We start from the raw sequence: 72089 nt of genomic DNA, 5'->3' as shown, positions 1-72089 counted from the left end.
CAGCTGGTTTATACCAGCTGACAGTGCAGCAAATATTCAGAGGTTTCTATATTGCTGTTTTCCTGGTTCTAAGTTGAGGTTTTGGTTTTTTAAAAAATGCTTCAATGATATAATGTGTTTTAAACTGTACACCACTTTGATACTTTTGAAATATTGAGTGGCATAAATGTGCTTTAAAATAAAATAAAATAATAAAAATAAATCATCCATTAGCAGATCACAGATTAAAGGGGTCAGAAGAAACCCCTGCCCTAAGACCTTGTAGAGCTGCTATTTGTCAGAGAAAACTTACTAGGTAAGGTGGACCTACTGCCTGCTTCAGTTAAGCAATCTCCTATGTTCACTGATAAAACAGATGCTGGTGAGGTCGTACAAATCAAAGAGCTAGTAATAAGACAGAGCTCACACTAGCCACCTGCAACAAATCAAAGTCTTTCTTCCAGCTGTCTCAAGATTATCTTTGGCTGCCTTAAACGAAACTTGGAATGATACGTGTTCACAAAAACAAACTCTTCTGTCATCAGCATCCTTTGCAATGGTGACAGAACCTGTCCTATTCTCTAATTATGCAAAGGCTAGACAAATTCTATGCAAATTAAAAAGTAAATCCACCGGGTTCAATAGTCCTGCAGCAAACTACAATTAAGTTAATGGGACTCATTTATGCGTAGTCATTATTCAATTATGCTGTGGATTTTTTACAGCTCTATTTATAAATACAGTTGCACAATTTTGAATAGAGTGGTGGTATATTTTTGTTTAGATCTGAGTTGTTGTTGTTTTTAAGATTCAGCCATACTTAAGGGGCAGGAGGGAGCATTTGTCATTTATACATGAAAGTTTATTCAGGAAGACATCCTTGGCATAAACTATCAATAGAAAAATGAAATTCCTTTCTCCCCAGTGCATGCCACACATTAATGCCACAACACTTAAGGGCTGATTCCTACATTGTGTGAAATGGACCTCCAGATAAAATGCTATCTGCAGGAGGCGTTCATCTGCAGAGTGCACAGTTAAGTTGGGTACATAAGGCAATGACAGAGCAAGAAGGCGGAAGATGAAAACTTGGATACCAGAAACTGGGGAATAATGTTGCCAGGTCCAGGCCCTGAAAAGGCTCCTGTAAAATGAAAGTCAGACTGAATTCTCATGTGTGACTTCCCTGGTAATTTCAGCACTTTGAAAAGAAAATTGTCTTCTTTATAGACGTTATAGAAGTCCCTTCAAGGTCTTGGCCTAGCAACCAAGCAATGGAGGCACAGAGACATTGAGTAGGCTTCACATCTCATCACTGAAAACTAGTATACTCCACCTCTGCAATTGGGGACACTGAACATAATTTTTTCTCATCATTCATATAGAGTAGAAATATTTTGCAAAACAGTAACTGATTCTCAGGAACATAGGGAGCTGCATCTTGCCATATCAGACTATTTGTCAGTCCAGATCAGCATTATCTTCTGTGACTAGAAACAGCTCTTTGGTGACATGGGCAAAGGTATTTTACATCATTTTCTACTTGACGCTTTTTACCTGGAATCAAACCTGGGATGATATGAATGCTCTATCTCTGAATCCTCCCTGATTCATTGTGCAGACGATATGCAGCTCTGTAATTTAAGTGTCAGGGCTATTTAGCTACACTTGATAGGCATATTAAGCGACAATCCTATTTAGGCTGTCAAATTAATGAAAACTAAGGCACACAATATCTTCTGTGATTCTGCTGGCTGCTGTTTCCAGATCTAGATCTGCAGAAACTGGAAATGTCAGTGGCTCAGCTGTACAAGATTTAGATGGAAAACATACACTTGAGTACTGACTGAAAAGGTCAGAACCTTGAAACAATGTTTCCCCAAAGCCTAATTTTGATGCCATTGAATAATTGCAAGAGGAAAACCCTTGCTACTTAGAAATATATGCTACTATATGAACACAGGTCTAACCATATCTGATCATAGCACTACCAGTTGTGCTACTTACACCTAGCTTTTTACATTTGATTAATGTCACTACAAATAAATCTCTCCCAAAGAAGTGCCTTGCAAAATGAAATAGGAATATGTCTTCTATTCAGAAAGAGCTCAGTGACACAGCATCTCTGCATTCTCTCTATTGTCCTGTTTATGTTCAAGTATTTTCATTGCTCAATGCCTCTGGGAAGCAAATAGCAAGTTAGTCTTCTTAATTCATTTTTGAGATGCTGCTGAATAGAGTGAAAAGAAGTCAGTCATTGTTAAGGAAACCACAGCTAAAGGAAGGAGAAAGAGAAATGGGCAGCTTTATGCGCCCCCTCGCCCAGCTTGTCCGGAGTTTTGGGCTGGGCTGCCATCAGTATGCTGATGACACCCAACTCTATCTGTTGATGGATGGCCATCCTGACTCGGCCCCAGACACACTGGCGAGATGTCTGGAAGCTGTGGCTGGATGGTTACGTGGGAGCCGGTTGAAGTTAAATCCTTCGAAGACAGAGGTCCTCTGGCTGGGGCGGGACAATATGGGATTGAGGGGGCAACTCCCATCTCTTGCGGGGGTGCAATTAGTGCCAGCACCATCCGTTAAGAGTTTGGGTGTAATCTTCGATACCTCCCTCTCTATGGAGGCGCAGATTACAGCTATAACAAAGGCGGCATTTTTTCATCTCCGCCAAGCTAAGCAGTTGGCCCCTTATCTCTCTCGCCCTGACCTAGCCACTGTGATCCATGCGACGGTCACCTCCAGACTGGACTATTGTAACTCGCTCTACGTGGGGCTGCCCTTGAGACTGACCCAGAAACTCCAGCGGGTGCAGAATGCTGAGGCGAGACTCCTTATGGGGTCTTCGCTGCGAGATCACATTCATCCAGTACTATACCAGCTGCACTGGCTCCCGGTGGAGTACAGGATTAGGTTTAAGGTGCTGGTTTTAACCTTTAAAGCCCTATACGGCCTAGGACCCTCGTACCTACGGGACCGCCTCTCTTGGTATGCCCCACAGAGAAACCTACGGTCTGCAAATAATAATACCCTCAAGGTCCCAGGCCTCAGAGAGGTTAGGCTGGCCTCAACTAGAGCCAGGGCCTTCTTGGCTGCGGCTCCAATCTGGTGGAACGCTCTGTCACAAGAGACTAGGGCCCTGCGGGACCTGACATCTTTCCGCAGGGCCTGCAAGACAGAGTTGTTCCACCAGCCTGACTCCCTCCTCTGGCAACCTGTACAGAATCTTGTTTAATCGGTTGCCATTAATTTGATTTTAATTAATTTTTATAATGAAATATTTTGAATGTGTAACTATTTGATTGTTTGATTATTTGATTATTGTTAGCCGCCCTGAGCCCGGCTTCGGCTGGGGAGGGCGGGATATAAATAAAATTTATTATTATTATTATTTATTATAGACTGGCAGCTAGGAAGAATGGGACAATTAAGTGGGGCTTATGCTGGGCTGGCATGTGAGCAGATATGTGCAAATGACAAACCTGGAAGCGGCTACTTACGACAGAGCCTGTTCACATTGCGTAGTCTTCATACAACAAAATGAATCCACTATACCAGCCTTGCCCAATCTGGATCCTTCCAGAAGCTGCTGAATCAAACAACCTGGGCCCAAAGTACCTTAAGGATGATCTGATCCCATGCTCCATCTTGATCATTGAGATCCTCTGATGGGGAATTAGGGTAGTTCAACACACTCCTGATTTTTTGTTGGCCTTTGCAAGGGACCAAGTCTTTAGTACTAGGCAGGGAAACCTGGTTTGGATTCCCAGTGGATAAGTTAAGTCCTAGAAAGAGCTGAGTGGTTGTTCTTGGCTAGATCACTGACAGCCATTCTAGGTGGGAAAGGTCTACCTCTGAGACCTTGTGTCATGAACTGGCAGGATGATGGGGAGAAGGAAGAAGGTTGGAGCCAGGACTGGGACACACTGAGGAAGCAGAGGATGGAGAACGAAATACTCACAGGGCGACGGAGGTTGGGGAGGGATTGGCGGTCAGTGCACAGAAACCAGAGCAGCAGGACACATCACCAGAGAGGGCCCTGTCCCCACGAATGCAGCAGACTCTGAGGTATTGGGAGCAGCAGACGGGGCACTCCAGGAGGCTGAGGCAGGCAAAGGCCCACAGCTCAGTTCCCTAGCTGGCCAGGTGGGGTTTGCTAGCTCTGGAAGAACGTGTGTTCTTCTTCAGCTGGAGTAGGCTTGAAGCAGGTGAGGGTCACATGTCTCACCAAGCCCAGATGCTGCAATCAGCATGGAAGGTATAAAAGCTAAAGCAGAACTGAGAGTCTGTGTCTGATCAGTGATCCATGTTCCTGGCCCTTAGGGTACTGTGCTTTGGGTGTGACTCTGAACTGTATCCTGACTGCTTCAGACTTGGTCTGCAACTCTACATGGATTGACCCTGGACTGTGTTTCTGGACCCTTGGACTTCGGATTTTAGACTTGGCATACTGACTTGCTGCAAGGTAGGCCAGGATTTCAGGACACTTGGTTTCAAACGAGTGCTGCTTAAAAGCTGCTCTGAAAAGAGTGTGTGTTTTAAATTAAGTTTTGTTAAAACCTCAAAGAGTGCAATTAAATAAATGTACAGTACAGGGCTTCCATTCTGGGCTCCTGCACACATTGGTGGAGTGTGCATAAGCCCGCCTCATTACGCCTGTCCCTGGTTTGCCCTTTTCCTGGTCCAAAAGGATCTGCATCAGCGGTCATGCACCAATTGGATGCATGCAAAATGGTTGCCCCCTGTAGTGCCTCCTCATACTTTGAGCCTCTGGGTAGGGACTGGGTCTTCACAGAAATATACCTTTGTGACTGTTAAACATAAAAGGTAGTACAAACAATTAATTATTGACCTCTGCTGTGTGAATATGATGGGGGGGGTGTTAATTATTGCACCCATTATATTAGCAGTGTCACCCAGCACCCATCTTCAGTGAGGCTGTCTGTAACAACTGTACAGTGGTACCTCAGGTTACATACGCTTCAGGTTACAGACTCCGCTAACCCAGAAATAGTGCTTCAGGTTAAGAACTTTGCTTCAGGATGAGAACAGAAATTGTGCTCTTACGGAGCAGCAGCAGCAGGAGGCCCCATTAGCTAAAGTGGTCTTCAGGTTAAGAACAGTTTCAGGTTAAGAACGGACCTCTGGAACGAATTAAGTACTTAACCCGAGGTACCACTGTATTGTGAAAGTAACTGTCCAGGTTTGATTTACATTAACCAAAGGGAAGCAATGCTAGTTTTCATTCTCTGGTTGTATTTTGCTCCCGTTGTAAATGCATACAACCCTGGAATATTCTTTGGTTGGAAATCATTGTTGCTCAGTAATACGTCAGCACATTTCAATTTACCAAGACCATGATCAAGTGCAGCCAAACTCATTCATCCCCCCCAACTGTGAAGCAATTTATTTAAGGCCTCCTTGAAGGCTCTTTCAGTGGACCTCACACAAAGGCTTTCCAGCACATTTATTCTTGAGAGGTTGAATCAGTCACAAGGAAGTTTCACAATCCAATTTCTCCTTCCTTAAAGTAACCCATCAAAAAGGGCAAAAGTTCACACAACCCGCTACTGTGACCTAGCACTTGAGGCAGGATGTGCAAACAGCCAATGCAATGGTGACAGACTTGCTGCCTATGTTGCCCAGTGTAGAAAAAAAGCTTATTCACAGCATTACCTTATTAACTGTCATTTCAGAAGCAATCGGTGAGACTACGTAGAGGGGAGAAGAGCTTCAGAGCACAGTTTTATTTAGTATTGCCTCTCTGTTGGCAATGTTTAAAATTTAAAAAGTTGGATAAACATTTATACTTCTTCTTTAATGCAATATGCTGAAAGGACAAGTTGTCAACAGCTTTGACTATAACTATAAAACATAATTTGTTCATGGTTTTTATATTATTAAGGACAGACGTGCGTGCTCAAGTCTGGACTTTCACAATAAGAGGAAAGTGAGATAATGAATTTAAAAGAATGCATTAGGACTCTGTTAGATGCCAGAAAGAATATGCTAATACACCCATTTCATCCTTTCCTTTAAATAAACAAAGGGATTCCTTCGTGATGTCATAAAATATTCCCTGTGGGATTTGCACAATGTTTGTAGATACTGTGCTACTGAAATAGAAGCTCCTAAACAAGCATTTGATTTATGTCATTCCTTTGGAAATTTAATAATATTTTTTTCCCCTTGGAATGGAATTTTGGCATATTTTACATTATGTTTAGTATTATTAAACACATCCCACAGGAAAGCATTATTGGCCGTGAAAGCTTGCAATTCATCGCATATACTTTCTGCATGCAAGAGTGCCCTCTAGATACGGCACAATATTGCCATATGCAAAAACATGTCTAGAGCATGGGACTAAACTAAAAGGTATCAATTTCAAGAGTTACTGAAAACCGATATACATTATGGGTTGCATCCATTGACAGTGGGTGGCCATTTAATCTGGTGAGTTGGAGGCAGGCCCTATCACACAATCTGTCTGTCTCTCTGTGTGTGTGTCTTTCTTTCCTGACACACACTTTTTCTATCCTCCCTAGTGCTAGCACACACTCATGTGCACGTGTGCACACACACAAACACACATGGGAGGAGAAGTGACAGTGAGTTGGCAGTAAACCACACTGTTCAAGTTGGAATTAACTCTTTACTAGCAAGAACACAATCAAGCAATAGGGGAATGTGCCTGCACAAAGCCAATATTTTCATGCCTCTTCTGGTTCTGGGAGACAAGGGGAGGGGAGCCTGGCACAGTAGGAGGGGGAGATACCCAGCCTGGCTCATCTCTGCCTCTTGGCCTTCCTCATCTCACTCTCCTGCTTCAGCTTCTGCCTCTGATTCTAGACTACAGTGGTACCTTGGGTTAAGAACTTAATTCGTTCTGGAGGTGCGTTCTTAACCTGAAACTGCTCTTAACCTGAGACACCACTTTAGCTAATGGGGCTTCCAGCTGCCTGAGGTACTATTTCTGGGTTAGCAGAGTCTGTAACCTGAAGCGTCTGTAACCCGAGGTACCGCTGTACTCTCTGCCACAGCCTCTGCCTGCTTACTAAACCCTGCTACCTCTTCAGCTTCCAACACCTCCTTCTCCTAGTCATTGTTGGAGATTCATTCCCCATGTCTGCAGTTATGGGATTGTTGTCCATCACATGACGGTGTATGTTTTCATTCCACAGTGTGTGAAGTGACGGAGACAGGATGTTTGTGTTACTGTGTTCCATGAAGTGGGACTATTGTCCTTTGTTCTTTTCTCTCTTTGGTGTCTGATTAGAAAGAGGGAGGAGCTAAGTCAGAAACCGCTGAGTGTATTATATGTAAATAAACGTAGATTAGCCAAAATGCTGTGATATTGGTTCTGTTACACAAACTGTGGAGACTCTGCGTATCCCTAAGTGTGCCAATGTCTGTTGTCATCAGTAGCTGTGATGTTCAGGCAGAAGAAAGCTTTTGAAGCTCCCAAACGATCGACCAGGAGGGAGAGAACATGCCAGTTGGGCATGTGTCTCTACCAGGGTCCTACACGACAGGAGGACGCTCCTAACAGTCATCCTCCTCTTCTCCCTCTGACAGCTCATCATCAGCCTACAATCAATCCCCTGGCTCTGAGCCTTCTTCCCTCGGTAGTTCCCTAGCTGGTTCCACCCACCATCCCTCTGCATCCAACCGGTCCATGACCTGAAGCTAGAGTCTGTGAGGAGGAAAATAATAAAGCTAGGGAAGGAGAGCATTTATATAGTTCCTGGTCACCAAATTGCACAGAAGCAAATCAGAGGAGCTGCTTGGGGAAGAAGAGGACAGCCTCCCCTTCTTCCCTGAGCAAATCACACCCCTTCTTCTGTGGCTACAAATACAACATCTATTGTTTAGACCAGTTTTCAGAAGAAAAGCTTTCCTCAAGGCTTGTTCTCTGCCAGAGTGAATTGACTTGGTCTTTTTTTTACCTCATCAGTGCCATCTTTTATTTCAGTCAGATTCAGTCTTCCATTTCTCTTCCTTCCACTACTGTCTGCATTTATATCTTTTTCTACTGAAATTGTGCTCAGGTTAATAAAAGTGAAGCTTGATTTACAGGAAAGTGTAGATGGATAGATGTTTAGTTGACGTGTTAAGGCCAGACTAAATACCAAATATTTGAGTTCTTCTAGCTTTGTGAAAGACTGGGTGTATATGAGTGTGGCAGAGGGGAAAGTAGCATTGTGACATTAAAGGAACATAGGTGCAGTATAAAGTTGTGTAAGACAGCTCGCTTACACAAAGTGGTAGATAATAAAATGAATGAGGGTTAAAGGGTTGGCTGTGTGCTTTTAGCAGAGTTCTCTGAGAGATACAATGTACATGTGGTTTTCATTTGCCAAGAAAGAGTTAGGCTAGCACAGTTGCTAGAAGTGTCTATGTGCTTTTAATGCATTTTCTGTTATGTCAGTTGTCATTAGAGACCATTTTTTTCCTTGTAAGGTACAGTAGGATCAAAAAAGGGCAGACATCTTTTACTGGGCATTGCATTCAAACTCATTGGTCCTTAGCTGCTTTTTAATGACATGTCAGAGGGTAACTTTTGATTGGTTAAAGAAAATAACATAGCAGCAACTAAAGGAAATAACTGGTATTTCAACATAATTAGAGAAGGACTGTTTCCTTTGCTATTTATAATTGACCCTATCCATGAGGACTCAAGACAAGTAATTGAAAGAGCAGAACTCTGGCTGTATTAAATGCCAGGCATGTGTTCATGGAATGCATACAAGGTGCCGCTGATTATGAAAAATTAAATACTCAATAAACCAGGCATGGAGTGGAAATAAAGCTTCTTTTATTATAACGCTCGGACAGCTGTTACAAACCAAATGCATTTTCCTGACATGTAAGTGTAACCTTGGTACAATCTAGTTGGGACATTCCTTTTAGCTATGCACTAGCAAAAATAAGAAGTATTTCCTAGAAGCCATTTTGCAAAAACAGTGTGTACAGCTAACTAACGGAAGCTATACAAATATCCAACAGCAGCTGGCATGGTGGGTCAGAGATACTCAGAGCTCCCTCCTGACACCAGTATTGCTACAGCAATGGATGGAGCAGCTCTGCCCACTCCAGTCTCATCCAGGTAAGGTGAAGCAGCACCAGTCTTGGGATGGTGGGTCTGCCCCATCACACTGGCTGCTACTGCAATATTAACAGATGTTGGCAATGGCCCATCTCAGAAACCAAGGGTCACTTGGAGACTGCACTCCTACACATAGAAGTCTCATTGTGCATGATGTGGTTTAACCCCAGGAAAACAAGGGCACACAGGATTGCAACCTATCCCCCCCCCCAGTAGTACAGTATTCTGAGGAACTCTGGGATTCCTCAGTTAAAAGCTGAATAGTGGAAGACAATCTGCCTTAAGGGCTTTCCACAGGCATCTGGTTAGCCACTGTGAACAGGATGCTGGACTAAATGGGCCTTTTGAATGGATCCAGCAGGGCTCTTTTTAGGTTCTGATAGTGAAATGAGCTGTGTTTTCTTGAAGGACAACTTTCCTTCCGTCACTCATCTCTCCTTGCAGTGCACAGCTGCAGAGGATTGTTGGATATGTTCTGGAACATTCAGTTTCCACAAGCCAATAGGCCAAGCCAGTGAATCAATAACACATCCTAAACCATCCTTGAGACTTTTCTGCGGTTATGCAGCAGATGTGTAAGAATTTGTCAGCAGATCAAAAAATCTGGAAAAGTGGTTTTCTGTAGACCGAAAATGTGAAAACCACTTCTGTACAGTATTATGTTCCCTTCTATTACTATATAATCCCCTTGTAGGAAATATATAAATGTTTTAAGTCTTTCTTTCTTTTTTACACTGGGCACAGCCAAGCCACAGTGAAGCCCTCGGAAGTCCTGATTTCAAAGGGAAAGTTAACCCTCTCGTGCATAAATGAATCTGATTTTGAAGCACTTTGCTTTAGCTGAATTATGTCCATGGTTTATTGTATTTTACAGTCTTGTTTTGGTGCTATTGGTAGGGAACTCTGTAAATACCGTAAGTCACTATTACTGCTACTCATTCAGAGATATACAAAAGTTCATACCCATTACAAGTATCTTTTTATAATACTCTGAAATAAATCAGCTGCTTAATCTAAAAAAGAACAAAGGCATAAATAAGAAAAGAAAAAGAAGAGAATGTGAAAGAAAAAAAATTAAAGAATGATAAAGATAAAGACTTCAGATTCATTGTCCTGCAGCTAAATATAGTATCCACTCATTAAGAGCCAACCATTCTATCCTCTGTAAACCAGTATTTTTTCAATCTTCAAATCACTGTGCTACAAGTTCATTTTCTCTTTCACACAGAAAGTCAGTAAGAAGTTACCAGTCCTGAATAAATGTCAACAATTATTTGCCGTCTCAGCCTAGTTTAATAATTTTATCAGCCAGGGCTGTATTTTTTCATCTTTGTACATATAATAATCCTGCCGCTGTAATCACATGTTGGAGTAATCTTCTATAATTCTTTTCTAGTTCTGTATCCATTAACCCTAAAAGAAAGAGTTCCAGCTTCAATTGAATATTAACCTTTAAAATCTGCTGTATCAATGTACGCATTTGTAGCCAATATATTTTAGCCTTTTTACATGTCCACCTTGGAAGTACCATTCCTTGTTGGCAAACACATTTCTTGCCACTGGTCAGTGTCTGAAATTATTCTTGCACAAAATCTTGATTGGGCAGCACAGGCTCTGGATGCACAACATTGATTTAGCTTGACTGCTTTCTTAGTATTGACCTGTAGGTTCCCTGGTGAATTCCAAGTACCATTAGAAACAACTTTTCAGAGCATCAAATGAAAAGGGAGTTTTGTTTACAAAAAGCAGCTGTTGCCACGCAGGTTTAGGTTAGGACCATGCTGCAGGAACGAAATCCAATCATTTGCTCCCATACTAGTTCCAGAAGCAGGCCCATAAGCCTTCTCTTCCATATGTTCCCCAATCTTTCATAGCCATGCAATCAGGGGACATGGGAGAGATATGCCTCCCCTCCCTCCTCTCTGGACCATGTATTTAATCAGGTTTTAGGACTTTGTGGTGAGGGGTAGGATGGAGAAGGAGACATTTATAGGCTGTCTGGGAGCATCCTTCTGCCCACACTGTTTCTTGCTGCCAGACCATCTCCCCTCTTTTGACAGACCTAGATCACTCTGGACGGCTCCAACCTGGCCCAGAGTAATCTGGGACTGCTGAGAGTTCTTGTCCTATGTTATTTAACTCAAAGATGCTGAGGATTGGTACATAAATAGGGATGTTCCTGCTTGAAAGGGGGAAAGTAGCAGCATAGAGCAAAGCACCAGCAAGAAGAATGAAATCAACAATAATATAACTAATAAATAAATCAGAATTGATGTCATGTTTGTGAAACCAGTGGAATGTTTGTCATACATAATACAGTTGGTGTGGGCTCCAGCAACTAATTTTTTTCTCACATTTGTGCATAAGTTATGGTAAAGCATTCTTTTTTTGGGATTTTGTAGGATTGCAATGACCAAGCTACCCTGGGACGAGAGCTCACTAGCTTGGTTATCTTTATAGGCTTTGGGTTCTCACATGTTCTTGGCTTAATTTCTATCCTTGGTGACTATTTTTGGCAGGGTGAATTAAATGTTAAGGTAATTGGAGTGTCAAAAGTGTCCCACAATGGATTGAGATCATGAGCACACCAGATGTTTCACTAACATTATTTGCAGTGGTGTGCTAGAGTTTTATACATTCTTTAACACGTCTCTTATAGGTTTTGAGTGCCTTGTTTTAGTAAGGAAGACAGGTCATGCTATACTTTCCTGCTACAGAATGTAAAGGTGACTACTATTCAGCTGAAGTTAAGTTCCGTATATAAAAATATTACAAGGGAGAAGGATCGCAACGCCTAATAGAAGATATGAGGATGAATTCTGAAGAGCTCTTATGACTAAACCTAATGTAATTTAAAAGAAGGATTGCCTGCAGGGAATGAATGGTAGATGCTTGGGTATTAGAAGGGGGAGAGTAGCAACCGATATTTGGATTACTTGAACCTTCGTTTTACAAAATGTCTGAAGGAGTTTTAGAGAGCTCTCATGCCAATGCCTCTTACTTAGTGCCCCAAGACAGATTGTACTCATGGAATGAAATAAATGAGAATTCCATGTGGACGTAAGTGACATCCTGCACTAGGTTCAATACAAAAGAAACAAGATCCTCTTTGAAATGGTGAGGTGACCATCCAGAAATGACAGCTGAGTAATTTGCCTTGTGATTACCTACTCATGTGAGTCATAGAGCATGATGCACACAAAACATTACTCATGTTTGAAAATCAATGGGTACAAAAATAAAGAGATGAATTCTAAAGCCAGATAAGACCCAGCTTTGCCAAGGCAAATCATACCACGTCCTCCATTCTCCAATCTGCAAAGACTAGTAGTGTTATAACAATGAACATGAAAAGTTGATAGAGTACTGTATGTGTAATAATAAAGTGGTTGCTGCTACTAATTATTTTTAATTAAATAATAATTTTACACCACAGTTCCATATTAACAAACCCTGGCTCACATTATCTCAAGTAAGCCTTTTAATACATCTCAACATCTCATCCCCTGTGGGTTTGCAAATTACAACAGCAATTTGGACACAGGACAGAATCTTCAGCACTTCCTCCTATGCCCTCTTGGCCAGAGGAAACGGCTCTTTTGCCATCAGTATCTGAAGACGAGCAGCATCTCCAACATTCCCATCTTGTAAAAGGTTGTGGTTACAGAACAAGGGATCCTGCCCCTTGCCCAGGCAGCTCCCACAGAAGGGGAGGTCTCTCCAGCTTTCACAAGGCTCCAAGCAGCATCTCTGCTATGGCAACATCCCTTTATTACCCACAATGAAGAGTGGGAGGAAGGGCTATAGGCAGCAGAACTCACTGGGAGCTATCCATGGTCCTGATAAGGCTGCCTAAATCTGGACATACCCTGCCATGTCAAGCTATAAGTTTCTTTTATATACAGCCTTGTAAATATGTCTTGTATGTTACTAACTTTTTGTGGGGTTTTTAGTCAGTGTTTCAGTTCAAAGAAGCAGAAAAAGTGCACGCCCGTGCACTTAGAAATTGCATGCCTATTTGTTTGCAAAGGAAGGCCTCCACAAGTCAGCCCACCTTTTCTACGAGATCCACCAAAACCGCTACCCAGTCTGCACAAAGTCCTACGCCATCAACCACTTCCCCAAAAGGATGGCATTGAAGACAGACTTCTGTTTGTGCTGCTCCCTGACTTCTGTCTGTGACAATAAAGGGAATGTAACCCACTTGTTAAAACTCATCTGCTTGTAACAAATTTAATAGCCATCAGTAAGCACAAACTGGTTGTGCCTACATGTGAGTGTGGAATAATGAGGTTAAGCTAATGGCAACTTCAATTGGAGCATTTCTCTTAAGTTCCCACCCTTTGCAGGAAGCTGCTGTCTCCTGGAGGAATTTAGAGCTGATTTCGTTGTACAGATTAAAAGTAAAGGGACCCTTGACTGTTAGGTCCAGTCGCGGATGACTCTGGGGTTGCAGCACTCATCTCGCTTTACTGGCTGAGGGAGCCTTCCAGGTATAGCTTCAGGGTCATGTGTACAACATCCGGGTCATGTGGCCAGCAGTGAACGGAAACGCCATTTATTTTCCCGCCAGAGTGGTACCTATTTATCTACTTGCACTTTGACATGCTTTCGAACTGCTAGGTGGCAGGACCGAGCAACGGGAGCTCACCCCATCACGGGGATTCGAACCGCCGACCTTGTGATTGGCAAGCCCTAGGCTCTGTGGTTTAGACCATGGCGCCACCAGCGTCCCATGCATTGATTAGCATCTGAATAACAGTACAATCAAATTCTCTCCTCCCCTCCCCCATTGCTCCAGTTCACGTACTCTCGGTATGAGGCAGCAGACTCTTTCCTTGGAGGTTTATAAGCAGAGACTGTATGGCTATCTATCATGTATGATCTGGTTGAGATTCTTGCATTGCTGGGGGTTAGACTAGATGGCCATTGGGATCCCTTCCAACTCTGCAATGGTATGACTGGCAAGTTATAGCCCTTCATATGTCACTATAGAAATGGCACACATGCAGGCCAGCACTTCTGCTACCCCAAGCATTTAAAATAGTTTGTAGTTTACTGTGAGGCTATTAGTGTGACATGAGAATACCTACTGTACCCTCATGGGGTATGAATTTTTATTTCAAAGCCGAGGCTTTAAAGGTAGTGTATGCAAGGGAATGTATTCCTTGTGACACTTAACAGTGCTATTTGCATTCTGTTGGTGAGAAAATTCTATGGGTTCAATAACATAAGTTAATGATTTTCATTTGCTTTTATGCAATACATGGGCTGGATTTTGTTCATGGGTGCTGCTAGTGTACTTCCTCCTGGAGCTTGAGACACAACATAGAACAGATTGTCTCCTTTTCAAAGTGGCCTTGATTTTCTGTGGTGAGCCGTTACATGCCAACAGTTTACCACAGAGACAAATGCTATGTGATGTGAAGCAGCCTTTGTCTTGCAGCTGTGATGTGCGCAGCAATCTTAACTTGAGTCATTCTGGCTCCTCGCTCGACTTCATCGGCTCCTTTTCTTTACCTTGACACTATAATGATATGACTCCTGACTTGGCTACTAGGCTTGCTCATGAAACTGCCAAAATGTACTATATAGACTGGGAAGGAACAACACGGTTTCTCACTACAGTTTGCTTTCACATGTTACACTCTACAGTGGTACCTCGGGTTAAGAACTTAATTCGTTCTGGAGATCCGTTCTTAACCTGAAACTGTTCCTAACCTGAGGTACCACTTTAGCTAATGGGGCCTCCTGCTGCCGCCATAGCACGATTTCTGTTCTCATCCTGAAGCAAAGTTCTTAACCTGAGGTACTATTTCTGGGTTAGCAGAGTCTGTAACCTGAAGAGTCTGTACCCCAAGGTACCACTGTACAGACATTGGCCCAACTAGCTCAGTATTGTGCACAATGACAGTCAGTAGTTCTCCAGAAATTTAGATGGGATATTCCTAGCTCTTCCTGGAGATGCCATAGCCAGAACCGGAGACCTTTTGCTCTACCACTGAGCCAAGACCCCGAGTATACAAAATCATTTTCTGCTACTGCTGTTCTGCAATTAAAAGTATTAATGAAGTCGATTAGCTACATTTTTTTCTATGATCAAGAGAATGCATACTAGCACTTTCTCATCAAGGATAGATACAAGAAGCTAACGGAAATGCAAAACGTATATAAATGGCACATGAGAAATGGAAAAGAACCACTGAGTAATTTAGTACCACCTCCTCACTGTGCGTGTGCTGTTTATTCAAATTACGAAGATATAGATGACGATTGTTGTTGTGGAGTTAGATGAAGCAAGGTGGCAGTGCATAGCACTCATACTTCCATAAGCTAGTCAGGCTGCGATATCCAACAAGTATGTAAACTGCATATTTTTCAGCTGACTGTTCAGAATCATTACTGAATATGTTAGGGTTTTGTTTGACAGAATTTCCATTTTAGACACACATAAAGATTATAAAATGAAACAGATGACAAATATTCCTGAAAAGCCAAGGCCATCACTGGGTGTTTATATTCTAAATCTATGACTTAATATTCTTATAGCTCTTCTGAGAGCCTGGTGTAAGCAAGGAACAACTTCTTCCCAGGATGAGCATTTACAGGAATGTACGTTCCGTTCTGAGTAATTTAAAAGAGGAGTGGCTTCAAATGTTATGAGAAGTGCTGATAGGTGGATGCACAAAGTGGCACCCGCTTCTGCCTTCTCACTTTCAGTGTCCTGAATTAACAGGGTTTTTTGCAAGGAGGAAGTCCAACTTTATAGATTCCCTCTCCACACAAAATACCACCCCACCCGCCACTTTGAGACCTTATAGTCCAGGGGTGCCCAAACTTTTTCAAAGAGGATCAAACTTTTTTCCAAAGAGGACCAAAGTGAACGTGCATGAGGGCCGACCACAGTTGTTGCGCTTTAAAAAAAATGTTTACCCCAAAATTGTTCAGCTTTTTTTTTTTTAGAATTTTACCCCAGGACATATACAGCCACGGGGGCCAGATTAGGCCCCCAAAACAGACTTTGGACATGCCTGCCTTACACAGAATATGCAAAAGGAAATATCTCCACAAACCAATGTATGAAGATAGGATCTGACCCTGGCTTCGTATCATAGCTTGGCAAGAGCTCTCAAGTCACAGTCACTCAGTTTGGGTGTCATCGGAAACTGGGAGCTTAAGAAACAACAAAAATCTTCACTGAAACCAGGGATGCAAGGAAACAGCTTCTTCCTGCCCATGGACCCACAGTTCATCAGACTGGAATGATAACATTTGAAATGGGCCACTGCTATTTTTGCTTATTTTACTTCTGTGTGGTGAGAAGAAAAAGTGCAGTAATGTGTATTTTTGTCATCAAGTGTCTATTTATAGTGCCCCTATATCCAGACCAAAGAGCTCAGGGTTACATACAGTTCACAAGATTTCCAGACGTTTTGAAACTCTTGGACATTAAATGTAGACTGAATTCTACAATTATTCTTCTATGGAATTACAAAGAAGAGTTAGGAAGATACTGTGCATGAAGAAAAATGGTTAGAACAAACACTATTTTGCCTTGTCCCAAGCAATTTATTTGAACCATTTTACTTAGATGTTTTGCTGTGCAAACATGAACTCTCATTAGAATTATGAGCTTTGCCATACACTGAAAGTTTCAGAATGCTGTTTCTTTTGAAATAATACAGGCATTTTATATTCATACAAATTATCTTATACATTTAAATTTAAAATTTACAAGAACAGTCTTGGATAGAACTGTCGTACCACACGGGCATTTAAAAAGCATGCAGACCATTTAGACATTTACAGGTTCAAATCTTTATTGTTTGAAAATTCTACGTGTCTTTTACAATACAATAATTTGTTACTTCAATGACCTTTTCATAGTTAATGTACAATGGATTCTTTTTTTCCTGAACCTCAGCCATGAAATATAATTTTATCAATATGATTTTTCTAAATAGATTAATACAAGACTTCTCTGTGGATTGGGAAGGTTCATGTGCTTCTTTTAAATACAAGAGCACATCTGCTTCCCTTCAAAATTCTGTGATCAATCCTTTGAAAAAGCTTTACCTATTGCTGTTTCATATCAGTCCAACATTTTTCTTCTCTCTCTCTTCTATTAAAGGGCTTTGTAACACCAGTTGCAATAGTTACCTTTTCATCTACTGAGGCAAACTCATGTTGAAGAAACTTATGATTATCTGCATGCAATGAACACTCCTCTTTAAATAACTGATGAATTTATACATATTATAAAGAATCTGTTAAAGAGTGCAAGTATTTTGATAATGTTTTCACAAAAGGTCATATGCTGGTAATAATGGTAGCTAACATTTAACACCTAATAGGAACTAATGTATATTTAACAGGCTATTAGCATGGCTAGTAAATAAGCCATGATATGTAAGATTTGCCCTTTCAGAAAATGAACTCATTTGGTCCACACTTCTAAAGTTATCCAGGTAAAAAAAATTGGAACAGTTAGGCCAGACGTTGTGATGAAATCCTTGTTTCTAAAATGTAACACATTAAAAAGGAAGAAGGGAGGGGCGACAGTATTACATTGTGGAGCATTGTCATGGGACCTCAGTATAAAAAGATGATGGCCTGCTACTTGGGAGTGGTGAATGAGCACTGAAGGCCCAGGCCAGAAAAAAATGGTGATGAGGAGTTTCCATCATGTGTTATACTTTCTTGTTCCATGGCACTGCTTTTACTCTGTAGAATTTTGTACCCAAAGGAACTTTAAATCTGTTTTGTGCCTAAGCAAAAACAAAAACACACATATACAAGTAATTATTTGAAATATACCAGAGCTAGTCAGAAGACGCTACTTTTTCATCTCACTTCTTTGCAGACATGGTTGAGCTGGCAGCTGCATGGCCTCCCCCCACCCCAGCCCATAATCACAACTTGTTTTATTCACAATAATGGCTCACTAATTCATGCAAGCACAATAACACTAGCTAAATATAAATCAAGCGTCCTTTGACAAGCTCAGTATCTTTAAGGTGAAAATGGTCAAATATGCAGAAATTCTCTGTGAATGGGCAATGCAACTAAATCTACCCAATTTAACAGAATAAGATATTTAATGTACATTAAGTGAAACTGAATCTCCTTTTGAGGTAAATTACTATTTCACCATCTAGTGGGCTATGGGTAAAACAATAATTTTGTGACACCTCAAAGCACTTGCTTCTTGATTAGCTATTGGCAGCAGCTCAGCAAATTACTGAAGTACTTGCCCCAAGATATTTAAAAGTATTTCATAGTTAGCCAAGCTTTTAGACTTAAGAAGTTGATTCAGAGCACTTTCATAAAAAATAGTAGTGTTGATGGCTATGATATGTGAGGGATGAATTAAAAAGCTAACAATTACTTTATTTTTCTGTGTATAAGACTAGGTTTTTTCCCTAAAAAATAATGTCAAAAATTAGGGGGCGTCTTATACATAGATACATCTCCCCCCCATTTTCTTAAATCTGAGTCCCCCAAAATAGAGGACATCTTACAGACAGAAAAATATGGTACTTTAAATATTACTCCTACAACTGAGTTTAAAACAGAGTTATGAGTAAGAATGAGGGTAAAGTTCCCTCTTAACTAAAAGGAACTCTTGCAAATATTTTCAATGAGCCATGCTGAAACTGAATATCTATCCTTACCTTTTTTGCCTGACAATATTCCTTTTCCATCACTTTTCCCAACACCCAAGGTCTTCGAGATGCTCCTGAAGCTGGAAGGAGAATATTTATTACTTGTGGCATGATATTATCCAAACTACTTTAGGCACAAAATTGTCCATGGCCATTTATCTAGCAGGCACATTATAATCTTAATTTTAATTATCTGATGGAATAAAAAACTTCCATATACAAAATGTTACCTCAAATTGGTACAATATTCTAAACTCATAATCTTGCATTTGAATTTGAAAAAGCGTATACTAGCAAAAATGTGTATAGTGGCATATTGTCATCTTTTAGCGACATACAGTGGTACCTCTGGATACGAATGGGATCCGTTCTGGATCCCCGTTTGCATCCTGAAGCGAAAGCAACCCGGGTCTGCAGGTTGCAATTCGCTGCTTCCGCGCATGCGCGTGACGTCATTGACCGTCTGGGCATGTGCAAGTGGTGAAACCTGGAAGTAACGCGTTCCATTACTTCCGGGTCGCCGCGGAGCGCAACCCGAAAGCGCTCAACCTGAAGCATATTTAACCTGAGGTATGACTGTACTGACAAAAGAAATTAGTTTATTGTATGGTGCGTAAGAGGGATCTACTCTCACCAAGGAGCAATAGAAGATAAAAGCAGGCAGACAGCTCACCTTCATCTCTGCTACACTTCAGTTGCCCAATCCAGCACCATAGGAAACTTCCTTAGGCAACTTTAAAGCTACATGGACATTAATTAGTGGGGCATACTTTGATTCTTCATCTTTTTCATGCCACCTCCCCATAGCTGTCAACTTTCCCCTCTTTTTAAGGAAATTCCCTTATTCTGAATAGGATTCCTCGCAAGAAAAGGGAAAAGTTGACAGCTATGCAGCTTTCTCAAATCCACCCACCCACAGATATTGCTTCCCTACTACTCATTAGAGAAGCAAAGCATTAAACCTCCATCCTCAATGCTGCTCAACTAATCTGCACAGAACACTTAAGTAGCAGGAGAAAAAAGACAGCGGCTACACCCTCATTCTCCCACTGCTCAGTTCATCAGCAGGAGAGGACACCACAAGCTGCATAAAATTAAAACAGTGGGCTGGACGTAGTATGCAGCAAGGGATTGCCCACCTCTGTACTACAGATAGAAACAAAGGGTATGTTTCTTGGTACATCTGCATAATGGCTGGCAAATGTGCACATTGCCCAGAAAATGTAAAAAATGCAGTTAGGTTGTGTACAATGCCCCACTCAAATACCTTTGGAGATAATGCATGGAAAATATATGTACAAAATACTATCAACTTGTAAGCATTCAATAAGTCCTGCTGGAAAATGTGCACAATTCCCTCTTCATGTTTACATTTTTCATAAGATGTGGGAATCATGCACTAGCCAGCGGTTATATATATACTGGCCCCAACACGTATATGTAATACAAGCATTCACATGTTCAAACATAAATTTTAAGCAGATTATTGCAAGACTGAATATTTAAATACAAGAACATTCTCTCCAGAGTTATGACACTTACCACACTCACCTGGTTTGAGATCCAGTGCAGCAAGAGATTCTGAGTGTAAGAAATACAAAGTTGGGCTAACAGTAAATAATACATAGTTGTCGTGACGTTCATCCAAAATAATGAGAACCAAATCGCCAACCTGAAAACTGGATAAAAAATACAAGGCTCAGAAGAAAAGCAGCACAATTGTATTTTTGTTTACTCAGGGGAAAGCCCTACTAAGTTCAGTGGGCTTCCTCCTAGGAAAGGGACCACAAGATTGCAGCCTGAGTCATTATGCCCTTTACACACTTTGGTGCCGTGATATGCTTTTGAGGCATTATGCAGTTTTTGCTTTCACCAGCTAGGTATGGACATGTTGCCAGAATCGGGGACTGTTGTGTTGAACCAAAGGCGAAATGTTCTGGAAGACACTGTCTTGGTAGTCAAGATAACCCCAAACTAATTGGCAGTTGTTGCACGAATGAGCTCATAGATGTTTATATTCACTTGCTTTGATATATGCTAACTGGCTTGCTTTGATGCTGTGCTTATCTGTGGGCTCTGGACTCTAGGGCCAGAGAAGGGAGAAGCTTTGGACAGTTGCCACCTATGGCCTCACTGGCCAGGTGTGATGGGAGGTTCTGGGTAAACTTACGTATGTTGCTTTGTGCATAAAGGATATATACATGTCTCCTTGGGAGCGAACAAGCCACCTCCTTACTGTGATGTCCATCCCACTTTTGTAAAGGCTGGAAGACCTGGCAGGCTGGTTGGCTGCAAGTGCCCATCTTTTTTAAAATAAAGCACTAGAACTGGTCACTGGCATTTTTGACATCCTTCTTCGGTATCCCTGCATCTGACCAGTCCCATAAGCCCTCCTTTGAGCCAGTGGATCAGGACAACTTTATAAAACAAACTGCATCCCATTAGGCGTTTCTATATGACTTTGTAAAACAAAAGTACATATGTAGTGGGCTGTTGTTCTAAAAAATACAGCCAGTACTGTGCAGTAGGTAGTATCAGAGTAGAAGTGGGAAGACATGTTCAAATCCTCACTTTCAGTTGCACAGTTGTGTGGGGGGAACCTCTACAGGAGAGTACTCCCTTAAGGATGCAGACCAGTATCTCTTGAATGACATCAACCAGGTTTTTTGTATTTGGCAGTTTAATTCTAGGATATTATCTATCCCAACACAAACAATGCATTTTTTCAAAAGGACACCCAGGGTGGGGTGGGGCAATTAGATGCTTGCCTAAACCAATAGGAACAATTAAATAAACCAAGGCAGAGAATTGACTCACTCAAATAGCTTTTCAGATATACTGTTTTCAGTCTGCACTCAATTAGAGCTTTAAAAAGCATTTACCAGAGGAGGAATTTTTTAAAAAAGAATTCAATAAAACAGAAAAAAAATCCTTGACCATTATCAACACCCATACTTACTCTCTGATTGCAATTTTCTCAGAATGTCTTAGAGACACCGAAGACATGCTTTGAGACATCTGCAAAAATGAGACAGCATTATTATTATCCTTTTCTGAAGGGTTTCTGCAACATATTCTGGCTATAGGGTCAATATTGTATGATATTTCTATTACCACTTATTAGACTGCCTAGGGACACACCAGACACCAGTGAAGGCATAGCCGGAGTGCTCTTTAACCAATAGCCTGGATGCAAAACTGGTTCACTCTTCACAGGCTATTTTTGACAGATGAGTGGGGCCACAAAGATTCCTACCAAAAGCACATCTTGCATTGGTGCTAGATTTTTTTGCAGGGATCAGCTACACTCAGGAGTTCCAACTGGGAGTCTGCATATGGTGATGATCACCAGCTACTGAATAGCTGGTACTGTACTGACCTGCCACTGTGAAACTCAATTTTAAAAAGGAAGGCAATGAGGACAGAGGCTCAGTAATGAAACAAAAATGTGTGAATGCACTGGGATGGTGGTGGCAGCAGCAGCAAGTTCCTTTTTACTATTACTTGTATGAGAAAGAGTGTGATGGGAAGGTTGTGACAAGGTTTCTGTGTGAGGATGTGTGTGGCAGTAGGGCATGTATGTGCACACACAAACATGAATGTAAGCACGCAGTCCTCAACTTACTGCCAATCCTGCCTACAGCCCCTTGGGGTCAAAAAGGTTGCTCACCCCTGTTGTTTGGGCTTGGAGTGAGTACTTCACTCTGAGTCAAACGGGCAAGAATATAACAAGAGTCCTGCTGTATCAAACCAAAGATCCAACTAGCTTGATATGCTGTTCTCACCAGATGCCTATGAAAAGACTGCAAGCAGGACTATTCCCCACACACCAAAAGGGAAAGGAAGACCTTCAGAAGCTGACCAAATTATGCTCAGCATTCACATCGCTACCAAGAGCATGGACACTTACATCAAATACTGAAACCCATATTCAATGATGCATCAAAATCATTTCCACACAATATAAAAGTTATCTTAAAAGTATAATTTTTCCAAGGAGCATTCTGTGCACAACCATTTCAAAGAAACGAACAAAAAGTAATGGGGGGGGGGAATCACCTCTTTTATATTGTAAAAATCTTTCATGGCATTTCCAGGTCCAACCACCATCAATAAGTTTATTAACATGCTTTCTTATTTCATCATAATTTTAAACAAGGCTTTTAAAAACTATGTGCCCCATCACCAGATCTGGCCTTAAGTCTCAGTATATAAAATAATTACTTTTATCATCTGTTTCCTCTGTTAGGCTTTTCTCTTCAACATATTGGCCTGAATCCAAAGATCTACATGCTCGACAGGGCTATTAAGAGGCAACCAATTTGTGTTCTGCTATGTTGACAGTGTAACTTTTTGTCCATATGGAACATAAAAGCTGAATATATACGCCTTTGTCCGGTCACCCCACACCTTTTAGAATCTTTCCTTTATTTTATGACATTTAAACTCAGGGTTTTTCATAGTCTCGGTCACAAAAATGACATGTTCCAGTGACTCTAGATGAAAGAGGTCTGTTTCCTTACTGCACCTCGTAGATACTAAGAGGATCCTAAAATAACTCTCAATCAATGGAAAACTGAACATAAATCCTTGCTCTCACAGTACATCCGAGCTGAGAGAATGTACTTCACATCTCTTCTTTATGATGACGTAAATGAAAGGAAGCATTTGCTGATAAAATCTTGGGAGTATCAAGAAAAAATGCAGTCATGCTCTTGGCTGCTACATTAGTTGCTTCAAAACCAAGTAGCAGCTATAATTACCCATGGACTGGCAAAAACTAGCTTTAGATTATTCGTGCTTACTTGTGAAATAATTAAGTTACTGTTTTCCCCTTGTGAAACTTCTGTTACTGACAAAAAACGGTCTTTAAATCATACATCCAACTGCCAAATGCTCTCTTGTAGCTTTGTTAGTGTTCAGCTGAACACAATATAAGATATATTAGACTTCAACACGAGGGGGAAAAGGAAAGTTTGCCATTAAATGAAAGTTTGGCTACAAACTTTTAGAAGCAAGTTATTTAAATCAGTGAGACGTACTTTTCAAGTAAAAATGGATAGGATTACGTAGGATGGTAGTCAACTCAATAACTGCACTCACACAAGGATTACCATTGGGATGTTTACTGTAGTACTATGTTGGATCCAACCAATAGTATTTTAGAATGCCAGTGAAAAATACCTCCAGTGAAAACTACTTTTTACTGCATTTCAACATCATTATTATGCAAAACTATTACAGTATCACTGATTCTTAGTTTCAAAGTAATTAGAAACCTATAATATTTCTATTCCTATGAAGTGGTTACAAAATCTCATTAAAGAAACCAGGCAAGACTCCAGCTTGCCTGCTGAATATTCTCTGTTTTGCAGAGCCTTTGGGGATGCATCAATAGCAGGGATAGCCAATGTGGTTTCCTCCTGATTTTGCTGGACTATCATTTCCATCAGTACCCGGCAACATGGCTGACTGACTACAACACCCATCATCCCTGACCGACTACATCTGGAGGGTGCTTATGCAGGTTACTCGTTCTAAGGCATGTTTTCTATACTCCCGGCACTCCTTGATGGCTGTACACTGTGGGGAAGTTCAGCAATGAGGGACAAGCTTTCCTGAAATAATCTTTAATCAAGAATGATTTAATCAATTGATCAATCAAGTCTACTGCCAACCACCCCTAAATGTACACCACTGCATACCAAGTCAAAGTCCTTTACACAAATCACAAACAGAAACATAAATAAATCTAATAAACACTTGTAGTGCTGCAATACCAGCAGCTTTCATGAGTGCTATGAGTTCCAGAACCCCATGTAGCCACATCTCTCCTGTTATGACATCATGCTTCTAGACTAATGCATCACAATTCTAGATCATACATCTTAGACTAGATCAGCTCCTAGCAACTCCCATGGAACTGCTTCTGGCAAGGCTGTTCCTCACTATATATTGCTAGCTTTATATTCAAGCAATACACACACACACACACACACACACACACAAACATACATATGAATAATTTTCCTTGTTTCTTTGAAAAACTACTCCCATCCTCAAATTCTGAAATGTCTTAGATTTTTTTTAAAAAAGAGAGAGAAATCAAATAAACAAAAATAAAATTTTTAAAAAGGAATATTTGCTCTCCCCACCACTTTGAAAGTATTGGTTTAATTATTATTTTTTACTCCTCAACAGTTTTCTTGGGCCTCTCAATTACAAGGATCATCACATCCAAATGTAGCCTGGCTTAACGCTGTATTATAAAGGCATACCCTCTTGAGTTAAGTCTCATTGCCACAAGCCAAGAGTGGCAAAAACCTACATGTTTAACCACATTTGTTTTCTAAACACATAATTTTGTTATATGCTTACCAATCTTTGATTAAGCCTCTTATTTTCCTCCTCTTTCAACTGCAACGTCTATAAAACAGCATAACACAAACCTTTCAACATTTTGTTTAAATATAGTTTTACATATATTAGTTTTATAACTTCATATGCATGTTTTCAATATTTTAAGACTGCAATTCTATACTTATGTGGGAGAGGATGGCTCATTTATCTCAGTGCGACTTAAAGTCTGAGTAAACAGGTTTAGGGTTGTGTTGCTAGAGGCTCTGTTTTTTAAAAACACTACAGATGTAAGTGTGTGTGTGTGTGTGCAGTTAAGTGTATAACCCACACTTATTTATTGTGCCATGTACTTTAGTGGGTTTGAATATGTTTCAGATCAGATTGGCCTACTGGAACAGAAATTCATACCAGCTGTGCCATCTATTAAGTATGAACTCAAATAATGATGTTCATAGCTGAATCATTTTTCTTCCGAGTAGTTACATAACTTGGAAATTCAGCTTTGATTTCATGAAAGTTAAATTTTCTCTCATTGGCTAGCAAAGAAGTCATACAATCATAGAGTTGGAAGAGATCACAAGGGCCATCGAGTCCAACCCCCTGCCAAGCAGGAAACACCATCAGAGCACTCCTGACATATGGTTGTCAAGCCTCTGCTTAAAGACCTCCAAAGAAGGAGACTCCACCATATTCCTTGGCAGCAAATTCCACTAACAGCTCTTACTGTCAGGAAGTTCTCTTACTGTCAGGAAGTTCTAGAAGACAGAAGAAATTCTCAAAGCTTTGATACTGTTAAATTAATTTGGCCCATGGTGTCCGAGCTTCTAAGATACGTCCCAACTGCAATTTATGACCTGCAGTCTGACGGCAGGGGAGGAATTTGAAAACAGTCATCTCTATAGATGAGCTCTCCCACCATCACCACACCAGCTTTGACTGGAGGTGGGTGAGATCCAAGTATTCATCTTCCCTTTTTTACTGGCATATGGCTGGGTAGGCGAGATCTGTATTACAAGTTTAAAAACCAGTCAACACATCTACAACCAGTCGTTATTTGACATCTTTTTAACTACAGGTGTTAGGGATTAAACCTGAGGCTTTCTGGATACAAATCATGTGTTACATCCCTGCTTTTTCTCAGTAACCTATGAAATGTGTATTAATTGGAAAGCCAAAGGAACCACAATAATTCCTATGTTTCTAGTTTTAACAGGAATCAGTTTAAATGTCCTAATATGAAAGGGTAGTATTGACTCTGATCTAATAGTTCTAAGCACCTAAAATGAGGAAATGCTTTCAGTCATCCAGCAGCAGTAACAGTTGTGTTACTACTCAGTAATTCTTAAAAAGATGTTTGTCAAAGTAAAACTATGGAACTCACTTGATTTAAGAATGGGACAATGAATTTACATTAGTTAAGAATTAACAGGATAATTAACTTACAGATCTTACAGATTACATATAACACAGTAACAGGTTTGCTCAATAAACAGCAAACATGGTAGCAAGGTAGGCTTGTGCAAAAAACAAAAACACAACAGGCTCCTATGAGCAAAGGTCATGCTGCTGTGAGCAGATCTCTGGCTGACCAGGATCCACATGTGCAAACAAGTGCTGCACATGCAGTTCCTGGGCTGGATTCTCTGTATCTTGCACTTCGAACTGCACACACAGTTTTTGTCAGTGCTTTGGGAACTGTTCGTGCTATGTCAAATAGCAACTCAGGCTCATCATGCATCCAAAATAGAATTCAGCGTCATTAAAGCTGCTATGTATGACTCTGGATAGGACCAATGGATGAATTTGTCTTTCTTCCAAATAAGCATCTTCAAGTATCTTAAAAGCAGAGGGTTGAAGGGTGGCATCCAATGCACTCACTCCATTAACACAAGGATATAAGCTTGCGCAATGGAACTCTCTCCTCTGCCAGAGTACAACCCACACCCCCTTCCCAAATCTGGGATAAACTCCCAGAACAGATTTAGGGTGGAGGGGAGTAGAGTTCCATTGTGCTAGTGTAAACACTTGCACTAAGGGAAGAAGTCGCTTAGCACTACATTAGATATAGATAGCCCTTACAAACATTCTTACAACAACCTGAAATCACAGGCAAATGTTCCCTAAATAACCAGTAGCGGTATGCATAAGAAAAAAGGCAATCACAGTGGACGAGAAGAAGTTAGGACTTTTGCTTTTGTTAGCTCCCATGTGGTTCCAGCCCACCTTATTTCAGCAAATGTATGACAATACATTAATACATGAAGCTGAACACACAGGTTCCTAATCTCTCTTGAAGGCAATAAATAGGTAACCAGAGCAAAAACTACTCACTTTTTCTAACATCATTATCCTCTGTTTTTCCTCTGACAAAATCTGCACATTTTCACTAAAAATAAAATAAGAAATGGTTAACAAGATGCGCAGCTTCATTAATAGGAAAATATGTCAAATAGAGGGTTTTAGTAGATTAATATGTCACAAGAAAATGATGATAAGCCATATTATATTCATCTTGACATGATACATTGTGTCTCCAGTGTATCTAACACGCTGTATATTCCCCACTCCTAAATAGCAGGTGACAAAAAGAACGAGGAATCCAGGCAGATTAATTAATCACAATACCTTGGAAAACATGCATGGTATTTCTATTGTGCTCTTTTGGATTTTCAAAGGCAGTTCGGCAACCATTTCTGAGGTGAGAGAGTCTTTATACCAGGTGAGTTCTCTTTTTAGTTTTCACATGATAACACAGTTCAGTGAAAACACCTCCATGTGCTAATTTAGTAGGGCTGTGTCCAGAAGAAATATTCTGGACCTTCCTGGTTGGTTTGAAGAGGGGGTTGCTTTGGGTCAGTGGCTTGTACTGACTTGATGTTTCACTCTGGATCCAAGACATAGGGTAAAAACCAACAATTCCTATGACATCTACAGTATAGTCTAAATTTTCATTTTTTTTATACAGAATTGTATATTTATAGGCACCGTAGTCACTTCTGAGGGAATGAAGCTCTCAGATTTTGGACGCTTTAAAGTCTGAGGTGTTTTTGTTTTCTAAAAAGAGGCCCAATGATTTCCTATGTACTTTTGCAAACAATTTCCATGAACATGACCAAAAAAAAAAAAAAAAAGAGAGGAAAAGGTGCCAGTATATGGCGCCTGCAAAAATTGTAGAAGGATGGTGGATGGGTTAGAGTTATGAATAAAGAAAATTATTTGAGACATTTAAAAAAGAATATTGTTTTCTGTTCAAATTTCCACCAGTCACATGCTGCCAAAGCCGAACAAGGTGTAGATGGATGTGTTTTATCCCTCACAGCAAAATAAACACTGTAACTGGAAGTAAATGGAGAGTGCCGATAACCAAAGAAATAAAGATGTCATTCACAGAACTATATACTCCTCTCTCTGTCTGCCTAGTGTTTTCCCATTCCTGAAGAGCTTGGAGGAGATGTAAAAATGTATCAAATCAGATCAAAATATAAATACAAATTCCCTCAATAATTCCAGGTTGTCCGAAAGCCTTGCACCCACAGCCTATTCACCTCAGATTTGAGTTGCTTCACATGACAGCGGAGGGGGGGGCATTTTCAAACATTTCAAATAAGAATAAAAAATTCAAAACAATGCCTACTGACATTCAGATACATATCTATTTCAAGATTTGTGTACTAACTTTACAGCCATCATGCTTGTTTCCAGCGTGGAATCCATTTTTCCTTCTTCTGTGGTATCTGACGTTAATCGCTCAGTTTCTGCTGTAAAATCAGCTGCACAAGCTCCGGGAGGTTCTGAAGGAGGAGGTAAACAGGCTGGTGGAACAAAATTGCTACTTCTCAGCTTATTAACCTCTTCTTCAAGTTTCTTCTTCTCTTCGAGTAAACAGGCTCGGTCTTCAGAAAGACTTTCAATCAGATCTGAGCAAAAGGCAGCCAACAAGTAATATTCAACATTCTGATATTCTGCAGAGCAATTAATTGGATTCAAACTACACGTACAAAACATTTGCTTACCCTTATCCCTTTCTTGCTGCTGTATTATTGCTTTTAATTTGTCACTAAGATCATTTATTATGTTCTCCTTTTTCATTTTTTCTCTTGTTAGAACAGTGTTAAACGTCGTCTGAAAATACAGAATCAGCATTATTTTAAGCAATACAATGTACATATACATGACATGAAAAAAATAAATAGGTACTGTAACTTTTCAATCTCTGAAGAGGCTACAACGTACCAGCTTTGGCCTCCTCCCTCAGCAGCCATCTATCAGAAGCCATTCCATCAGGTACAGGAGAGGGAGAGAGGTAAGACTGAAAGACTGGGAACTTTTGGCTCTGCTTCTTCGTATCTTTCAGTTCCAGCTTGCTTTCCCCACCTCCTTCCCCGTTCCTTTTCTTTTTTGTGCTATACCTCATTAAAACTGTGAGCCTGCAGGGACTGTCAAAATTTGTAAGCTGCTTTGTGAGCCTTCTTTGACTAAGCAGGGTAAAAATGCTTTTTGGAAATAATAATAGTGATTGATTGATTTTACTTTTTAGAAGCATAAGCCCAGAATGCATCCAATTTTGATGTTCTCCAAGCTGCTCATGTCTCCTTGTGCCAGCATCTTTCAGATGTAGTGGCAAAATTGCCAATCATGCAATAGAAGTTGTTTGGAACCCCAGTGAAAACTCCACTCAAATGAACAGGGATTGTATAAGAACAAGCAGTGGCTGCATGTGACATGTCAGAAAACCAGTACTAGTCTGAAATGCTAGGCAATAATCTCTTTGCAAGCTAAAGGCATAAGGAAACAATCAAAAGATCCTGGAATTCTGAGGAATGAGAATTTCTAAGAAGGCTGTGAAAAACAAATGAGCTCCCAGTTACTTTAAAGCATCCTCAGAAGTGTATCTAATCTGAAATCTTGAAACAGCCTCGTCTACCTGCTGTTCTGCAGTGAGTGATGTCCGAATGTTTTGCATTTCCTCATTTTTTCTTTTCTCATGTTCTTCAAGCTGCTCCAAAAACTTCACTTTTTCTTCCTGAAGTTTTTCTTGAAGTTCTGCTACTAAGCTTGATGCAGATGATTCAACCGAACTAGGAAAAGGAAAACATTGAAAATTTAAATGACCAGCCCAGGATAGTACGAACAAACTACAAAGGGAAACCTTAAACCTCAATATCACTTTATCTGGTGTTTCCCTGGCTAAGAAATTCAAAATTCTGACTAGTCAAGGGGAAACATTCCTGATAAATGTATGAAAAAGAAGCAAGATTCTTAGCGCACGGTGTGTTCACCTTCTTTTGCTTGACTTTGCAGGAGAAAGTTCAGATGTTGTGCAAATAATCGGTGTGTTCATGGAAAGATAGGAGACTAAAAAAATAACATCTAAAAATGAAACTAAATCTTGGTTATAGGAGGAACAATAAATTTAGTTTTGATCTAAACTTGCATTAATCCCTATATTACAGTATAATGGGATTGCAAAGATGGAATTCACTATTGAGCAATTTGCTGCTCTAAAGTCAGAGAAATTCAAGAGTTAATAGTTGTCTAAATATATCCTACTACAATAGCAGGCAGGGGAGCCTTTGTGAATCAGGTACACCACCAGCATTATTCAAATGCAAAATAATCCAGCTACAGACACGTTATACAGTGGTCTTGACATGCCACATAGGAAGCACAATGTATATTCTTGTTTTAATAAAGAGATGAGAAAAACTCTGTAAGAAATGGATCTGCTTCTAATACTGTCTTTCTTGAATATTCTCCAAGATTCATTTCTCATATGTTAAGACAGCTAAATTATTCTACTTTTAAAGCAACGTATTAAGCAAGTCATTTCAATTACACAGTAAAAACTCTCAGCTTACTGAGATGATAGTGTGGAAACACTTCAGTCCGGTATTACACAATTCCCATGTAATTCAACAAACTCAACTCATGAAAATTACATTTAGAATTTTAAATATGATAAAAGAACTTGGCACTAAGCACATTATGTCTTGATGTAGCCATGCCTCACAAACTGGCTTGATCCCCAACAACTGAAAATGTATTATTTTTGCTTTTAAAACTTTGGTACCAATGAATCCCTTCCACAATCCCCTGAGAATATAATAAAGCTCGATTTAAAAAAACCCAAGTTCTATAATCTACAAAATAAGGCTGCAGCTCTGTGTTTATTTCCAGATAAGAAACAAAATCCATGTGCCTCCCCTTTCTCCTAATTCCAGGACTTCTGCCAAGGTTACTTTCAAAGAACCTCAGCCTAGCGTTATATTCAAACGAGGAATCCTGGTTAAAAATAAACCCTGCCCTTCGTCCAGCATGCATAGTTCCTTTCCGTCCTCATAACAACTCTGTGAAGGTATGTCAGACGGACTCAAGATCTGCCAGTGATCTTGGAACCGGCCTCCTTTCAGTCCTAATCTTACTCTCTAACCAAACAATGGCTCACCACTGTTTGCTTCTAGTGCTTAGCACACCCAGTTGCAGACATGAGAGAAACTGGAAGCTGTATTGTCCCACCACATTCCCACCTGTCCCTCCTCCTCTAGGCATTCCTGCACCCAACTATATATACGTATGCTCAGATAGGTTAGTCTTTACCTGAACAGTTGCCTGAGCCTGGCTTCTTCTCTTCTTGCTCTATTTGTCCCCAACAACAGCCTTGGACTATTTCTACAGAGTACAATGCTTTAACCTTCTAAACAAAGTATTCCAAGGGTTTCCTGGTGATGTTAGTCCCTGATCTTGTTGGTGCACATCCTTGTGGATAGGACAAATAATCTTTTCCTCTGGCCAAGAGGAGTGGTGAGCAGACAGATACTCAAGGATCTTTGCCATGGGGGCACTGGATCCACTCAACCATGCCCCAAAAGCTTTGGGTTGCCTTTATCCCTAGCAAGCACCCCAGATTACTCCTGCATCAAGTGGTCTAAAGTTGTGTACTCTTGGAATGCAGCCGAAGAACAGAGAGTTATCTCCCCCCCCCCCCGAGTAAAAGAGAATATAGATATATACAGATTTATATAAAATAAAATCTCCCTTGCATCTATCCTATCCCCCTGACTCTGAACTCGCTCTTTGCTGATTAAAAGGCATGGGGTTGCCCATGTGCAGGGAGAACAAGACATTTTCATATCTCCCCCTCCCCCCCCCCGCCAACCACCACTTTGTGTCTATACAGAGGATGACTGCATAAAATTTCACCCTAGATGGAAAAGCTGGCTCAACTACTAACAAGATCACTGAAGAAAGTTCCTGTGGCAGTCCATGGCCCAGACTGCACTATGTGAAAAGTTCCACACAAAGAGAAAAATGCAGGCTGACAAAGAAAATCATTATGTCTGACTTGACCTGCATGTAACAGTTTTGAGTAGATAATGTTTTGGATTGCTAGTTTGTTGTTGTTGCTGCTGCTGTGGTTTTAAAAAAGCTTTACTTCATTAACCCATAATACTTTAATTTACACGGCCAAAAAGACTTACATTGTCAACAGAAAAAACTTAAATCCATACCAAAACCAACATAAAGTACATATAAAGTATTAGCTAAAGAACCTTGAAAACAACTAAGTAGTTGATCATTAATAAAGCTACCTTAGACTTACTTTTCATTATTCATGTTGAACAAACTATTGACTCATGGAAGAAAATACTTTGAGTGGAGATGGAGGAAGTCAAAGTCTAGCTAGCTGAGTAGGTCAGAGTTGTTGGGCTAATAATGTCAAGGTTGTGAGTGCAGGGTCCATACGAGTTGGGTGGGGTGGATGGAAGCCTGTGAGATTTTCTTTGGAGTAGAATACATTGCCCACCTGTGCTGGACTGGGTTACACTTTTCCTTACGGCACATTTTGTAGCTTTGGAGTGCTGTAAGATCTGCCACCTACTTAACAGCCTGTGACATCTGTGGTACAAAGTACCTGAGGCTGCTGCACAGTTTTGTGGGTTGTCCAGATACCACTGAATTGTAAGATTTTCTATGAAAATTAGGGTAATCTGCATTTTAAAAAACAAAGTATGCCCTAGGTATATGATCTAATTTTGCATTGGTGGATGTGTGGGTTGGTTTTTTTTTTTGTATTTCATAAACAAAGCTAAAAAATGAAACTGCCAAGCTTGTCTAATATTTATTTTCAATTGGCATCAATTCATTGTTAATAAGCAACTTACAAAACAGGCATTTTTTGCCATGGAAAAATACCCACCCCACATCACTAGTGTTGTGAGTGGCAGGAGTCATTGGTGGACAAAGACTGGGTAATTCAAGCTCTAATATCATCCAGTGTGTAAACTACAAGGTGTTGTACATGTGGCTGCCTCTGAAGACTACTTGGAGGATCTCAACTATTCCAAAATAGATCACCAAGACCATTGAGAAGAATAGATTTCTTTGGTTTAAACTAGTTTCCCTAGCTCAATTTAAAAAAACCACAACAATGCTGACTTAACCTATAAAGCCACACACGGCTTGTAGTCTGAGGAATAGCCTGATCGCATGTGAACATGTTCACTCATTAATATTTTCCTCCAAAGCCCTTCTCTCTATTCCCCCATTAATAAAAAACTGAAAAGCAGTCGGTGGTATCGCATTCGGCTGTGTGGGTCATCTGTTTAAAGAAAAAAACAGTTGAGTTTTCCACTAAGCTAGTAGAAGCCCCTTGTATGAGCCAAAACAGCTTCTTGGATTTGTAGCCCATGTTTTTACTCATTGCAAGCAACTTCTTCTGTCCAGAGAAACTTGGCTGGAAAAACACACACCTATGCATACACTTCTGTTTCTTCTTCTCCTTCTTTCACTGCCGCCACCCCCCGCCCCCGGCCCACATAATAACCATGCTACTAGTGATCACGTGCTGGAAGATCAGCATGCCTGGATTTAGACCCTCAACATCCCCACACCCTAGGTAATCAACTTTAACAAGCCTGATTACTACTTACAGACATATATGTAATTGCTCTTCTATATGCTATCTAATGAAGCGGACAACAGAAGAGCTCTTTCAGTTGCAAGTAAGCAATTGTACACAGTGCTTTCAAATTTCCTGAGGAATGCCGCTTCAGGCATGAGCACTGCATGTATTCAATGCATGAGCATAAATGTCTAATTTATATACATCACAAAGGGCATAACAGCCATAAAATAAATATAGGACATCATTAGACTGCATAATTTTTAACAACGTATCTTCACTACTGAAAATTAGTCATTATAACAAGCATAAATACTTAGCTCGATATCACATCACATTTGAAGATGGCCCATGGTATTTCATTTGAGGAAAAGAACATAGGTCATATGTACAAAGAACCTGTTTAGAACATAATTTTACTTCAGGCTACTTCTGAACTGTAGAAGTGAATACATTTGCCAGATTTTCAGCAGCATCTTAAGTTTTTCAAATATCTGGGTTTTGTTTTGGTTGTGACATTGTGGTGTCCAGTGATCTTCGTAAAGTCACTTCAGGCCTCCCAGAAATAAAATATCAGCTGCTCCACTAATCACTTTACTTATAGAAAAGCTGAAACAGTTACCACTATTATTTTGCTACTATATGCTTCAAAAGGTAGGAAATGAAGCCTGAAGTATTTTTGGTAAACAGGTATCTAATTCTGGAAAAGACTGTTATTGGGTTCCTTGAATGCAAATTATGCACACTATGAACGTTCTTAGAATCTTATGTTCCAATTTTAACACTGTTCAGTACTTAGAACTGTGCTTAGGTAAACAAACGTATTTTTGTGCCACTTTAAAGACTATTAATATTGCTGTTGTATTCGTTTTCATGAACCAGAGTCCGCCATCTGACTAACATGGCAACCCTTCAGGAACAGTTCACTGTATGGCTCTGTTAGAAGTAACGAGAAACCACAGCTTGTTGCTGAAAAATGGACTGTACTGAGGCTTGGGCTTCTACACTCTCCTCTCCCTACAATTTTCCATTTTAAAATAACAGTGGTTCCCTGTGACATCCAAACTCATATAAAGGTAGTTTGCTTAAATGACAGCTTGAGAAGCCACAGTTTAACCTTCGCTTATTTTCATTAACCAAAGTTTAAAACAAATTACAGTTCTTAAGAGTTCCGAAGATACTGTTTAAATTTAAACCAGAAGTTTTTGGTCTCCTTTTATGGGTAACAAGAGGGGTGGAGAGGGAGAAACAGGCCTATGTGGAGTGTTCAAATTCCATCCATAAATCAAAAGTTCAATTTCACTCTTGGATAGGGCAGCTTCAAAATCTTTTTTAAAAAACCTAATTCCTAAAAGATATCTAGGGAATAAATGAGTCCTGTGAATAGGAACAAAAACAAGTGCCATGGTTTTTAAGCAGCCCTATAGTTATATTTTAAGAGCACTTTTGTGTAGTATTTTGTCCCTGATAAACTGCCAGACTGATTTTTAAAAATTCCCCCATGCTGCTTTCCCATTAAAATCAAATTTTAAAAAGCCAGAATCTCAATTCATAAAACTCAGTGACTCTTAAAGCTATTTGTGCGCAGCCAGAAACATTGTTATGAATATCACTTTATGCTGTCAATGACTGATCTTAAAAAAACAGAATTATTCTTCCATCATTTAAGGAATTCAGTCTGCTCAGCTTGGACAGATGTATCACTTCCATCTGGCATTCAGTGCAAACTCCCCTTCATGATCAATAAACATTATGAGCTGGATCCAAAGGTTCCCTTTCACTATGGGGAGAATTCCTTTACTAGAAAAATGAGGGATTCTGCCCTATCAATCAAAAAGAATTTTGAATTTAGATGTGACAGTTTTAAAATAATGCACATTGAGCTTGATTAATGCTGCAAGATTGTGTGAAGGTGCTTCTCTTATCCAACAACTTTTCACCCTAGGGGAAAGGTAATTTTTAAATTCTTTCTTACACACAGCTTGTGTTTAACATAGGGACACCAATTTCATGGGGTGATTGATTGATTTAGGTCCACCTATCCATTGGAAGTTGAAAAAGAAAAAGAAAAAATCTACACCCAACAGAAAGATGTGAAAAGGAGGTTTGAATGAAGTCCTCAACTCAGGAGCCTGAACTATCTAAAAAGAAGCAGAAAAGCTCAGCATTTTTGGAATCACAATGTATACTTATTAGCTTGAATACAGAAGTTCAATAGAAAAAGAACTGCGTGCTCCTGAGCATAAGTCATGTAATGATGGAATTAGGGACTGGTTTGAACGAGGGGAAAGGATAAACATATCTAAGGAGACAAGATGCATCTGAGCAAGAGCAGGAACCATTAATCCAAGAATAGAGAAAACCTTCTATAGTTTGAGACTGCACTTACTCAACTGACTACAAATTATATTAAGCACTGTTGGTTTATTTTATTTCAAGCATTAGAGGGCAACTTAATTCATACAGTACCTCTGATTAACTTGCATCTCTAGTTGCTGGATTTTCCCCAAAAGTTCTTTTTCAACAGCTTCCCTTTGCAATTCAAATTCTTTAAGGGCATTTCGGACTGCATCTTCTTTTTCACAGTTGAGCTTTTGAACAAGCAGTTTCCTGTCCTGTTCATGGTTAGTTAATAGTAGCTCTTTTTCTTCTGCAAACTTACTGATAGTGGCTTCATATTTCTTTTGCTGTTCACACAATACCAAATTTTCTTCTTTTTGCTTTTCTAGGGCACTGACTTCCAATTCTAGCTTACCTTGCAACTCTGTTATTTGTTCTTCCAATCTTTTTTCTGCTTCAAGAGCTTGTTGGTGCAAAGAAGTTACTTTACTTAATTCAGTTCTAAGCAAATTTGTTTCTTCTTCATGCCTATCAATTAATTCTGAAATGCACTGATCTTTCTCAATTGTCATTAAAGTTCTTAGCTCTGCTAGACCCACCTGATATTCATCATTATTAATTTGTATTACATGGTTCAAATTATCAATCTGTTTTTTTAACGTTTCAGTTTCCTTGTCAATAAGACTTTTTAGATTATCTTGCTGTTGAGTTTTGTTTTCTTCTAAAAGTATTTTCATTTCATCTGTTTCTGCCTCTTTCAGTGCAAGTTCAACCTCTAATTTGCATCTTAAGTCAGACAGTTCAGAAACCTTGACCTTTAATTCCTCAATCTGTTGTTCTTTCTCATGGACATTTGCAGCATGAGTTTCTTGCATTTGTTCAAGTCGGAGTTTATTCTCCTTTTTCAACTCCTCTAAGCAATCATTGTGTTTAGCCATTAGTTCATCAAATTCTTGTGTATGTCTTTCCTGTAGATTGGATTCCAGTTCCTTTAAGTGATCTTGCTCCAAAGTCTGAAGTTCTGCTCTCAGAAGCTGCATTTTTTCATCGTTTTCAGTATGAAGTTTTTTCAAACTCTCCATCACCCTTTCACGTGACTCTCTTAGTTCTTTAATTTCACAACTCTGATTCTTCATTTGACTTTCCAATTCAAGCAATTTTTGCTCCTTTTCATTTTGTAAAAACACAACTGCTTCCTTTTCATTCTTTACTATTGCAAATTCATTATCTTTATCATGCAAAACATCTTCAAGACCTTTTAAGTCACCTTTTAATTTTGTGATCTTTTTTTTGTTCTCTTCACCATCTTCAACTAAAGTATTCATTTTGCTTTCATATTCCGTTTTTATCAATTGCAGCTCTTTCTGGTGTTTATCTTTTAGCGTTTTTTCAAGAGAAAATTTTACTTTTTCTATAATATTCTTTATTTCTATTGAAGTACATTTTAAAGAACTGGAAAGGTCACATTGTTCTTTTTCTACAAATGTTCTAAAATGACAAAGGTCTTCTTTTATGTTTATTAAATTTAACCGAGATTCCTCGGCAACATCTCTACATTTTTCCATATAAACATTTATAGCAGAATTTTCTAAAGCTTCCGCTTTTGCACATATATTTGTGTCTTGCATCCGCCTGCTGTCAATTGCATTAATGACTGAGGAATAGAGAGATTCCACCATCATTTCTGGACTTTGAGGATCACTTATCACATTCGGTGACGTTAGGTTTTCTTCTATTATGAACTCATTAACAGCTGACATAAAATCAGATTCTGGACTTTCTGCCAGTGAGTCCAAGTCTAATGACCCTTGCTTAAGGGCTTGTTCAATGCTTGGATGGGCAATCGTTTCAAAATCAAATGTATGAGCATCAATACTGTCTGGAGACAATTCTTCTAAAGGACCTGGGGGGCACACAGGAGGGCACAAAGGACCGTGAAGACTGAGTGGTGGAGGAGTTCTAGGAGAGGTAGCAATTGTTGTACTTTCCATCCTTGGTGTAGTGACAGACTGTGGTGAGGCTTGACTGTTGGAAGCCTAAAAGTATAAAACACAGGCCAGAGTTAAAATACTATCATTCCATAAACATAAACAATTCCTAAGACAGGCCTCGAGTGGGCTCCATACATGTGGCAGGATTTCACATTAGAGGAGGAGGAATTCATAAAACCATATGACATCGTACTGGCAGCTATAGGTAGCAGAAAGTAAAACCATGGTTAATCCAGGGCACACCAGCAAATCCGTACCCCAATCTCATTTGATGCATCTTCTGAAGCTGCCTCATTCTTGCATCCCATCAGAGTTCCTTTCATTCTGTTTCATTCATTTGTTCCTAGTTTAATTTCTCTCTCCCCCCCTCCACTTTTATATCATTTCAGAATATTTGAAATGGACAGTATTTTATCTGATAAAACATAAAGGAATTTCTAAACAACTTTTTTTCCTGCTTGCATGCTTTGGAGAAAATAACCCCCCTTCCAAGCTGTCCAAAAATAAATTGGTATGCTTATGCTCTAGTTCTGCGTATATGTGTGTGCATAGTATGCCGAAGTAAAATGGGAATTATTTTTACTTCCTTTCTAAAAAGGGCCTGGAAACTATATGCTTGTTGTACTAAAAACAAATGCTTTTATATGTATTGAGAACTAACATCAAAACCAGTGAGGTTTACTTCTGAGTAGACTTGTAGAAGACTAGGAATTCTAATCTGATGTAGCCATAATGCTATTTGTGGCAGGGCGGCCTTTATTCTGAATCAGTTAATTTAGAACATTTTTGTCTCTGGCTCTATCAACCACCAGCATGCAACCCACAACAAAGGTTGCCTGCTCCTGTGCTAGAACATTAATTATAACCAGTTTGCTACATAGTGTATGATAGAGGTCCTGAAATACTTGTCAGATGGTAAATTACATTACTCTGAATTACTGGGATTTGCCCGTTTACATGCATTTATGGAAGTACAATTTTATTTAATAAGTGAATCACATAACACAAAGATATGAATGAAATCTAGCCATGATCACTCTCTGTAATTTCTACCTTAGTTTCTTTCAAGCTGTATCTTCTTAAATTAATTGTTTATTCAGCTTTTATGCTGTGTTGACAAAACAAGGTGCAAAGACGGAGTTCAGAAAAAGCACACTATAACTAGTGGATTCTGCTTCAGTATCACATTTTCTTTCCATTCAATTAGTATTTTAAAGAAAAATATTTCCAGTATTAGCCATGCAAGCCTAATTTAGACTTGTAGCAAAATGCTTTCCAATTAATATCAATAGTAAATTCCCAAGAAAAAAAATATCCTGAGAAGCAGAAATATGAACAGAAGCAGCCCCTATAACAATGCACTGAAAAAGAACACCAAGATAAATATTTTACAAATTTTCTCCTTGATTTAAGTCTCTCCATATGTTACCTTTCTAAGAAGGGTGGTGTAATAAACAATCAAAGGACGGACCCCTGATGAGGTGACAAGCTCACGGATTTGCAACAGATGCTTTCAGAAATACATAACTGACACTTAACTATGTTTAAACCTGAAACGTTTTGTGATTAAGTATGTTACTTCAAATAAATGTTGTGAATAAGAGGTCCTAGGTATTTCAGAAACCCAACATTTAAGCACCACAAAATATCTTTGGAGGTTAGGGAAAGCAACTTTTAGCTGACTGTTCCAGTATGTCCAATAAGTTGTGTTAACTTTACAAAAAAATAGGAAAGCATTTAAAAAGGTCTGTTGTTTGGCAAAATGCCAAGATTCAAAGGATCGAACCCTCCTAGTTTTTCAATCAAAAATTTTAGGGCAGTTGATTGCGATATTATATAAAGTATGGACAATAAGCTGCCAACTGCAGGCAGTTTGCCTTCTTGTAGAGAGAAGATACACTCCACAAGAAACATCTACTGAAAGTTGAGTACTCTCAGGAAAGGCTGAAGAACTGAGAAGCAATTTTTTTTTGTTCTTGTTCACAAAATACATTTCTCAGAAATATTCCTCACCGATTCACTTCACAACTTAGTTAATTTCTAAGTAATTGTGTTTAGGATTGGTATTCAACAATCTACCCATATATAAAGTCACACATATAATACAATGGTACCTTTTGTTCATTCAGCAGATCTGTAATGGTCTGTGACATTTCATCCAAACTTTGTGCTGCTTTGACCAGATTATGTAGAGCAAGTACATGCTGGTGGAGAGGTTCGAAATCACAAAGTATAGGAACCCTTAAAAATACAGAGTAATTAACACAGATTACATTAAACAGATATTACCAGATTACAAATGTAAACTGCGTTTAAGAATATTTATTTATATATAAAAATATACCACTTAGCATATTCAAAATCTTTAAGTAGTTTAGCGGTCGTGGGTTTGAGTCCCACGTTGGGCAAACATTGCAAGGGGTTTGGACTAGATGACCCTCGTGATCCCTTCCAATTCTACAGTTCTATGATTCTATGATTTACATAAAACAACACAATATTCAACAAAATTTCCAAACTCTAAGTTAAAAATGACAAAACACAACTGTATTATCACAGATAAAACCAAACCATGCACAAAACAAAAATAAACATAAAAATCAAGAGCCAAGAGTCCTGAAAGCCTGGGCAGACATTTTAAAGATGTTTAAAAGTTCACAACTGTCTCTGTCTTACCAGTTATTCAAAGGAGGGCAATCCTGTGCTATCATGAAAAGTCCTGCTGCCACAAAAGTGTTCAGTTTGAACCCTAATTGCTAAAGATCAGAGATTCTAATACATAGCCTCTAAAACTAGGTCACCAAACCATACAAATACCTGGCCAAAGGAAATAAATGAATACTATAAAGCAAGGCTAGCTATGGCAGATATATTTTTTTTCTCTGAGCCACCTTACTATAATTTTACTAGTTTATTGTTATGGGAACCACTGCCAATCTACTACAAAATGCCCAGAGATCTAGCAGTAGATCCCAATCTATTTTCGGCTTGCCCACATGCTTAGGAACTCATTTTACCTGAGTAATGGTTGGACTTCTGAAGGACAAAAGGACTGCAAAAATTGCAGATCGGATAATGAGATATCAGGAAGTTCACCATCAAACCTGCGAGGTTTTCGGGTCTGTATGTAAAACAAATCAATGAGAACACGATAAATAGCAAAATAGATTGGACAACTGAGATATTTTTTTAAGCCCATAAATAAAGACCATTGAGATATATTTTAATTTCCATTTATCGGTGAAAGACTGTGCAGGGAGCTTGAATGTCTCCTGATCACTAAAACAGCTGCAGCTGAAAGTAGGAACATCTGAGGCTTGTAAACAAATCTACAAAAGTAGCTTGCCCACAAATAAATTTGTTAAACAAATGACCAGATATTTCTAAGAAAATAGTATTCAAGGTTTGAGAAGCTTCCCAACCTGGTTGCTTCTTCTGTGCCTCAGACAGGGTAGAGACTATTTATAAGCCTGAAATATTTGTCTACACTTTTAAATGAAAATATACACATAAATGGTTACACTGGATGAAAGATCACTAATCTATGCTACCAGAGCAATTATTCTAGGGCAAGTAATCTTCTATGCCACCAAGAATCTAAATACCCCCTTCTTCACAAGCTAGTTAATACAAAAAGTAGCTACACATTTCCTTCTAAATTCAAATTATACTAATTCCTCAAAGTGTTTAGAAAAGCCAAAAGTCTTCATTAAAAATAAAAAGCATGGTATACTCACACAAAAGGATGGGGGCCAGGCATCAAGTCCCCTGAACAAACGATTTCTTAGAAAAGATTTCCCTGTTCAGAGAAATAAATATTACTTCATTTATTCACATATGTGTATATGTATGTGTATGTCTCTATGTGCATGTGTACACACAACAAAACAAACAACAACAAAAATGGGGAGGGGGTTTTTTTGGAGGGGGGAATGAGCCCAATGCATTTCCTAACAGTTCTTTCTCAGGACATTATTAAGAGGAACAATATAGAACTACATTGCAAGTTATTTGTGCAAATTTAACATGGGCAATTTCATTTTATTTTCCCCTTGTATACCTATAGATCTCCTCTTTTCAACTTTTACATAAAAGGTTATTTCATTGTATGATTCAGGTGAGGGGTGGGAGAGAAGGTCCAAGGGCAGCTGTGAAGAATCTTTGGCCCTCCAGATGTTGCTAAACTACAATTTCCATCTGCCCCAGCAAGCATGACCAAAAGTGATGCAAGCTGTAGTTCAGCCACAGATGGAGGCCCACGGGTTCCTCACACCTGGCCTAGGGCAATAAAGCAAAGGGAATTAAAGAAAGAGAAGGGATGTGGTAGTTTTCAAAATGATCTAGTTTTTATCTGCACACAACTAGCTCAACATAAGGTAACAGTTACAAAATGCTGCAATTTAAAAAGCCTTTACATGGTAGCCACAATGTATGACCTAATTATTATTCAGAGATAGAAGTGGTGTATGTATCAATATTACAGGTTTAAGAATGAGAGTGAGAGAGAGAGAAAATACTTACTAAATAACTTTCCAAAAGATTCCCTTTTGGCCTTTTCTGCATCATAAAGATGTTTCCCATCTTTTATTAAAGCAGTAGCCCACTATAAGAAAAAATACATATTTATATTAAACATACATACACACACAGTCATGTTCCCTCCTCAAGTCTTCAATCTGAGATCTAGGTTTTGTACTCAAGTTGCTTACCTCCCTGTAGTGTTTTACAAACATCTTTCTCCTTACAACTTCAACAACAGCCAAGCAATACATCTGAGGGACATTACTAAGCTTCTCTACAATCTTCACTCTTTCTAGCAGCTCTGTTACAAGACGAAGCAACGCTTGAAGTTTCTCTCCATCCTGGTCAGCATGAAGCATTACAAAGCAGCACCACCTATGGAATACAAAGTTTCACTGTAGCATACTGAATTGTTAACAGCAATAAAATTTCTCCACTGGATGCTTCTACCAGAACTTCTGTTTCCAGAATTGTATCAGTTTGCTCATTTGTAAACAAAAGAGAAGTTCTCTGTTCATTTTCTGCCAAAAACCAGAATATAATACAGAATGCCAAAAACCAGTTCTACAAATCTACCTATATTTGCTTATACGGCATATTGGTCAAGCTTCAATGGCATGGTAAAAATACAAAAACATTAGATTCTCATACAGTTGATTTATGCGTGTACCAAGTTCAAGATCCCAGAACTGTCCCAATAAGTCACATTAACAAAATTAAATCTAAATTCAGGTTTGACTGTCGGATATGAACTAAATATCTTTCTTGCACAAGACTAAAAGCAAGCCCCCACCCCACCCAAAAAGAGATGAGCGAACTTTACAGATATCTCCAATCTTAGCACCTAGTACTTAGATTGGTGATAACAGATCTTTATGCTTGACACAGCAGGCCATTTAGTTACTGACCATTACGAAGTGGAGGTTTCCCATCCCTGCATAAAAACATAATTTTAGAAGTGTTGCATGCATGACAGGCTCGTGACAATAAAAAGGAAACAAAACAAAACAAAACATGGTTGAGGAGCATATAGCACTGAAGCAGCATCACTTACTTCAGCCGGACTTGTAGATTATTTGCAAGTTCTTGTTTGGCAGTAGTACATTTCTGTTTAATATCTAAAAGTTTCCGGTGGTTAGTTAACATAATCATCAATTGATTTGCATGACTCAAGCACAAATCAGGTAATACAGAAGGATCTTTCAAGTTCTCTGCTCTCTTCTGATTAGCCAAAAATCCCTATAAGAAAACAGGTTTAAAACTCATTGTTGTGGCAAGATATGAAAACAAAAGCAGGACAAAAACACTGCCTTTTTAGAAGACATCTGAAGGCAGCCCTGTTTAGGGAAGCTTTTAATCTTTAATAGACTATTATATTTTAATATTTTGTTGGAAGCCGCCCAAAGTGGCTGGGGAAACCCAGCTAGATGGGCGGGGTATAAATTATGATGATGATGATGACGATGACGATGATGCCTGGTCTTCACAGCACATAATCACTCAATTATAATACATCTTAATGCTCCCTGATAGCCCAGATCCATGCATATCCCAAAACCAAGCTAAACAGTGTTAGTTATTTGAGCTGTCACATTTAAAACAAGACATTGTGCAGTTTTATAAAGAAACACAATTCAATAGACAAGGTAGGACTCGAACCAATGGCTTCAAGTTACAAGAAAGGAGATTCTGACTAAACTTTCTGCTGGTAAAAGCTGTTTGACAGTGGAACAGATTCCCTCGGAAGGTGGTGGACTCTCTTTCCTTGGAGGTTTTTAAGCAGAGGTTGGATGGCCATCAGTCATGGATGCTTTAGTTGAGATTCCTGCATTGCAGGGGGTTGAACTAGATGACCCTTGGGTCCCTTCCAACTCTACAATTCTCTATTTCTATGAGCTTGATGTTTCATTTGTAACCCAAGCTGTGACACTGAAATGATGGTGGGTGGTATAAAAATGGAAATTAATACATATTTATTTATTATCTTGTCAAATGTTCTGTACCAGCTTCATATACACAAACCAAGGACAAGAACACTATTCAGATCATTTAGTACTCCATGCAAAATGGGCACATCTTTTGCAAACCATAACTTAATTACTGGCCTAGAGTAAAAAACCTCATTTGTTAAAACCTACTTATATAACTGCATGACATTAAAATAGAACATCTGTCAACAAGACTAACAACCCATACTGTTCTGTCACGCAAACTGCTAATTTTAAAACATATTTTTCCTACTGTTTCAAGGACCTTGCTCCATTTTAGTGAATTATTACTAAAAGAGTTTCAATTATGTTTTTACTTCTGCTACAGGGCAATCTTATGCCTACTCAGAAATAAGCCCCATTGAGTTCAATGATAGTCACAGGTAAGCACGTACAGGATTGTAGACACAGCTATATAATGAAATTGCAAACTACAAAAATTCTGCATCTTATTTACATGAAGTAGCTTTTTTAAAAAACATAATAATCCATGGTTAGCTTCCAAGGTAGCCAACAATAAAAATTTAAACCACAGAACAATAAAAGCAACAAGAATAAGACTGCCCATTAAAAACTAAGGAAAATATGATTGTCTTCTTTTAGTGCCAAAAGGTAGTGAAGCGGGGAATAATGAAATGTTTAAGGAAAACATTGCACCATCAATTGGGAGTCGCCACTGAAAAAATACATTGGACAGCTAGTAAACATGTGGAACTACATATGAAATCATTTTATATTAATGAGGTGAAGCTGAATATTTGTCTTCAAGAATTATGTCCCACATAGGGATTTCAATTAACACAAATAGTGGCTGTTGAAAGCTACACATAGAGCGTGTCAACTGTGGACACAGCTGTCAATGGCAGGATTGCTAGCACATAACCAGCTGATTGTTTGAATTCTTCAGAACTTCAGATGTCTCTACATAATTATGGGAAAAGGCATTGTATTCTACATATAGAAATGGCTGGATTTTGAATAAAATATAGCTTTTTATATTCATAATACAAAGATTTTAAAGAAAAGCAAACAATCAACACTGTATTCTTTCTAGCGACAGGCTTCAACCTTTTTATTTGCCCAGGGATTTTAAATTGCTGTACTTTTAACTGGCTGAATAGTTTATTCCTCTCAATTTTCCTATATTTTTGTTTCACTTAAGTTTATTTAAATATTGCATTTAATTTTTATGTATGCCACCTGAAAGGCATTTTCGGATAAAAGATGTGATATATGCATTATTGAAATAAACACAACCAAATGAAAGTCACAAATGAAAGTAAGTAGCACAAACATCTCTATAGCTTTACATTTGATTTAGGAGTTGAGCAGAAGTAGCCTTATTATACAATGCCACCTACTGACCATATTGATGAAAATCTAATGAATGAATTTATTTATAAAATCAAGAATTTATTTTTGTTTTCACTCTATGTCATGCACAATTCACACAGCTATGTGGAAAATTAAAATAATATTGTCAGCATTATTAATGGATCCCAGTTCCACAAACAGGATCCAATCCAGTTCACAGCCAATCGTTCTCTCTGCTTTGAGGCAGCAGCTTCAACACACCCTCCTCTCACAATAAACCTATGTGGCTCAGGGTCACTGTGACAGAGAAATGTTTATCGAAGAGTAAAATCAGGTAGCTTAAAGCAAGCAATTAATTGCAGTTGCTGCAGGAGCAACAGAGGTGGGGGTTAGGGGAGTGAGAAACTCAAATCCCAATTGTGCTATAATATTGTAACCTGCCCTGGGAAATTAGGGTGAAGGACACAAAATAAACAAAATAAATAATGGCAACAGTGCTGGAGCCTGCTTCACTTCCAAGAAAGAGAAATGCAGGGAACTGGCGCCACAGCATGCTTTACAGCAGGGGCACATGGTACCATCAACAGATCTTTATCCACAAATCTCAGTGACTAGGATACAGGAGGAAGAGGTGACTTCTCATATACCCTTGTCCAGAACTGTATAGGCTTTTTACACCAGTAGTAAGAACTTGAATGTAGCTCAGTAGCAAATCAGCAGCCAGAGCAATACTTTCAACAGAAGCTTTATATGTTGCCTCGAAAAGCTACCATGCAACAGTCTTTTTGTACTAGCAGCAACTCTAGATGAAATTTAACGACAGCCCCATTTAAAGTGGACTATAGATCTAATAGTACTATTGTGTGTACCACTGTCACCAAACTACCCTTGTCCAGAAATGGCTGCAGCTGGCGTTATTAGCTGAAACTGGTAAAAGGCATTTCCAGATGCTTGTGCTTCCACTGGCAATGCTGGATCACGGATCAACCCCCCACGTTATGCACCTCTTCATTCAGAGGAAGTGCAACCCCAACCAGAAGAGGCAACGGACCAGTTTTCAGATCCAGTATCCACTCACACACAGGGCCTCTATCTTTGCTGGTGTTTCATTTCAGTTTGCTGTCCCTCAATCCAGGAACTGTTTCAGGACTTCCACAGCACCTCTTGATTCAGATGTTACGGAGAAATAGAGCTGTGCTATAATACTTCCTAATGGCACTTGATTCCACTGGCTCCTTTTACTGAATAGCACCATGGAACTCCCAGGGGACTGAAAGGCATCACCCAATGCTACCTTCTGCAAACAGCACTCCCTACTCCTAAAGCCATAGTGATGATCCAGTGGTATCAGAGCCCATCAAGAGATCTAACAAAATCAAGAGTGTAACCCATCCCCTCCCCGGTTTCTCTCTCATGTGACTGGAGCTGGTTTGGTCCCCAAGCAGGCCTGAGTAAAGACTGGAACTGGCCTACAAAATCTGTCTCATTCATGAGTGCTTGGAGTTGCTCTGCCTCCACCCGAGCAACCGAGACCCATTTTGCTGCTTAAGGTGAAACAAGAAGTACCACCTTTACCTGCCTAGTTTCTCTCACTGCCACTTCTCTGCCAGCCCTGACACTGACGCATATTTTGGGGGAGATCTCACTGAAATCACGTGAGATCTTGCACACTCCCAAGATCTCATGTTATTTTAGCCAATACAGTGGTACCTCTGGTTGTGGACGGGATCCGTTCCAAAGCTCAGGTCAGATCCTAAGGTTTCCACAACCGGAGGGACCGCTTCTACACATGCACGTGCGGCAAAATCTGGAAAAATACTTCCGGGTTTGCCACGTTCGCATCCTGAAGGATATGCAACCCGAGATGTGTGTATTCAGAGGTACCACTGCATCAGCACAGATGTGGCAGGGCAGCTATGGGGCTCTGCCTTGGGGGCTTCTGCCACCTGAGGCAGCCACCTCAGTTTGCCTAAAGGCACAGCCAGCTCTGCTCCACCCTCTTCATCACCTTTCAAAAGACAGCTGTGTCTTCCATCAGAAGGCTATCTTTCAAATGCATGTTCTGATAAAATACAGCACATTTCCTAGCCTGGGTTGCACTAATCTAGGGCTTAACACTAAATTATAAAATTGTGATACTTTAAAAATAGTGACATTATTGGGGGGGGGGGGATACAGTAGCCTTGGGAAACAGTATCATCCACCTGCTACTCACATAAAAACTGAAAGAGTCATTACCTGAGCAAGTTCTTTTTGTTCATTTACCAGTCTGCTACAGCTAGCTATCATCTGGTCCAATGCATAAAGCCTGTCCTCAAGTCCCTTAATGGCTTTCATGTTCTGATTATCTAATTTGGCAATTGTTTGTCGACAGTCTGCCAAAAAGGGCTGAATAATCCTTGGATCGAGCTGAAAAACAAAAAGGCAGTTGGCATGAATAACCACTTTTAGTGCAAAAAATACTATCAATGGATCATGGAAAGATAATTTCACATATGTAACTTTAGAAACCAAAAGCTTGAAAGATTTTAAACTGCAGATGAAAATGTCATCTCTAATTAGTTCCTTAAACCTTCTGATTAACAACACATTCCAAATGCATGTTTACTTGGAAGCAAGTCTCACTATGCTCACTGGAGCTTACTCCCAAGAAAGTGTGCACAGGATTGCAGCTTGTTTCATTTGAACAAAAAAAGTCTCCAAAATATGCTTCTTTTGGTCTTTTTTCTTAAATCAGGCCTCTAAAGCTTTCAAGCCCATGTGCCATGTATCCATCAGGTATATGCATTGTTCAGATGAATCTGAACTGAATTGGGCAAATTATGAGAGATTTGGGACTTGTCCAAGGTGAAGTGGGCTCCCTCTGAAACAATTCCATTTCAATCTGGTTTCAGGAAGAAGACTACTCTGGTCACCTTGGTGGATGATCTTTGCTGGGAACTAAATAGAGAGAGTACCATCCCTGTTGGTTCTAGCAGACCTCTTAGAAGTTTCAGATACCATCACCTACAAAGTGCTTATGGACTGCTAGATGGAATGGGACCATTTTGCAGCGACTCCAGTCGTTCCTAGATGGAAGGTTTCAGAAGGTAGTCCTGGGGACACTTGCTTAATATGCCTAAGGTATCCCACAAGTTTCTATTCTGACCCCATGCTACTTTTTTTAAAAAAAGAAATGCTAACAATAGGAGAGCCTATTTTCCCATAAAAGAGTCTTAAAATATATTTCAGAGTTAACATGATGGGCATATTGTGACAACTTAGTCAATTTTGAAGTGGACCCAAGGCTCATTTCCATTTTCTAATGACAATAGCAGCAAGTGGCCACACCTAGCCTCTCAGAAGATGACTGGCTGCTGATACAAGGGAAAGGATATTTGTTCATTACTATTCCCATAGGGAGTGACCATATTAGAGTGAAAACAATATCGTTCATGAACAGTGGGAACCTCGCTCAAACCACAACCACAAACCACAGCAAGATCATCATGCAATGTAGGAGTAAGAAAGAGGATTGTACAACTATTATTAAAATCTGATTCATAACTCCTGGTAAGAACATTTCACCGTATTCCTATGAAGAATGCTTAAACTTGTAGCAAGCTGGAAAGCCAGAACGCAAAAATATTAGAAGAGAACCCAATGGCATTATTTGAAGCGTTAACTTACTCTGCTCATGGAATCAAAACATTTTCTGACCAAGGATTCAACATCATTAGGTCTATCTTGAACATTTATCCAGTCTAAAAGTGAGACATTGAAAGAAGGCAGATCAGTCTCCTTAAGTTCCACTGAAGCATCACTGTCCTGAACAGAAGGATTTTGACTGGCTTGGATGTTTTCATCCACTTTTTCGGAGGATGTGCCATCTGGGATTGCGTGCTCTACAGATTTGCAAAATGATGCTAACAGCGATTGTTTGTTCATTTTAAGCATGTCAGGAGAAAGTGCCACTTCAGCTGACTTCTCATTCTCAGTGTCTTCACTTTCCGTCCCACCACGTTCAGCAGAAGAATCTAGTCGTTCTAAACATTCGCGGTAACTGTGTCTGGTTAAGCTTTCCAAGAGTGGGATCTTGGCCATTATTGAAACAGCAGCCCCTAAGCTTGAGAAAAGAACACACACAAAAATCTATTAAATACAAAGAAACTGAGGTACAGTGACAAACATAATTTAAAAATATGCTCTCAAAGGTGTATTCAATACAATTTAATACTCAAGTCTTCAACTTTTTCCAATTAAGAAATGCTTCCTTATAAAATGAAATATTCAAACCTATTCTGAATTGGACTATGACTTGAGCCTTATTCGGATGTTCATTAATTGTATCCATGGAGGGGTTGCAGTGACCCTGCTCTCTCCACTCAACCATCCAACATTATGAAGGAAAGTCTGACGGGGAACTGTAACTGCCTCCAGCTGAATGTGGGTACAGTTTCCCATGTGACTGAGAACCCTCTGTAACTGGGGTCAGCTGAATGTGCTTACAAGCCCCTTTCAGAAAGGGCAGCAGGGAAGGGGCAGGGCTGGCACATACAACCCTGTGGGGTACTCCATGGATTCAATTCCTGAATTCTTGAATAGGATTATTTTTTACTAGAGCTAAAACTTTTACGCATGCATGTGCAACACTATTCAGCAAACGGTTTCAGATGAGCCAGTGTAGTGTGATGGTTCGAGTGTTGGACTACTCAACTGTGAAGCTCCCTGGGTGTCCATGAGCCAGTCACAGTCTTGCATTGGAGTGTTGAAGAAAAAAAGGCTAGGAAAACTTACATTTTTTTTACAGTGCAATCCCAGTACATATCTACTCAAAAGTAGGAATTCAGTGAGATTTAAGTTTGGGGTTATAGCCTTAACTCCAAAATTAAACCTCTATAAATAATACCATTAGCGCTATTTATTATTTCAATTAGTGCAAAGACACTGGAACTGGATTAAATTTAATTTACTGTAAATGTAAAAAAACGCCGTAAAACCTTAGTTTTCAGTAAAGCGACTATGCAGAGGTAGCTTCTTATTGAGGAGTCTAATGGCAAACCTACTGTGTAAGTTTCAGCTTAATATCATCTATGGACTGCAGGTAACTTGAATATGCATTTTCAAACTTGAAAAGCAGCTTTTGGTAAGAATATGTGCAATCTTCCAAATTTGCCATTATGGCAGCCCAGCCTTGGTGCTGAAGATGTTCATCATGGACTAGGCCTTCACAGAAGGAACAAAGTTTCTTGGCAATCTCATACATTTCCTGTACAAAAACAACATAAACATTAACGTGTTAGCGCTCCAGACATACATATCAACTTGTTGCAAAACATGATGCAAAAAACATTTTCAAGTTAAGATATATGAAACACTAAAAACATTTATTAGATATTCCTTAGGAGGAAAATGATTCACTGGTGCAAAGACAAGATGTGCAGCAGAAGGCCCTACAAAAGGAATCTGAGTGAGGGTAGTTGTCCTGGAAGGCTCAGAACAACACAGGCTCAAATGCCTCACCCCCTGCAGATCACTCGTCTGCCTTTTTTAACTAACAAGGTGATATGCTGTGCAGTTTCCAAAGCCAGCCAACACATAGGCACTGCATGTTTTGTTAATATGCAAGAAAGCATCTAGCAAGAGCAAGAGAAAAATCTCCTCCAGCTTATGCTCCAGCTTTTTTATTCCCAGGTCCTGGCTAGGTGCCGATAAGCACTTCCTACCTACTTCCAGGCTGTGTAAAACTCCCAAGATCCTCTCTGATTGGCCCTCATCAGTACATCAACAACACCCAGTACTATTTTTCCATACCATGTGAATCAGGTGTGGCGGTGCTGAAGTGAGCTGGATAAGGGTCAATAAACTAAGTTTGACTCCTGCTATGATGTTAGTTCTGGGTAAGCACCTGTCCCTTGGAATGCACTTCCAGCCAACATCAGATAGGCACCTATTACATTGGAATTTAGGCATCTGTCAAAAATCTATTCACTTCTGTCCAAGGGGTGATCCACCAATGTTGATGTATTCATCAGTTGATGTATTAGTCAGATATACAGTGGTGCCTCGCAAGACGAAATTAATTCGTTCCGCAAGTCTTTTCGTCTTGCGAGTTTTTCGTCTTGCGAAGCACAGTTTCCCATAGGAATGCATTAAAAATCAATTAATGCGTTCCTATGGAAACCGCCTTCAGACCAGGTCCGGGGACAGTCTGTCCCCTGACCTCTTCTGAAGGCTGGCGGGGGGCAAAAGTCTTTGTCCCCCCTGCCTGCCTTCCCGGGGGCTTTTAAATCGCCCCGGGACAGCGGAGAATTCCTCCGCTGTCCCGGGGCGATTTTAAAATGCTCCCGGACAGCTTTTGAAGGCAGGTGGGGGGGAGCAAAGACTTTTGCCCCCCGCCCGCCTTCAGAAATTCATTGTCACAGAATATCATGAATGCTAGGGTTAAATAAATGCAGGCAGGACAAATTGCTTTGTTCAGAGGTTGTATACCTTTGATTACTAGCTGTTAGGGAGAAACATGATATGGCTATGAAGGAGCATAGGAAGCTCCACCAGACTATTTGTCCATCTAACCCAGTAGTTACTTTGACTGGGAGAGGCTGCCCAGGATTTCAGAAAGAGTTTTCCCAACCTCCTGCTAGCTGATCTTTTAACAGAAGGTGCCACACATTCAACCTGGAATCTTCTGCAGAAACTGAGCTATCAAATCACCATTGTCCATCACATGCTCCTTGTTAAGCTTCTTTGAAACATCTGGCTGACCACTTTTTGATGCACTTTTGGAATTTACTGGATCCCACAGTATCAAAGGATTTATCCACCCAATCAAGGCAAAATGAAATCTGTTCTTAACAAACCATCTAAAATACCTAATTGTAATCATATTTATTCTGTAAGATTTATATGCCAACTTTAAAAAAAAGCCTCAAAGCATTTTACAGAAAGTTATGAAAACCCATGTAGTTTTCATGCAACACACATATCTATTTGCACTTCCATAAACAGCATAAAGTGCATTTGCATCAGAAATACCACTTTTATTGCAAACATGTTGGTGGTCTTCCCTTCAAAGAAAATGTAATTTTGAAAAATACTCAAGAGAAAATGGTACTAACTAAAGGTAGGTGCAAATGCAATGTTTTCTGGGCATTTACCAAGATTCTTAAAAGTTCTAAAACAGTCTATGGGATCACACATTTCTGTTTCATGCCACAATCCCTTCCTTATTCCACACCTGTTCACCCTGTCATATCATACCATTATCATTACTTTATCATTACTTCTAACCTCCTACAAACAGAGGACATTTCAAAACTTGTTTACAGACTCCTGGATTAATCCAGTATGTCAAAATCCAAAAGATACTATTCCATCCCCACAAAATGAAACAGAAGAGTACCAAAAGTAAAACTTTGTACCATGAAAGCAGCAACATGTCCAGCTAGCTTCAATATGAGAGAGTTTACTGAGTGCTCAATGCTTTAACACAGCCCAATTGTTAAAGGGTCTGAAATTGCTTACCACAGCAAGCTGTGTCCGTGAAGCTACCGTGTGAAAAACTGCAGGCATCATAAGAGATTCTTCCACTTTTAATTCCATCTCATTTTCTGCTGAAAATGTTGTTTTTGGAATAGCTGGAGGACGTTCACACAAGATCATTTCTTTGTTGAAGAGAAAAATTGGGTTTGTATCCTGTGTTAAGATAATAAGTATTACTTTCTTCTCCTTCCAGACTTTTTTTAAAAAAATGAAATAATGGAAAGAGAAGTGAATATTTACCGTTCCAGCACTATAACTACAGACTTTCCTGTCAGCTGCCATACACTCTCCTCCATTGACAACCAATACTTGATGTTGAATAGCAATCTTGTATTTAGTTTGGATAGCTTGTTTAAGGTCTGCCACACTGATTAAAATGACAAAAGAAAGTTTCAGTATCTTCCACAGATCCTTAAGAATTATACATTTACAGAGTACTCTAAATGTTAAAGACTTAATATAGATAATGCCAAAGTTCAGTTATTAAACTGTTACTTCCTACACTAGGACAATGATAGAGGCTAGGAGTAACTGCCCTTTGTCAATCCATCACTAATGGCATTTTATAAGAGAAACCATCCCAACTGTTTAAGGACAGAACAGGCAACTTAAGTTGGCCCTGCTGCAGTGACCATGCCATATATCCAGCATAAGCTCTCTTAATTTAGAGTGACTGGCAAAGGAGGAAGGATCTCAAACAAGGACGAAGGGGGTGAGCTCCGGCAAGGTTCATGTAATGGCACAAAAACCACATTAATAAGAGAGCATTTATTAAATTCTCTAAATGTCTCAGAAAAGCTGGAATACTACAGGTTCATTCTAAAAGCAGTTTTGCTTTAACTCTCACTCCCAAACAAAACATATACTGTGAATCAAGAGATGACTTTGCTAAGAACAGTCCAGCAACAAACTCCTCACAGAAGACCAGACGGATTTACTTACTTCTGTACGGCAAGTTCTGTGTCAAAGGTAAGGGTGGTTCCAGTGTTGACCAGAAATACATATAACTTCATGGTGACTTCTTTAGGATCCGGAAGTTTATAGCTTCAACTCTGTGATTATTATTTAAAAGCTGAAAAGAATCCCAAGTATCAGCTTAATAATAACACATAAAAATTATTTTCAATTTAAAGGTTTTCAGTGTCAACACTTGAGGCACATTCATAGTAGGAAATCCTAACATGTAGCTATGAACTGATGCTGCAGCAGTTCCAAGGACATAAGAGAATCATTCCATGACAGCATATGTATGTGTGGTAGCCTTTAGCAGGGGTTGATTTGCTTTGTGACTGTGTCAGTGACCACCCCATGGCTATTAGTAACCAAGGTATTATGGTAACATGATACAAGGTATCACTGTATTAGTAGTCTATTCTGCCTCTTTCAACCATCTCTTGCATACATGCCCTCCCCCCAAAAAAATCCTAAACACAAGAACTAACTCAGATCCCAATTGTATGTCCTCCTGGGACATGCAGGTGACATAATTTCAGAGTAGACCCACTGAAATTAACATACCCAAGCTGGTCTCATCCACCCATTTCAATGAGTCTTCTCTAGAGGAGGACTAACACTAGATACAACCCCATGTGTGTGGTACCCTAGGAGACTGACACTCCATAACATCCTGAGAATTCCAAATTTTTCACACATACTTTTTCATGATTTTTTGCAAAGGAACTAGGAAACAGGCTGCTTTACTAGCCTACTGTATAAAGGTAATCTGTACATTTATTGCTTCACTCACTTTCACCTCTAGCCCCAACCATCACTGGCAACAAAGGTTCTGTACCCAGATAGGCTATATTTTTAAGACTTTAGGGAATTGTTTACATAACTGCTAGAATTACTTCAATGCCTGGATGGTCAGGAGGAATCATTATAATATATTAATTAAAAGAGCAAAACCCGGCAACTTTAATTTGTTTATGATGACACCAATCACTTAGAACCAAATTCTCAAAAAAACAAAAACAAAAAACCTGTAGCAAATAATTTGTTAGGAGTTTAAACTTGAAATGTTTGCTTTCTGGGATGAAACAGTTACCTTCAGGCACTGCATGGAGGTTCCACAGTCTTTAACAGCTGGGTTGCAAAACCACCTATTTTCCTCATTTGACTTTGGCAAGAGAATGAAGTTTCTATTAAACACAGAGCATCAAAGACCTAAAAAGTAATGGGGGGTGCGAGAGAATGAAGGGTGAATATTTGTGCAACAGGAAGCAAGTTAACAATGACTATTCAAATGTTCACGACAATGCTGCACTTCAAAAACTACTATTAAAGCACTTTTTTCATGCCAATTGTATACTTTGTACTAAACAGAACAAAAAACAAAATTGCCATAGAAGGTTTAGAATAAACATTAGGTGGGGAAAACTAGGTGATTGTAGAGAAAAGAAATGTGAGACTGATTAATTCTGAAAAACCTCATTTAAATTATTTCTGTACGGCATGAACATAACAATTTCATCTAAGCTGAAACAAAAAACTCAGACTCATGAATACCACCACATATCTATGATAGTAATTTGGTGTATAGTGGGATAGCTCAGTCAGTAGAGCATGCAACTCTTAATCTCAGCTCCATGGGTTTGAGATCCACATTGGACAAAAGATTTCTGCATTGCAGGGGTTGGGGCTAGATGGCCCTTGGGGTCCAACTCTACAGTTCTATGATTTTAAGAAGGAGAAGGAGAAAAAGCAACTCTTCTGCAATTTACAAACGCTTCCCTGTCTAGTTGCCCGGAGGAGAGACTAAATTACCACCAGTGACCAGGCTTTGTTATTTACAACTGAACAAAGCAGAAACCTTAGTTGTCATCCTATCAGACCCACTGAGGGAAGAAAAACAAGTGCAATATACTTTGAGAGGCTTCGTTTGAAATGCAGTACAAATACTATATATTCTGGCCTTAAGTTCTGATGATGATACTGAGATGAACAAAAAAATCAGGGCACATCCAAACATAATCAGATTACAGGTTTATTATGAACGTTGCTTGGAGACTTTGAGTTGTATCCAATCAAACAAGTTTCTCTCTCCTTCAACCACATTCCACCCAACTCATTTCCATCGGTTCCCAGAGTTCCCTGGGAAGAAGCATCCAGCGTTAAACTACTGAAAGTGTAGCTTTGGGAAGCGAATGGGGTCTCCTAGCAACTCTCAGCACCCTTAACAAACTACTCTTCCCAAGATTCTTTGGGACTATTTAAAGTAGTATGTTTTAAATGTATAGTGTAGATGGGGCCTGAATCCTGAGCAGTGCCCTAAATCAGATCAAGGATGTGTTGCCAAGAAATTACAACTCTTATCATATTCAACACGCACATGAGCAGAAAACTGCCTAGCAAGTCCAGCACAGTTATACTTCATTTCAGAAGAGGCAGCCCTCTAAATGGGAGATGATTTGTTTAAAGTAATTTGGTTGGGGGTAAAACGAAGGCCCAGATCGTCCCAGAAAGCTTGGAGGTTATTCAAACCACTTTAATAAAAATCCAATAAAATAAGTACATAAAATAGAAAGGATAGGAAAGGAACAAATCCAAGAGACTATGTGGTTAAATGTCAAGAACACCGTAAACTGCAACGAGTCTTTTTTAGAAAAATGGAAGCACTGTTCAAAAGAGGTAAATTAACCAGACTGCTTACTGTGGCAAATACAAGTTGAAGCAAGCAAAAAAGATGAACAAGGGTATTAAAAAAACACAACCACAAGCACTTAAGTTAAGATATTAAGTGCAGGAAACCAGTAAAGAGGCAGTAAGAACCTTGGATAGCAAATGGGTGAAAGAACTACTGTAAGAAGATTGGAGACTGCAGCAAAACAAAATGTGTTGTTTCCACTAGTTTTCATTGTAAAAAATGCTGATGAGAGTTCCACAGTCAAACCACTCCTTTTGGGGAAGAAAGAGCCATGCCAAATAAAGGTGCTAAACAATCTCATTATAAAGCTAAATGTCACATTAGAAGTTTAACAGATCACTGGAGCAAGATAGCATTCATCCAAGACAGGCATAGACAAACTTGGCCCTCCAGATGTTTTGGGACTACAACTCCCATCATCCCTATCTAACAGGACCAGAGGTCAGGGATGATGGGAGTTGTAGTCCCAAAACATCTGGAGGGCAGAGTTTGTCTATGCCAGAGCCAAGACTTCTTTACAAACTCAAATGTGAAAAGTGCCAAAAGTTCACAAAGAATCCAACTTATTAAAACCAGAATCAGAGGGTTAGAAGGCTATCGGTGTAATTAATCCCAGTATTTAATGGGAATCTAGCAAATTACAGACCAGTAGGCCTAAGTGACGTTCTAAGTAATTAGAAGAAAGCATGATTAAAGCTAGGACATTAAAACACCTAAAAGCATAATCCATGTTAAAGACAAGTCAGTATGGCTTCTTCAAAGAGCTTCTAACTTGCCACTTTTATTTCAGAGTGTCACAAGTATGTACATTGGGGTAATCAGCTAAATTTTATGTACCTGGAACGTCCACAGAGCTTTTTATACACTATTCAAGTGCTTCTGAGCAAACTTAGCCAAGAAGCAAGATCAAGGGTACTCTTACAGGTAGAAAACAGGTAAAAGGACAAAATGGCTAGAAGAGACATTTTTTTACAAGGAAGGAAAATAAGCAGTAAGGTCCTCCAAGGATTCCTTATGGGAGTGATTCATAAGTGAAATAAAAACAAAAAAACAAAATATTGGTTACAGCTTGTGGTAAACAAGGAGAGAGTGTAACTCACAAATCCTGGTTTGATGACAAACCATGGCTTAGCTCAACACAGGACAGCAGCAAAAAGGAGAAGAAAAGGAACTGCATACTCCTCTCTCAGAGCCCACATTTGGGCAGTTTCAGTAAGTAAGCTATCATTTCGCTTATTATGTTGTGTGGTCCAGGACAGTGTCTGTACCATTCTTACCAAGGGCGTGTCTAAACAGAAGCAAGAAAAACTCAAAGAAAACTGGAAAAACCAAAGTATTTTTTAGAGCTGGAGCCCAGGAATTTCATTACCCCCAACAGTAAAATATGAAATGTGCTATGAATATTGCTTTGCTGTGTGGAACACAAAAAACTGCATATATTCCAAAAAATAGTGTTGTTAGACAGGGTGGACGTGGGTGAATGCATAAGACTGGAGCTGGGAAACTAAATTCAAAATTGTGACTAGGCTATGAATATGTATTCATTGACCTCAAGCAAGTCACAACATTATCACCTGTGATCTTTGCCTGCATTTTGCAGACAACAACCTACATGCAAAACTGTTGTGAGGAGAGTTTGGAATGCTAATTCACTATAGAAAGTAAGTAAAGTAAGTATCTAGCCCTCCTAGAAAGAAAGTTATGAGGCAAAATGTCCAGTATGGTGTGGCCACCTTGTATATTTTTCCTGGTACTGAGGAATGCTCCCATTTCTATTAGAAAACAACACTATCAGTGTGTGTGTAAAATTGATATTGTACAATCTCAACAATAAGGACCAGCAGGACATAGCTGACTTCCCATATTAAACATAAGGTTGTTGGGGGGTCACTGTTTCTCTAATTTAGTGTTATGCCATGCAGCCATTTTGCATTACTAGCAGCTATTTGGTGACTAGTGTCCCCAGAACTCTTAAAATTCAAACGCACCTGGTGGTCAAAAAAAGTTGGCAAACCCACACTATACAAATAAGGCATTCTGTCAAGTAGCAATTCACATTTGCATGGATTCTTAAGATTTATGGATACAATTTCTTCCCTTCCCCATGCCAACAGAGTTTAAATTCTTTAACAGTTCATTTACATGTCATCCCAAACTCTCCTACTGCAAACAGTAAACGTATTTTAACTTTAAAATGTAAGCATCATGAAATTTCATAGATAATAACCATTATTTTAAAAATCACCAAAGCAGTTATGGATCAAGACAGATACATGTTGGATGAAAACATCTCTCCATCCATACTGAAATTAAACCAGTAGAGCAATCCTATACATCTACTTAGAAGTCAGTGTTGTGCTGGGATTTACTCTCAGGAAAGTATATGTAGGGTTGCTCAACAAGACCCCCCATAAAGGAGACACACCTAGGGTATCCTTGAAGATTCTTAATGAGAATCAAACCAGTAGAGAATACATAGAACAAAACACCTTACATGGAGCATTAGCTTCTCATAATGATATCCTGGAGCTGTTCAAAAACAAGTACATCACAAATTAACTATGATACCTATCTCCTGCCAACCTGGCAGTTCAAAAGCACGTCAAAGTGCAAGTAGATAAATAGGTACCGCTCCAGCGGGAAGGTAAACGGCGTTTCCGTGCGCTGCTCTGGTTTGACAGAAGCAGCTTACTCATGCTGGCCACATGACCCAGAAGCTGTACGCCGGCTCCCTTGGCCTATAAAGCGAGATGAGCGCCGCAAGCCCAAAGTCGGTCAGGACTGGACCTAATGGTCAGGGGTCCCTTTACCTTTATCTATAATACCTATACCCCTCTATCAGTACAGTTAATGTAAACTATGAGGCCAATGGAGTCTATAGCATGGCACAACTGTGAAACCATAATTTCATGCAGGCTTTATCATTGTCTGGTGTGTTCCTGTATCATGGGAATACTTTAATACCAACGTATTAAATACTTTCTACCTAAGCGCTAGACTAAAATGTCTGATCAATAAACTATAAGCACATAGGTACAAGCAAGTTCCTTCCCCTAAAAAATAAATAAATCCAAGAAATACTTGAATGCAGCCCTTGCCCTATTAATACACCTAAGATTCACTAACTGCTAGTACTACAGCAGTAGTTGGTTATGTAACTGCTATGTACTGTTCTATGTTACATTAAGACAGTACTGTGACAGGGAAATTTTCTTATGACAGTTCACATTTAATTCTTGATTTCCCAAGTACATTGTAGGACTATTTGCCTTTACATAGTTCCATCCTTATTTCAGACATCATGATGTATCAATATATTGCTATGTTTAGCTGGTGGATGTATCATGGTGCTCAAAACCAGGTATTGCCCAGTCCTACTGTAGGTTTAAACTTAAATAAATATCTAATACTATATACAGGAAGAAAGATGATTGCTCTCTAAATAAATAAATAAAATAAGTCCACACTGCCAATGACTTAAATATTTTGTCAACTAAACACAGTCTTACAAAAGAAACACCAATCATTGGAACTCATGTGAACACCACACTATGCTTCACAGATTCATAAAACTAAATTTAAAGAGTACAAATCAAACTCCCATCTCCTGCCAATGGAGTTTTGCAGAACAGTGGAGCCACTGCCACAATGGAAGCCCTGCCACTCTCAGTGGACACAGTGGAAAGTGGGGACACAACAACTGGGCCTGACAGCACTGAGCAACAGCAGTCAGACAGCTTGCCACCTGCTCAGCAGAAGGTCTAAGAGGTGGGCAGAGGAACACCTCCACCTAATGCAACCCCCACCCAGCATAAAGAGGAGGGGGGTGTTGGATTGCTCTGCTTGCTGTTAACGCTGATTGGGAAGGCTATTATTCTTCACATTCTACATTTGGCAAAGACCTACAATGCACCTCAAAGCTTCAAAACTTAAGGACACAAAGAAATAGAAGCAAAGTTTGCAAAGCCAGCGTCTGAAGTTAGAAGCCAGTGTCCGAAGTTAAAAATAAAAGCAGTTGCAATGCTACTCACACTGACAGATGTTCCAATAGCTTTCACTTCACAGTAGAAAAATTAAACACTTTTTGTAGTATTCATGTTAAAAAAAGGATTACAGTGATTTACCCCACACCAACTTTTCATAACATGTTCAGCATAACTTTACTTTACTCTACTTTAACCTGACCCAGTGTCAATGAAATACATGATGGTGTCAATGAAATACAATGTTCTATTATGCTTATCTAACAAACAGCCATTTAATTGACCCAAACATTTTCATATTGTAACAGCATGTTTATGTGTATTTTGTCAACAAGCTCAAACCTACAACATAAGTGAAGCCTACAAAGAGGCAATTGCCTGGTTTGTGTGAATATCACCCAGTCAGTGACACCCACCCACACAAACAGTGAATTTGGGCCAAGCCCACCTAACTTAGAAGACCATTCCGACCCAATGTGACTTGGCATTCACACAGGGCCTTCAGCGCAAAAGGAGGGGGGGGAGGGAAAGTTGGGTGTGGAGGAGATGGAGCAAAAAAACCCCAAAAAACTAGAAATCCTTCTCTAACATCCGTGCGAATGAAGGCTTTAGGTAATAAGCCTGCTGTCCTGGGTGAGGAAAGAAGAAAACAAAACCACCCCAGCCACCCCCTCGGAGCACGCTGCCTCCTTTTTCGCAACAAGGTGCTGTGGGCGGGGTTGCGAGAAGCGCAGATGGGCTGAGTCATCCCCCCTCGGAGTTAACTTCAGGACGAGCCGGTCCCCCTTCCGAGCTACGCGGGCCAGAGGCGGGGAGGGAGACGAGGAGAGCCCCAGCTGGCAGCCCCCAAACCTCGAGGTTCTTTAGCCCACGGACGGAGATAACCCCCCACCCCACCCCGACTGAGGGGGGTGGCGGCGGCTCCGCCCTCTCAAGCGGGTGCGCCCACCCCCACCACGAAAAGAGGGTCCTCGCCCCTCCCCTGCCGAAGGGAGGAGGAGGAAGGCGGGCCTTGGTCGCCCCGGCGACAGCAGCAAATGCCGCGGCCGCCTCGCTCCCCCACCGCGCCCTTTTCGCGACGTACCCGAAGGAGAGCCAAACAGCAGCGGCGGCGCCAGCGGCAGCAACAGCTGGGCGGCCCCGCGCACCATCCCGCGCCGGTGACCGGCGGCCGCGGAAGCTCCTCCTCCCCTTCGCTGCGGCTCCACAGGGCAACCTCAGGCGCCGCCGCCCGGAGGACAAGAGCGGGAGGGGAGGCGGCGGCGGCGGGGCTCCCTGACAGGAACAGGGAGGGAGAGAGACGCGGAGGTGGCGCGAGGGGAAGGGAAGCCACACAGCCGGGGATTCCGGGCGCTCCTTCGCAGGGCCCCCCGCTCGCTTTACGCGCAGCCCTCGCCGCCGCTGTTTGTTATTGTCGTCACTCTCTTCCGCCGCGGTGCACGCTGGGTAAGGCACAAGCCGGAGGACCTGGAGCGGGGGGGGGGGAGGAGGAGGAACCATAGAGAGAGGCGGTGACTCGGGGGATAGAGTGGCACGGAAACTTCCTCCTCCTCCTCGGCTAAGAAGGGGAGGTCCATATAGTTTCCCCTTCCAAACGCTGGAAGGGTCGGTTTTTGAAGAGGGAAATTGTCCCTCCTCACCCACCCCCAAAAAGAAGGAAAGGAAAGGAAATGGGGAATTTACCAGGAGCAGAAGCGTAGTTGGGCGGTGACTCGACCTAAACGTCATGTGTTGTTGTCCATCTGAGGTTGTATTTATCCAATTTTGAGTCCTGCTAAAGAACAGGAGATTGTTTTTATGTCTTCAGAAAACTACAGAATTCAAAGAAGATGCCCTTTCTTTTCCCCATGATTGTAAATCCCAATGTAGAAACCAAGGGTATAAGAAAGGGGGGGAAATTTTGTGGACAGGAAAAAAATATGTTTACACTCCCCATTGCTACCATTCAGCATGTGAATACCTTCCTGTAAGACTAAGACCAGGACTGCAATTCTAACCCCACTTAGCTGGGAGTAAGCTCCATTGAATTCAGTGGTACAGTACTTGCTTCTAAATATATATGGTTAGGCTTGCAGCCTCAACAACAAGGGTCCCTGACCAAAGGGTCCACAATCTACAGCTACCAATTTAGTTGAATAAATTAGTGCTGTGCTGAGGCATGAGGTTACCTAATTAGAAATTAGGCCACTGTGAATAGTGGGTGTTGTTTTGTAGAGCTGAAGGTGCTATTATGTAACATTTGATCTATATTTTATTTTCCCTCAGCTTTCATTTAAAGAGAATGTAAAAGGATACTGTCTCTTTTGGTTAAAAATGAAAACATTTGGGCCCCAAGATTCACAATTCTGGCCTGTTTCTGAGCCACTCTGTGTTCTTTTTCCAATCTGAATTCAGCCCATGACCTATTCTGTATAAAACAGACTCTGATTCCTCATGCACTATAACAGGGAATCTAAACACAGTAACTTTCCTTTGATCCAAACTGGATGAAATCTGCTGGCACAAGAATCCCTGTAGTGTGGATTAAGTCTCCCAAATAGTAGACAAATAGGTCCGGGGGTGGTGGGAAAGTAAAAAAAGATTCACTTTCCTAAATAATAATCCCTTATGGGAAGAATGGGTTTTCCCGTCTTTCTAACTTTAAAGAAATTCAGAGGTGGCCAAGTGATGTATATTCTTGCCTCTACATTAAAAAAAAAAAAATTTAACTTGAATGCATCACACTAGCCTTTCTTTCTGGTCATTACTGGAGTCCTCCAGTAAGCTATATAGGTCTTCAATAGGGCTTACAATGTGAGGCTGTCTAGAATGCTATGTGCAGAGTTCTGAAGAGCTCTGTGTTTTGTTTTGTTAAAGCAGAGCAAAATAGGATTCTTTAAAAACTTAAATTTAGTTTTTTATTCTAAAAAAAAATCCTTCATTTTAACAGTTCAGAACTCTTCAGTGCTCCATAGACAACATTTTAGACTAGGAGTGGGAACCTTTATGACTTCACAGGCCAAATCCTTCTCAGATCTAGCCTTGCAGGCCACATTTGATGTGCAGGCCACCCACCAGTCAGTAAACCTGACATCACAGGGGATTTAGCACTTTGAAGTCCTGAAGTTGGAACTTCAGAGAACCATGAAGGGCTTGCAAAGAGCCTGTGGCTTTACCATGCCCAGGGAAAGGTGCCAGCTACCTAGCCACCAGAAGCATAGGTGTACATGTTGAGTGCATCTCAGGAGCTACTGCAAATTCCTGCTTATCAATAAAGAATTAAACTACCTGCCTGCTAGTTGTCCTCTTGGACTGAGTGTGCTCAGGGCAGATAGTGAGGGAGTGATATGCCATCCTGCCCAAGCAAGGGAGGAGTGTATGCCCACATCAGGGAGGAAAGTTGTGTGTGACTGTGAGGCATGCTATGCTGTGGTTAAAAATGGAAGGATTCTGCTGTGTGTTTATGAAAACACAGGTGTGTGTCGGTGTCTATGTGCAGGAAGGGACCAATGAAGATACTTGTCCTTCCTCTGTCCTGCCTTATGTCCCCACTACACACATCTCGCATTTGCTATTTCCAGAAATGGTGTGTGTGTGTGTGTGTGTGTGTGTTCATGTGCATATCCAGATTCCCAACTCTGTTACAGTTGTCTTGCATTTCCCCATGTGCGTGATTCTCCTATGCAGACTGTCATCTACAGAGCTGTCATATTGCTGCATATGCAGAAAACTACCCTTGTGGGATCTATTCCGTCCCAGTCATGTCTCGGTGTGTTTTTTCAAGGCAGCCTTTGTGTTACTCTTGTGCCTGCTGAAAGTGTTGCTTAAGGTGTGGTTTATGATCACATTGTGGAAACTGGCAACACTGAGTTAAATAACGTGGGATTTGAGGGCAAGGCAAGACAGCAAATAATAGATAGGTTTAAGCAAGTATATGAGCTGCTGCAAGAATTCTTTTGGATAAGAAGCAAGGCTTGTTAGGATGTAACCCTATTATTATATAAAGGGTCAGTCTAGACTAGGCTTCCCCAACTTGGTGCTCTCCATATGTTTTTGAATACAACTCACATCAACCCCAGATGACCCGAACTGTGTGGAATTGTACTCTGAAACACCTGGAGTGCATCTGATTGGGGAAAGCTGATTAAAAAACAGTCCTTTTATCCCATTGCCTCATTTTGACAAGTTTCTTACTAAAAAAAAAAAAATCATTAATTTTAAAGCACTGGAGTGTGCTGTAAGTTCCATGTCTTGATTTAGAGATAATCATTTGGCAACTTGGTGCCCTCCAGGTGTTTTGAACTACAATTCCCATCATCCCCAGTCAGTGTAGACATGCTTGACTGGGGCTGATGGGAGTTGTAGTCTAAAACCTCTGAAAGGAACGTGGTTGCTGAAGACTGGTTATTGTTCTGTGGTTGTTCATTATAGGTATATAATTATATGTAATTGTTCATAATTAGTTCTAGTTTGTATTTGCTGCACAATTTAAAAAATGCTGTTTAACTTCTGCCACAATAGGACTATTAGGGTACTACCTGTGCCCAGACAGTCCCAGTTCCTGTCTTCAAATTGATCCATCCTATATTTAATTATAACAAGAGAAACTAATATGTTTGCAGACTTTAATTACACAACCAAAAGCAGTAAAATATACATGTAACTACAGAACATCTAGTAGAGCTTGTTGATGTAAGCAAGCAGGGATGTCAGTAGTCTGTTCTAGACTATATGTCCAAGTGATACAGAGGTCATCATGTAAGCTTCAGTGTCACCCGCACATACATTTTACACAAGCTTCCCATAAGCTTTTGTTTTCTGCATCGCTATTGAGCAGTTGTCAAATACTCCTCCAGCCGATAAACAAACAAAGGCCCAAGAAGAATACCAAGGAGTTCTTGGTTGGATGTGCTTGTTTATTTGTTTTGCAGCTGCCAAATGAAGCCTGTTGGCCTGAGACAGAGAAGCAATCGTGGCTGGGATAATCATGGCCTTACATGTTTTTATTTTTAAGCTGTCGCTTGCCAATTGTGTCTCAGTGCTGTCTGTCTCTATTCATTTTCTTTTCATTCTGTGTGAACAGAAAATATCAAGGGAAGAAAAATCACTCTCTTCCTTGATGGTAGCTGGCTTGCAAATAACGCATTTTCAGAAACACTCTTCTTTAACTAAAGTTCTTGGGACACACTGTTGCATTCTAACTTTAGCCTTTCTGGGTAAGGTAAGATCTGTTTATTTGCCTCCCTTTACTTAGGCCACTTGCTGGCCCATACTCTATACACCGTTGAGAGTGACACAAGTGTTTTTTTATTTATTTCTTGCATTTATATCCCACCTTTTCCCAAAGGAGCTCAAATCAAGGTGGTGTGCATGGTTCTTCATTTAATCCTGTGAGGTTAGGCCGAGAGGCAATGACTGGCCCCAGATCACGCAGTGAGCTTTCATGGCTGCATGGGAATTTGGTGTTCCGGGTTGTAGGCCAGCACTAACCACTACACCACGCTGGCTTCACTGGGGATTGCTAGCAGGTTGCCCTGTGTTCAGAGGCCTTTCCAGGGTCTTATTTCTCTCCACCACATTGAAATTAGACTTGAAAGAAGAATTCTTTCATGACCAATAGAAAAGGTTGTTGTATGCGCATGGTTGCAGACTGTGTGTAACCACTGCAATGTCTCTTGTTTGTGTTGGATATAAGCAGTGTCCAGTGCACAGCGGAATGATGAAAAGTACGTGCCAACATGCTCTATATTACTTTATTTACACTTCAAAGCTGGTAATTTACAGAAATACATCTTCCCTCTGCCGGAGCAGAGAAAAGCATCCTCTCTCCTCTAAAGCACGGAGAGAATCACTCTGAACTGCAAAGAACAGTGAAAAACAGGAAACCAGTGTACGTCACATCCAGTCTCCTTTCCCGTGAGAAAACCCAACAGCACTTGACTGTGGAATGTAAACATTGTCTTGTGACAAGCACTTCGCTGCTCAGTGAAGGAAGCAGAAACCAACATCCTCCCCCTTTCTGTGAACATCACTGGGCAGCGTGTTCGTACAATATCAGTACAAACCCAACTTCTGCACATAGGTACAGTGTTGATCCCTTGATACAATCTTGGACAATACATCAGCAGGAATTTCATTACCTGGCATATAGGACACCGTTACGAGTCCCTTTTGAATACGTTCCCTAGCATGTTGCAACTTTAATTGCAAGTGCTTCGTGCTTTGCTTACAACCTTCAGAATTCAGCAAAGCCAAACATGCTTTGTTGTCCTGGTAAACCTGGATTGGACATTTGACAGGAATTTTTATGTCTTTGCACAATTGTAACAACCATTCACAATCCTTAAGTGAATAAGACAGTGCATTCAGTTCAGCTTCACAAGTACTTAAGCTAACTGTTGTTTGCTTCTTGCATGACCAATCAAATAGACCCTGATTGTACTTATAGCAAACTCCAGACGTACTTTTCCTGTCTGTAGTGTCACTTCCAAAACTTGCATCTGCAAATATCTCAAGACCACCAGACTTCTGATTGTTAAATCTCAGTCTGTAATGCATAGTGCCTTTCAAATACCGCGCTATGCGTTTCAGAGCTTTCCAATCCTTAACAGTAGGATTGTTGACTTGTCTGCTTAGCAAATTACAGCTAACAGCAATGTCTGGTCTTGAACATCTGGCAATGAAGTTTAGCTTGCCTAGCACACTTCTGTACAGTGTAGTGTCAGAAAATGCTTCTCCAGTGTCATCTACCTGATAACCTGTTGTCATCGGTGTGTCTACAGGGTTAGCATCCATCAGGTTTAGTTTGCTTAACACATCAGCAATTTTACGTGACTGGTGTACTAGAATGTTACCATCTTGATCTCTCTCTATTTCCAGAGATAGGTAGTTGTTTACCTCACCAAGATCTTTCATGTCAAAGTGCTCTTTCAATTGAGCTAGGGCATTATTGTACATTGTGACATCCTTCCAAAAGAATAAAAGATCATCAACATAAAACAAACAATACAGTTTCTTTTGCCCCTCCTCTTTGACAAATACACATGGATCAGCTTTCCCTTGCTTAAAACCTAGAGAAAACAATACTTCAGTGAGTTTTGTGTGCCAACACCGTGCACTTTGTTTGAGACCATAAAGGGACTTCTTCAGAGCACAAACAAATCCCTGTTTTACCTGTACGCCATCAGGTGGAAGCATATAAAGTGATTCATCTAGAGATCCGTACAGAAAAGCTGTATTCACATCATGGTGACTAATGTGTAGATTCTCTTCTGCAGCTAGCTTGAGCATAAGCCTAATGCTCTCATACCTCACGGTGGGTGAGTAGGTCTCGTGATAGTCTTCACCTGGTACCTGTGCAAAACCTCTGGCTACCAATCTGGCTTTGTGTCTGACTATCTTGCCATTTTGATCTGTCTTCGCTTTGAAGACCCATTTGCTTCCAAGCAGTTTCATTCCTGGAACTACTGGAACAAGGTCCCATGTTTTGTTCCTTTCCAAGGAATCAAGCTCAGCCTTCATGGCATTTAACCATGGCTCAGCTTCCTTTGAATCCAAATCCTGGATTTCTTGGAAACTTGAAGGTTCAAACACCTTCTTGGAGCTTTTAACAGCTGTTACTGCTATCTTAGCAAACTCATCAGCAAATCTCTTTGGAGGTCTGCCTTTTGTCGCTCTCTGTGACCTACGAATTAGCCTTAAGTCTTCAATACTCTCCTCTTCCTTCTTAGGAGAAAAGTGACCTATTGTGAACAATGGTTCCTCTAATTCTTGATCAGAGCTTTCAGAGGGTCGCATAGAGGCTTTCGCACTCTTGAAATCCTCTGAATCACCCGATTCAGTTTCAGACTCAGAATCAGAACCTTCATCAGTGGGTGTGGGTTGTTGCGGTTGCTTTTGACTATCCTCAGTTTCTTCACTGTCATCAGGATAACATTGGAAAATTCCCACATTCTCCCCCCACTTGGCATTGTACTCAACACTTCTTGTGAGCTTAATTGTCTTAGAGTCAGTCATCATTATTCTGTAAGACCCTTTCTGATAACCTAGAAAGATACCATGCAATCCACGCTTGTCTAACTTGGAGTTTTGTGGTGAGTGAACCCACATGTCAGAACCAAAAATTTTCATGTGTTTGATGTATGGCTTCTTGCCAAACATCTTCTCATAGGGGGTACAACCAATCGCTGAAGATAACCTGCGATTATAACTGTAAGTGAAACATGAGAGAGCTTCGGCCCAATAACTCTCTGGAAGATTGGCATCATGCAGCAAGGTTTTTAACCCTTGAAGCAATGTCTGATTTGCTCGTTCCGCAAGTCCATTCTGCCATGGCGAGCGAGGACTAGACAAATCGTGTTGAATTCCTTTCTCCGTCAGAAAAGCTTCAAACTGCTGAGAAGTGAATTCTCCCCCGCGATCACTGAAAAGAGTCTTTACCTTCTTACCATGCACATTTCCCAAGCAAGCACAGAATTCCTTGAACCTTGGAAAAGCCTCTGATTTCTGCTTGAGATTGTACACATAAATATACCTGGAAAATGCATCAATGAGAACCATGAAGTACCTGTTTCCACCCAAAGAGGGCGCTAGTGGTCCAACCAAATCAGCATGAACAACCTGGTATGGTTCTGTAGCTTGCCTACTAGACACCTTACCTTTCGCAGCCATTTTTACCTTGTTTGCTGCGCATGCCTTGCACTTCATGTGGTACCTGCAGGGTTTAATAGTCATACCTTCAACCAAGGCAGGCATTTTAGATACTGCCTCAAAATGCAAATGACCAAATTTTCGATGAAAATCGTGAATACATTCTGCATGCAAACTTTTGTTAGAACCTGCAATGCAACAAGTGTCATCCTGCACAACATCATCAAAATACAAAACATACAAACGATCAACATATTCAGCATACAATAAATAATCATTTTTCTTTGTGATGATGCACCTTTTGTTCTTAAAGGAAACGTCAATTTTCCGCTCATTCAGCTGTCCAACGCTGAGCAGATTATGCTTGGCATCTGGCACATAAAGCACATCCTGTATCGATAAGTCCAAACTGTGAAGAACAACAGTTCCGTAGCCTTTACTGGGAATTGTGTGGTCATCCGCCTGGTGAATCGCACCTTCCTGCGGTGTAAAAGACACGAACAGTCGCTTATCGTTGCACATGTGATGGGTCGCCGCTGAATCAACAACGAAGAAAGATCTAGACGTCTTCTGGACCTCTGCAACTTTTGGAGTGAAGCGTGAGACCATTGCCTTGTGCTGCGTTGTCCTGGACACCGGACCTTTGCCTTTGCCTCGGCCTTTTCCACGCGATGAGCTTTCGCTGCGCTGCTCTGTCTTGGCCCTGGGATATCTGCATTCCCTCTTCATATGGCCTAGACGTCCACACGAGTAGCATTTCACTGCCTTCAAAGCTTTGGCGCCATCTGGTGGTTCCACTGCACTATGGGATGACGTCTGTGAAGTCTCCCCCTTGTTGATGCAGCTAGCACCCCGGCGATCCGCTTCATTCAATATCACGGCAGTAACATAGTCCACTGTTAGCTGAGCAGTTGGCTGTACAGCAATCTGAGTCGCAACAGACTCCCAACCTGAACCCAAAGATTGTAGTATCATAAAGGAATACACTTCCTCTGGAAAGTTGAGTCCTCTCTGTTGCAGCTCATGTCTCAGATTCTGCATCTCCATCAGATGTATACGCACATTTCCACCTTCAGCAAGAGCCATATTATGCAGCTTGTTAAAGTAAAACATTGTGGACCCAGCTTCTGTCCTCAAGTGAGCCTCTCTCAAAGCGTCCCAAATTTCTCTGGCTGAGGTCTTATCACGCAACAGACAGAGCTCTTCTGGGGATACTATCAACGTAAGAGTTCCCCTTGCCTTGGAATCCATAGCTTTCCATTCATCTGTAACTGGAGCTGGGGGGGTCTCTGTAATAACTTTAAACAGACCCTCTTTCCGCAGAATAGCCTCTGCATAGAGAACCCAGTCCGCATAGTTCTTCCTATTGAGCTTAGGAATCCCACAAGCATCCTGAAGGGCCATCATGACTTTGGCATTAGCCTTTAGCGTCATCTTTGCTGCTTTAAATCAGGCTGCTTTATACATGCTGCGTCTGTGTACAGCTGCTTCAATCCAAAAGCAAATTCAAAACAGCCTCTGCCTGTGAACCTGTGCCTTTCTGCTTAACTGCTTTGCTTATCTGCAGCTGCTTCAAACCGCATTCCAAAGGCAAGTTCAAAAGTGAAAGTTCTCTCTGCTGTCTTAAATTCATGCTGCGACACTGCTGCAGCTGCTTTACTTTCGATTTCCCCCAGCATAGGAAAAATTTATCCTTCTAGCCTTTTGCCTGTGCCACGGCAAAACCGGCTATAAAAGTTCAAAGTCCAGCCATAAAGCCATTAATTAGAAGCTGGCAGGCTGCCCGGAGCTGTAGCACATACCTCATCAAATCATCTTGACGCGCAGAGATTCCGATCCTTTGCCGGCACTCCAATTCTTTGCTCCTTTGTTCCTTTGCCAGGAGCCCGACTTCTGGAGTCCATTCTCAAAACACTGCGTTTTTCTGGGCCCGGAACCAAATGTTGGAGATAAGCAGTGTCCAGTGCACAGCGGAATGATGAAAAGTACGTGCCAACATGCTCTATATTACTTTATTTACACTTCAAAGCTGGTAATTTACAGAAATACATCTTCCCTCTGCCGGAGCAGAGAAAAGCATCCTCTCTCCTCTAAAGCACGGAGAGAATCACTCTGAACTGCAAAGAACAGTGAAAAACAGGA

At 40.3% G+C, this 72089-nt stretch overlaps 1 protein-coding gene across 4 annotated transcripts; it reads right to left on the bottom strand.

Moving 5' to 3' along the window:
- Positions 1-16636: 16636 nt before the first annotated feature.
- On the bottom strand, positions 16637-62820 carry RB1CC1 (RB1 inducible coiled-coil 1). 4 transcript variants are annotated; one of them, XM_083747524.1, is made up of 24 exons: positions 62404-62820; positions 55738-55856; positions 54633-54762; positions 53931-54057; positions 53673-53843; positions 51215-51417; positions 49839-50274; positions 48408-48578; positions 43922-44106; positions 43056-43242; positions 42868-42949; positions 42084-42145; positions 41364-41467; positions 40461-40587; positions 36485-38391; positions 30038-30191; positions 29127-29235; positions 28790-29030; positions 27445-27499; positions 25132-25179; positions 21713-21771; positions 20296-20432; positions 18763-18833; positions 16637-17856 (listed from the first exon to the last, which is right to left on the bottom strand). In XM_083747524.1, the coding sequence occupies exons 3-24, from the start codon at positions 54701-54703 to the stop codon at positions 17779-17781; spliced, it is 4785 nt and encodes a 1594-aa protein (XP_083603650.1). In that variant the 5' UTR covers positions 54704-54762; positions 55738-55856; positions 62404-62820; the 3' UTR covers positions 16637-17778. The 4 variants fall into 4 exon arrangements, with proteins under 4 accessions (XP_083603650.1, XP_083603653.1, XP_083603651.1 ...); XM_083747527.1 differs by having other exon boundaries at positions 20305-20432; XM_083747525.1 differs by lacking the exon at positions 62404-62820 and adding an exon at positions 58116-62218 and having other exon boundaries at positions 55738-57723.
- Positions 62821-72089: the final 9269 nt, after the last annotated feature.

The sequence above is a fragment of the Podarcis gaigeae genome (genome assembly GCF_964106915.1).
Source record: "Podarcis gaigeae genome assembly, chromosome: 7".
Classification (NCBI taxonomy): domain Eukaryota; kingdom Metazoa; phylum Chordata; class Lepidosauria; order Squamata; family Lacertidae; genus Podarcis; species Podarcis gaigeae.
The sequence above is the reverse complement of the archived record's forward strand: the minus strand, read 5'-3'. Positions and strand labels throughout refer to the sequence as shown.

What these genes read in the sequence shown, in the direction of transcription:
- RB1CC1 (XM_083747524.1), bottom strand. Translation starts at nt 54,703, where the DNA reads ATGAAGTTATATGTATTTCTGGTCAACACTGGAACCACCCTTACCTTT. An exon ending in ATTAAGCTGAAACTTACACA is followed by an intron (nt 50,275 to 51,214) that starts GTAGGTTTGCCA and finishes TCTTTTCTCAAG; the next exon opens with CTTAGGGGCTGCTGTTTCAA. An exon ending in TTGTAAAACACTACAGGGAG is followed by an intron (nt 42,950 to 43,055) that starts GTAAGCAACTTG and finishes TTTTTCTTATAG; the next exon opens with TGGGCTACTGCTTTAATAAA.